This window comes from Pristiophorus japonicus, chromosome 6 (assembly GCF_044704955.1).
Source record: "Pristiophorus japonicus isolate sPriJap1 chromosome 6, sPriJap1.hap1, whole genome shotgun sequence".
Taxonomy (NCBI): Eukaryota; Metazoa; Chordata; class Chondrichthyes; family Pristiophoridae; genus Pristiophorus; species Pristiophorus japonicus.
This window is the reverse complement of record NC_091982.1, coordinates 117335616-117407704: the sequence shown is the minus strand read 5'-3', so window position 1 is coordinate 117407704 and position 72089 is coordinate 117335616. Positions and strand designations below refer to the sequence as shown.

General features: G+C 47.8%; 1 protein-coding gene across 1 annotated transcript; it reads right to left on the bottom strand.

Annotated features, from left to right (window-relative positions):
* Positions 1-33652: 33652 nt before the first annotated feature.
* On the bottom strand, positions 33653-56145 carry LOC139266156 (interferon-inducible GTPase 5-like). The gene is made up of 5 exons (XM_070883999.1): positions 56000-56145; positions 51201-51320; positions 43308-44503; positions 38583-38605; positions 33653-33757 (listed from the first exon to the last, which is right to left on the bottom strand). Exons 1-5 carry the CDS (start codon positions 56143-56145, stop codon positions 33653-33655), a joined length of 1590 nt encoding a protein of 529 aa, XP_070740100.1.
* Positions 56146-72089: the final 15944 nt, after the last annotated feature.

Genomic DNA, 72089 nt, shown 5'->3' with positions numbered 1-72089 from the left:
CATTTAAAAAATTTAAAAATTTAAATCTCCTTTACTGAAGTCGAAACTTTCCTGTAATGTAAAATCATTATCAACATAGACTGTCTTTTATCTCTTTTCCAATGTGGTGAAAGTTTCATATTCATACTTTGAAAAGGAACCGGAACCAGAGTTTTACCGTGGCCACGATGAAAATCCGATTTTCATAGAAACATAGAAACAGAGAAAATAGGTGCAGGAGTAGGCCATTCGGCCCTTCGAGCCTGCACCGCCATTCAATGAGTTCATGGCTGAACATGCAACTTCACTACCCCATTCCTGCTTTCTCGCCATACCCCTTGATCCCCCGAGTAGTAAGGACTATATCTAACTCCTTTTTGAATATATTTAGTGAATTGGCCTCAACAACTTTCTGTGGTAGAGAATTCCACAGGTTCACCACTCTGGGTGAAGAAGTTTCTCCTCATCTCGGTCCTAAATGGCTTACCCCTTCTCCGGAGACTGTGACCCCTGGTTCTGGACTTCCCCAACATTGGGAACATTCTTCCTGCATCTAACCTGTCTAAACCCATCAGAATTTTAAACGTTTCTATGAGGTCCCCTCTCATTCTTCTGAACTCCAGTGAATACAAGCCCAGTTGATCCAGTCTTTCTTGATAGGTCAGTCCCGCCATCCCGGGAATCAGGCTGGTGAACCTTCGCTGCACTCCCTCAATAGCAAGAATGTCCTTCCTCAGGTTAGGAGACCAAAACTGTACACAATACTCCAGGTGTGGCCTCACCAAGGCCCTGTACAACTGTAGCAACACCTCCCTGCCCCTGTACTCAAATCCCCTCGCTATGAAGGCCAACATGCCATTTGCTTTCTTAACCACCTGCTGTACCTGCATGCCAACCTTCAATGACTGACGTACCATGACACCCAGGTCTCGTTGCACCTCCCCTTTTCCTAATCTGTCACCATTCAGATAATAGTCTGTCTCTCTGTTTTTACCACCAAAGTGGATAACCTCACATTTATCCACATTATACTTCATCTGCCATGCATTTGCCCACTCACCTAACCTATCCAAGTCGCTCTGCAGCCTCATAGCATCCTCCTCGCAACTCACACTGCCACCCAACTTAGTGTCATCCGCAAATTTGGAGATACTACATTTAATCCCCTCGTCTAAATCATTAATGTACAGTGTAAACAGCTGGGGCCCCAGCATAGAACCTTGCGGTACCCCACTAGTCACTGCCTGCCATTCTGAAAAGTCCCCATTTACTCCTACTCTTTGCTTCCTGTCTGACAACCAGTTCTCAATCCATGTCAGCACACTACCCCCAATCCCATGTGCTTTAACTTTGCACATTAATCTCTTGTGTGGGAACTTGTCAAAAGCCTTCTGAAAGTCCAAATATACCACATCAACTGGTTCTCCCTTGTCCACTCTACTGGAAACATCCTCAAAAAATTCCAGAAGATTTGCCAAGCATGATTTCCCTTTCACAAATTCATGCTGACTTGGACCTATCATGTCACCATTTTCCAAATGCGCTGCTATGACATCCTTAATAATTGATTCCATCATTTTACCCACTACCGATGTCAGGCTGACCGGTCTATAATTCCCTGCTTTCTCTCTCCCTCCTTTTTTAAAAAGTGGGGTTACATTGACTACCCTCCACTCGATAGGAACTGATCCAGAGTCAATGGAATGTTGGAAAATGACTGTCAATGCATCCGTTATTTCCAAGGCCACCTCCTTAAGTACTCTGGGATGCAGTCCATCAGACCCTGGGGATTTATCGGCCTTCAATCCCATCAAATTCCCCAACACAATTTCCCGATTAATAAGGACTTCCCTCAGTTCCTCCTCCTTACTAGACCCTCTGACCCCTTTTATATCCGGAAGGTTGTTTGTGTCCTCCTTAGTGAATACCGAACCAAAGTACTTGTTCAATTGGTCTGCCATTTCTTTGTTCCCCATTATGACTTCCCCTGATTCTGACTGTACAGGACCTGCGTTTGTCTTTACTAACCTTTTTCTCTTTACATATCTATCGAAACTTTTGCAATCCGTCTTAATGTTCCCTGCAAACTTCTTCTCGTACTCCATTTTCCCTGCCCTAATCAAACCCTTTGTCCTCCTCTGCTGAGTTCTAAATTTCTCCCAGTCCCCGGATTCGCTGCTATTTCTGGCCAATTTGTATGCCACTTCCTTGGCTTTAATACTATCCCTGATTTCCCTTGTTAGGCACGGTTGAGCCACCTTCCCTTTTTTATTTTTATGCCAGACAGTTGTTGTAGTTCATCCATGCGGTCTCTAAATGTCTGCCATTGCCCATCCACAGTCAACCCCTTAAGTATCATTCACCAATCTATCCTCGCCAATTCACGCCTCATACCTTCAAAGTTACCCTTCTTTAAGTTCTGGACCATGGTCTCTGAAGTAACTGTTTCATTCTCCATCCTAATGCAGAATTCCACCATATTATGGTCACTCTTCCCCAAGGGGCCTCGCACAATGAGATTGCTAATTAATCCTCTCTCATTACACAACACCCAGTCTAAGATGGCCTCCCCCCTAGTTGGTTCCTCAACATATTGGTCGAGAAAACTATCCCTTATGCACTCCAGGAAATCCTCCTCCACCGTATTGCTTCCAGTTTGGTTATCCCAATCTATGTGCATATTAAAGTCACCCATTATAACTGCTGCACCTTTATTGCATGCACCCCTAATTTCCTGTTTGATGCCCTCCCCAACATCACTACTGTTGTTTGGTGGTCTGCACATAACTCCCACTAACGTTTTTTGCCCTTTGGTGTTCTGCAGCTCTACCCATATAGATTCCACATCATCCAAGCTAATGTCCTTCCTAACTATTGCATTAATCTCCTCCTTAACCAGCAATGCTACCCCACCTCCTTTTCCTTTTATTCTATCCTTCCTGAATGTTGAATACCCCTGGATGTTGAGTTCCCAACCCTGATCATCCTGGAGCCACGTCTCTGTAATCCCAATCACATCATATTTGTTAACATCTATTTGCACAGTTAATTCATCCTCCTTATTACGGATACTCCTTGCATTAAGACACAAAGCCTTCACGCTTGTTTTTTTAACACCCTTTGTCCTTTTAGAATTTTGCTGTACAGTGGCCCTTTTTGTTTTTTGCCTTGGGTTTCTCTGCACTCCACTTTTCCTCATCTCCTTTCTGTCTTTTGCTTTTGTCTCCTTTTTGTTTCCCTCTGTCTCCCTGCAGTGGTTCCCATCCCCCTGCCATATTAGTTTAACTCCTCCCCAACAGCACTAGCAAACACTCCCCCTTGGACATTGGTTCCGGTCCTGCCCAGGTGCAGACCGTCCGGTTTGTACTGGTCCCACCTCCCCCAGAACCGGTTCCAATGCCCCAGGAATTTGAATCCCCCCCTGCTGCCCCACTGCTCAAGCCACGTATTCATCTGCGCTATCCTGCAATTCCTACTCTGACTCATACGTGGCACTGGTAGCAATCCCGAGATTACTACTTTTGAGGTCCTACTTTTTAATTTAGCTCCTAGCTCCTTAAATTCGTTTCGTAGGACCTCATCCCTTTTTTTACCTATGTCGTTCGTAACAATGTGCACCACGACAACTGGCTGTTCACCCTCCCTTTTTAGAATGCCCTGCACCCGCTCCGAGACATCCTTGACCCTTGCACCAGGGAGGCAACATACCATTCTGGAGTTTCGGTTGCGGCCGCAGCAACGCCTATCTATTCCCCTTACAATTGAAGCCACTATCACTATCGCTCTCTCACTCTTTTTCCTGCCCTCATTGGTCAATTACCCTCACTAATCCAATTAAAGCAGTATCTTTCTCATAGCCAATTTTACACAGAAGACTTGTGGCTCCGAGAAATTGTTAATTTAAACTACATAAGACAAACGCAATTTTTTGGACTCCAATTAAACGTTCAATTTGTTTTTCTTTTAGTAACTCTAGCTTCAAGGTTGAATGTTTAATCTTTTGATAAACAACCCGTCCTTTGTACCTTTCGTGGCTCCGTAAATCAATTTAACTCTGCACCTGCATTTCTAACTTAAAATCTAATTCAATTCCAGGTGCGCAATGAACATTTTAACATAGCTCCATATCCGAGAAGTGGGGGAGCGATAACAAACATACAGACTCATCGGGCTACGTTTTACACTTTTGTGCAGATCGCCCAAAAATGGGTGTTATTTCCAGTGTGGGTGGTAAAAATAGGTTTTCAGATCACCAGCTTCTCGCCCATTCTCAAAGCCCCTTGTCTTCATTTTTGAAACTGGCCGTTACCACGAGCGATATGAAATGGGCGGTAGCGTTAAATCTCTCTGACCTTCTGCCATAAAGTGTCGCCGTCTTTAGCAATGGCATGGCAACGCTTGATTCCCACGATTCAGGAGGTCAAGGGTCATTGTGACATGTGCAGAAGAGGAGGCAGAGAGAGAGGGAGCTGAGAGGGACTGAAGGCGTGTGTGGGTGTGGTGTGGCTGCTTTGGGAGGAAGGAAGGAGAGTTTAGAGCTTTAGAGCAAATAGAGAAACAAAAATTAGTTGTTACTAGCCACATATTTGCCCGAATTTGGCCGATAATGGAGGGAGAGGAGGAGGTGACACAGCACACTGTGGAGACTGACGCTGGCGAGAGCAGTAGGGTGGGAGAGAAGCACATTGGAGGGCGCAAAAGAGCAAGGAGGTTCTCGGACAAGGCAAAAGCCTCATTCCTGCAGGAGGTCGAGCGACACTCGGGTGATTTGACACAGGGAGGGCGTGGGAAGCCCACCCCAAAGACCTACCAGAAGATATGGACCGAGATAGCAGAGGTGGTCTCGTCGGCGACCAATGAGGTGCGTGAGGACAACCAATGCCGCAAACGATGGAATGACCTTTTGGAAAATGCAAGAGTAAATATTACATTTATTTACATGTACTTGTGTATTTCTATAATTTGATTTGTAACAGTCATGAGTGACTAGCAGCAGATTTAAGATTTTTTACTTTTACCGAGAATGTTGTCGTCAAAGCCTGCGGTCACAGTGCACGTCTTTAGGTAAAGAATGATAATTATCATAATAATCATGATTACATCTGTCGGTTATGTGTTGTATCAGTTTCTGTGACAGTACTTAGAAATGATATCACGCAATGATCTCATGCCATGTCGTCCTGTCACCTTTTGCAGAAGAAGCTATCGATGATGAGGTCCATGCAGAGGCGAACGGGTGGGGGGCCACCAGTTGTCAGTGACATCACTGACATGGAGGAGCGGGTGCTCGTACTCGTGGGGAAGCACCCCCAGATAGTCACGGACGCATCTGCAGACTCTGAAGTGATGCCACGTGAGTAAAGCTTACAGTCAATAGATGCCACACCCACTCATATCCGAATAATCATACATGAGAGATGATTTCTAAAATTGTCCCAGAAATAATGCTGGCCAAATGAAAATCATTGCAATGCACCATGTGTTAATGGTCATGAAATGTGATATCTGTGATAATCTTTATAGCAGTGGTGCTTTTGTCGTGCATATGCTGTGTGTAGCGCTGGAATCACCTTATGACCCTAGCACCCCTTCTCCTCTAATAACCTCATTTGTGTTTTGCAGCTCAGCCAGCAGCACGGCGCCTGGCAAGACCACAGAGGCCAGAAGGTGGGGGCGTGGGGCTGGACTCACTGGACGAGCCGACATCTGCTGAGAAACTACGATTCTCGTCCGTCAATCCGCTGGGCCTGTTCCCTACGGATGAGAGCGCCGACTTCAAGGAACCTGCATTGCCACACTCCAGAAGCCATTCCACCCCAAGGCCATCTAGTGCTCCTCCAGTCATTACCACCTCCACTCTGGAGATACCGACCACAAGCACCTCGCCACAGGGCACCCCTTTTGTCCCCAGGACGGCACCGACCCTGTGGAGGTTTCGTGGACACGGCAAGTCTGGTCCACGAGCGCCACAAGAGAGCGGAGAGATGGTACAGTTGTCCAGGACAACTATAGATATTGGTGACCAGCTCATCGAAGCATTGGGGGGCCTATCCCAACAGCTGGCCACCATGACTAAGTACGTTCTGCGCATGGCGGAGTCATTGGATGCGGTAGCCAGGAACACTGCTGGCACAGGCCTCCCAGTAGTCCCAGAGTGCGGCACTCCACCCCTAGGTTCTGCATCACCACTGCGAATGACACATGAGAGGCAGGACCAAGTTCCTGCTTCTGCATCAGAGAATGTTCCCCCCTCAGCACCCCCCACTCCCGTACCCGTGCAATGACCGCATCTGACTTCATCCCCCGCAATGAGGCACCGCCTGAGGAGCTCTTTGGCCAGGCGCCATGGAGTGAGGAGGGGAAGGTGTAGAGGTGGGGAGAAGAAGGAGAAGGGGGAAGGAAAGTGAGGTGCATGTCCGCAGCTGATGGCTGTGTTATATCTCCATTTGTTGTAATGTATGGGGGGATGGGACCACCTTCCTGCTTTGCATTTGTATTTTGTGTTGCTGGACATGTTGAACATTTGATTGATGTCAATGGTGGGAAAAGTGGATGTGGGCAGGGGTTGGGTGTTTTGCCTGTGATACTTATGATTTCAGACCAATGTTGGTATAAATTTTTTTTTATTGAACATAACCTTGTTGTGCATAGTCTCAGAAATCTGGACTGTTACACACTGGTGATTCCTTAACATGAAAGCATGAAATAAAACTTAACTTCAATCAACGTAAACTTTAACTGGCACCAAGGTAATGGGCACCATTGATGTCTGAGCTGCACAAACACAGCAATGTGTCAGCGTTGTCACTCAAAGTCACGTTCTTTCAGGTAAATCGTTCAGATATCAGCTCCTCACGTAGCCACCACTGGCCCTTTCCTGCGGTCTGGAGGGGGTCATGGGTATGGTTGCATAGCCAGCCTGATTGTCTGGCCCTATGTCAGCATACAACCCCTCGTCATCCTCTTCCTCTCTCTCCTGAGGTAGAGCATCAGTCCCTTCTGGCAATTCTTGTCTTCTCCTGATAACCAGAATTTGCAGCATGGAACACATGACCACCAATTTACCTACTTGCTCAGGGTTGTATTGTAGCTCCCCTCCTGAGTGGTCCAGACATCTGAAGTGCTGCTTAAGCACAGTTATTGTTTTCTGGACCACATTGCGTGTGTCTCTGTGGCTCCGGTTGTATCGCTTCTCGGCCTCGGTGTGAGTGTCACGCAAGTGGGTCATCAGCCAGGTGGCTAGGCCATATCAGTTATCACCAAGCATCAGAGCAGCGTCGGAGAGGCGAGCGTGGGGAGGCCTATAAAGGCCCAACGTCGGCAGGAGACAGCAGTCGGAGCAGGATTGGAGAGGCGAGTGTGGGGAGGCCTATAAAGGCCCAACATCAGCGGGAGGCGATAGTCGGAGCAGGATTGGAGAGGCGAGCGTGGGGAGGCCTATAAAGGCCCAACATCGGCGGGAGGCGATAGTCGGAGCAGGATTGGAGAGGCGAGCGTGGGGAGGCCTATAAAGGCCCAACATCGGCGGGAGGCGATAGTCGGAGCAGGATTGGAGAGGCGAGTGTGGGGAGGCCTATAAAGGCCCAACGTCGGCGGGAGGCGATAGTCGGAGCAGGATTGGAGAGGCGAGCGTGGGGAGGCCGATAAAGGCCCAACGTCGGCAGGAGACGATAGTCGGAGCAGGATTGGAGAGGCGAGTGTGGGGAGGCCTATAAAGGCCCAACGTCGGCAGGAGGCGACAGTCGGAGCAGGATTGGAGAGGCGAGCGTGGGGAGGCCTATAAAGGCCCAACGTCGGCAGGAGACAGCAGTCGGAGCAGGATTGGAGAGGCGAGCGTGGGGAGGCCTATAAAGGCCCAACGTCGGCAGGAGGCGATAGTCGGAGCAGGATTGGAGAGGCGAGCGTGGGGAGGCCTATAAAGGCCCAACGTCGGCAGGAGGCGATAGTCGGAGCAGGATTGGAGAGGCGAGCGTGGGGAGGCCTATAAAGGCCCAACGTCGGCGGGAGGCGATAGTCGGAGCAGGATTGGAGAGGCGAGTGTGGGGAGGCCTATAAAGGCCCAACGTCGGCGGGAGGCGATAGTCAGAGCAGCGTCGGAGAGGCGAGCGTGGGGAGGCCTATAAAGGCCCAGCCAGTGCAGCTGCAGCAGGGTGAGCAGGTATAAAAGAAGTACAAAGAAATCGAAAGGTGACGTCACAGCCAAGGGGGTAAGTGATTGGTTGGTGATTGGTAAGTATTTTTTCTTTTTTTTTTAATCAGTAAGTAATCTTTAGCATTGTTTTTGCCAATTTAAATTTATCTGAAGGTTAAGTCATGGCAGGACAGCTCGGACACGTGTTATGCTCCTCCTGTACTATGTGGGAAGTCAGGGACGCTTCCGGTGTCCCTGACGACTACGTGTGCGGGAAGTGTATCCACCTGCAGCTCCTGACGGACCACATTGCAGCACTGGATCTGTGGGTGGATTCACTCTGGAGCATCCACGATGCTGAGAATGATGTGAATAGCACGTTTAGTGAGTTGGTCATACCACAGGTAAAGGGTACATCGTCAGATAGGGAATGGATGACCAACAGGAAGAGCAGTGCAAGGAAGGTCGTGCAGCGGTCCCCTGCGGTCATCCCCCTGCAAAACAGATACACCACTTTGGATACTGTTGAGGGGATGACTCATCAGGGGAGGGCAGCAGCAGCCAGGTTCAATACACTGTGGGTGGGTCTGCTGCACAGGAGGGCAGGAAAAAGAATGGGAGAGCTATAGTGATCGGGGATTCAATTGTAAGGGGAATAGATAGACATTTCTGCGGCCGCAACCGAGACTCCAGGATGGTATGTTGCCTCCCTGGTACAAGGGTCAAGGATGTCCTGGAGCGGGTGCAGGCCATTCTGAAAAGGGAGGGTGAACAGCCAGTTGTCGTGGTGCATATAGGTACCAACGATATTGGTAAAAAATGGGATGAGGTCCTACAAGACGAATTTAGGGAGCTAGGAGCGAAATTAAAAAGTAGGACCTCAAAAGTAGTAATCTCATGATGGCTACCAGTGCCACGTGCTAGTCAGAGTAGGAATCGTAGGATAGCTCAGATGAATACGTAGCTTGAGGAGTGGTGCAGAAGGGAGGGATTTAAATTCCTGGGACATTGGAACCAGTTCTGGGGGAGGTGGGACCAGTACAAACCGGACAGTCTTCACCTGGGCAGGACCGGAACCAATGTCCCAGGGGGTGTGTTTGCTAGTGCTGTTGGGGGATGGGAACCTATGCAGGGAGACAGGGGTTAGAATGGGGGAAGAAGCAAAAGATAGAAAGAAGAAAAGTTAAAGTGGAGAGCAGAGAAACCTAAGGCAAAATTCTAAAGGGGCAAAGTGTGTTAGAAAGACAAGCCTGAAGGCTCTGTGCCTCAATGCGAGGAGTATTCGGAATAAGGTCGACGAATTATAGCGGATAGCAGTTAACGGGTATGATGTAATTGGCATCACGGAGACATGGCTCCATGGTGACCAAGACTGGGAACTCAACATCCTGGGATATTCAAAATTTAGGAATAGACAGAAAGGAAAAGAAGGTGGGGTGGCATTGTTGGTTAAAGAGGAAATTAATGCAATAGTAAGAAAGGACATTAGCTTGGGTGATGTGGAATCAGTATGGGTGGAGCTATGGAATACCAAGGAACAGAAAATGCTAGTGGGGGTTATGTACAGACCACCAAACAGTAGTAGTAAGATTGGGGACAGCATCAAACAAGAAATTAGGGATGCATGCAATAAAGGTACAGCAGTTATCATGGGTGACTTTAATCTACATGTTAGTTGGGCTAGCCAAACCGATAGTAATGCGGTGCAGGAGGATTTCCTGGAGTGTATTCGAGATGGTTTCCTAGACCAATATATCGAGGAACCAACTAGGGAACTGGCCATCCTAGACTGGGTGATGTGTAATGAGAAAGGACGAATTAGCATTCTTGTTGTGCGATGCCCCTTGGGGAAGAGTGACCATAACATGGTACAATTCTTTATAAAGATGGAGAGTCACACAGTTAATTCAGAAACTAGGGTCCTGAACTTAAGGAAAGGTAACTTCGATGTTTTGAGGCATGAATTGGCTAGAATAGACTGGCAAATGATACTTAAAGGGTTGACGGTGGATATGCAATGACAAACATTTGAAGATCACATGGATGAATTTCAGCAATTGTATATCCCTGTCTGGAGTAAAAATAAAACGGGGAAGGTGGCTCAACCGTGGCTAACACGGGAAATTAAGGATAGTGTTAAATCCAAGGAAGCGGCATATAAATTGGTCAGAAAAAGCAACAAACCTGAGGACTGGGAGAAATGTAGTATTCAGCAGAGGAGGACAAAGGGTTTAATTAGGAGGGGGAAAATAGAGTACAAGAAGAAGCTTGCCGGGAACATAAAAACTGACTGCAATAGTTTCTATAGATATATGAAGAGAAAAAGATTAGTGAAGACAAATGTAGGTCCCTTACAGTCGGATTCAGATGAATTTATAATGGGGAACAAAGAAATGGCAGACCAATTGAACAAATACTTTGGTTCTGTCTTCACAAAGGAAGACACAAATAACCTTCCGGAAGTACTAGTGGACCGAGTGTCCAGTGAGAAGGAGGAACTGAAGGATATCTTTATTAGGCGGGAAATTGTGTTAGGGAAATTGATGGGATTGAAGGCCGATAAATCCCCGGTGCCTGAGAGTCTGCATCCCAGCGTACTTAAGGAAGTGGCCCGAGAAATAGTGGATGCATTGGTGATCATTTTCCAACAGTCTATCAACTCTGGATCAATTCCTATGGACTGGAGGGGAGCTAATCGAACACCACTTTTTAAAAAGGGAGGGAGAGCGAAAACGGGTAATTATAGACTGGTTAGCCTGACATCAGTAGTGGGGAAAATGTTGAAATCAATTACGAAGGATGAAATAGCAGTGCATTTGGAAAGCAGTGACAGGATCGGTCCAAGTCAGCATGAATTTATGAGGGGGAAATCATGTTTCACAAATCTTCTGGAATTTTTTGAGGATGTAACTAGTAGAGTGGACAAGGGAGAACCAGTGGATTTGGTGTACTTGGACTTTCAAAAGGCTTTTGACAAGGTCCCACACAAGAGATTGATGTGCAAAATCAAAGCACATGGTACTGGGTGTAATATACTGACGTGGATAGAGAACTGGTTGGCAGACAGGAAGCAGAGAGTTCGGATAAATGGGTCCTTTTCAGAATGGCAGGCAGTGACTAGTGGAGTGCCACAGGGCTCAGTGCTGGGACCCCAGCTCCTTACAATATACATCAATAATTTGGATGAAGGAATTGAGTGTAATATCTCCAAGTTTGCAGATGACACTAAACTGGGTGGCGGTGTGAGCTAGGAGGCTGCAGGGTGACTTGGTGAGTGGGCAAATGCATGGCAGTTGCAGTATAATGTAGATAAATGTGAGGTTATCCACTTTGCGCGCAAAACGCGAAGACAGAATATTATCTTAATGCTGGCAGATTAGGAAAAGTGGAGGTGCAACGAGACCTGGGTGTCATGGTTCATCAGTCATTGAAAGTTGGCATACAGGTACAGCAGGCGGTGAAGAAGACAAATGGTATGTTGGCCTTCATAGCGAGGGGATTTGAGTATAGGAGCAGGGAGGTCTTACTGCAGTTGTACAGGGCTTTGGTGAGGCCTCACCTGGAATATTGTGTTCAGTTTTGGTCTCCTAATCTGAGGGAGGACGTTCTTGCTATTGAGGGAGTGCAGCGAAGGTTCACCAGACTGGTTCCAGGGATGGCAGGACTGACATATGAGGAGAGAGTGGATCAACTGGGCCTTTACACATTGGAGTTCAGAAGGATGAGAGAGGATATCATAGAAATATATAAGATTCTGACGGGACTGGACAGGTTAGATGCGGGTAAAATGTTCCCGATGTTGGGGAAGTCCAGAACCAGGGTACACAGTCTTAGGATAAGGGGTCGGCCATTTAGGACTGAGATGAGGAGAAACTTCTTCACTCAGAGAGTTGTTAACCTGTGGAATTTCCTGCTGCAGAGAGTTGTTGATATCAGTTCATTGGATATATTCAAGAGGGAGTTAGATATGGTCCTTATGGCTAAGGGGATCAAGGGGTGTGGAGAGAAAGCATGAAAGCAGGAAAGGGGTACTGAGGGAATGATCAGCCATGATCTTATTGAATGGTGGTGCAGGCTCTAAGGGCCAAATGGACTACTCCTGCAGCTATTTTCTATGTTTCTATAGCATTGTCCTTGTGGCTGTCTCTTCAACAATGAATTATTGTTGCCAATTTAAGTGTATGTAAGGGTTCAGTCATGGCAGGAGAGCTCGGTCGGGTGTTATGCTCCTCCTGTACCATGTGGGAACTCAGGGACACTTCCAGTGTCCCTGACGACTACGTGTGCGGGAAGTGTGTCCACCTCAAGCTCCTGACGGTCCGCGTTACGGAATTGGAGCTGAGGGTGGATTCACTCTGGAGCATCCACGATGCTGAGAATGACGTGAGTATCACGTGTAGAGAGTTGGTCTTACCGCAGGGAATGGGTCCACAGCCAGATAGGGAATGGAAGACCAACAGGAAGAGTAGTGCAAGGAAGGTAGTGCAGGGGTCCCCTGCGGTCATCCCCTGCAAAACAGATACACCGTTTTGAGTACTGTTGAGGGGAATGACTCATCAGGGGAGGGCAGCAACAGCCAAGTTCATGGCACCGTGGCTGGCTCTGCTGCACAGGAGGGCAAGAAAAAGAGTGGGACAGCAATAGTGATAGGGGATTCAATGGTGAGGGGAATAGATAGGGGTTTCTGCGGCTGTGACCGAGACTCCAGGATGGTATGTTGCCTCCCTGGTGCAAGGGTCAAGGATGTCTTGGAGCGGGTGCAGGACATTCTGAAATGGGAGGGAAAACAGCCAGTTGTCGTGGTGCACATTGGTACCAACGACATAGGTAAAAAAAAGGGATGAGGTCCTACAAAACGAATTTAAGGAGCTAGGAGCTAAATTAAAAAGTAGGACCTCAAAAGTAGTAATCTCGGGATTGCTACCAGTGCCACGTGATAGTCAGAGTAGGAATCGCAGGATAGCGCAGATGAATACGTGGCTTGAGCAGTGGTGCAGCAGGGAGGGATTCAAATTCCTGGGGCATTGGGACCGGTTCTGGGGGAGGTGGGACCAGTACAAACCGGACGGTCTGCACCTGGGCAGGACCGGAACCAATGTCCTAGGGGGAGTGTTTGCTAGTGCTGTTGGGGAGGATTTAAACTAATATGGCAGGGGGATGGGAACCAATGCAGGGAGACAGAGGGAAACAAAAAGGAGGCAAAAGCAAAAGACAGAAAGGAGGTGAGGAAAAGTGGAGGGCAGAGAAACCCAAGGCAAAGAACAAAAAGGGCCACTGTACAGCAAAATTCTAAAAGGACAAAGGGTGTTAAAAAAACAAGCCTGAAAGCTTTGTGTCTTAATGCAAGGAGTATCCGCAATAAGGTGGATGAATTAATTGTGCAAATAGATGTTAACAAATATGATGTGATTGGGATTACGGAGACGTGGCTCCAGGATGATCAGGGCTGGGAACTCAACATTCAGGGGTATTCAACATTCAGGAAGGATAGAATAAAAGGAAAAGGAGGTGGGGTAGCATTGCTGGTTAAAGAGGAGATTAATGCAATAGTTAGGAAAGACATTAGCTTGGATGATGTGGAATCTATATGGGTAGAGCTGCAGAACACCAAAGGGCAAAAAACGTTAGTAGGAGTTGTGTACAGACCTCCAAACAGTAATAGGGATGTTGGGGAGGGCATCAAACAGGAAATTAGGGGTGCATGCAATAAAGGTGTAGCAGTTATAATGGGTGACTTTAATATGCACATAGATTGGGCTAGCGAAACTGGAAGCAATACAGTGGAAGAGGATTTCCTGGAGTGCATAAGGGATGGTTTTCTAGACCAATATGTTGAGGAACCAACTAGGGGGGAGGCCATCTTAGACTGGGTGTTGTGTAATGAGAGAGGATTAATTAGCAATCTCATTGTGCGAGGCCCCTTGGGGAAGAGTGACCATAATTCTGCATTAGGATGGAGAATGAAACAGTTACTTCAGAGACCATGGTCCAGAACTTAAAGAAGGGTAACTTTGAAGGTATGAGGCGTGAATTGGCTAGGATAGATTGGCAAATGATACTTAGAGGGTTGACTGTGGATGGGCAATGGCAGACATTTAGAGACCGCATGGATGAATTACAACAATTGTACATTCCTGTCTGGCGTAAAAATAAAAAAGGGAAGGTGGCTCAACCGTGGCTATCTAGGGAAATCAGGGATAGTATTAAAGCCAAGGAAGTGGCATACAAATTGGCCAGAAATAGCAGCGAACCTGGGGACTGGGATAAATTTAGAACTCAGCAGAGGAGGACAAAGGGTTTGATTAGGGCAGGGAAAATGGAGTACGAGAAGAAGCTTGCAGGGAACATTAAGGCGGATTGCAAAAGTTTCTATAGGTATGTAAAGAGAAAAAGGTTAGTAAAGACAAACGTAGGTCCCCTGCAGTCAGAATCAAGGGAAGTCATAACGGGGAACAAAGAAATGGCAGACCAATTGAACAAGTACTTTGGTTCGGTATTCACTAAGGAGGATACAAACAACCTTCCGGATATAAAAGGGGTCAGAGGGTTTAGTAAGGAGGGGGAACTGAGGGAAATCTTTATTAGTCGGGCAATTGTGTTGGGGAAATTGATGGGATTGAAGGCCGATAAATCCCCAGGGCCTGATGGACTGCATCCCAGAGTACTTAAGGAGGTGGCCTTGGAAATAGCGGATGCATTGACAGTCATTTTCCAACATTCCATTGACTCTGGATCAGTTCCTATGGAGTGGAGGGTAGCCAATGTAACCCCACTTTTTAAAAAAGGAGGGAGAGAGAAAACAGGGAATTATAGACCGGTCAGCCTGACCTCAGTAGTGGGTAAAATGATGGAATCAATTATTAAGGATGTCATAGCAGTGCATCTGGAAAATGGTGACATGATAGGTCCAAGTCAGCATGGATTTGTGAAAGGGAAATCATGCTTGACAAATCTTCTGGAATTTTTTGAGGATGTTTCCAGTAAAGTGGACAAAGGAGAACCAGTTGATGTGGTATATTTGGACATTCAGAAGGCTTTCGGCAAGGTCCCACACAAGAGATTAATGTGCAAAGTTAAAGCACATGGGATTGGGGGGTAGTGTGCTGACGTGGATTGAGAACTGGTTGTCAGACAGGAAGCAAAGAGTAGGAATAAACGGGTACTTTTCAGAATGGCAGGCAGTGACTAGTGGGGTGCCGCAAGGTTCTGTGCTGGGGCCCCAGCTGTTTACATTGTACATTCATGATTTAGACGAGGGGATTAAATGCAGTATCTCCAAATTTGCGGATGACACTAAGTTGGGTGGCAGTGTGAGCTGCGAGGAGGATGCTATTAGGCTGCAGAGTGACTTGGATAGGTTAGGTGAGTGGGCAAATGCATGGCAGATGAAGTATAATGTGGATAAATGTGAGGTTATCCACTTTGGTGGTAAAAACAGAGAGACAAACTATTATCTGAATGGTGACAGATTAGGAAAAGGGAAGGTGCAACGAGACCTGGGTGTCATGGTACATCAGTCATTGAAGGTTAGCATGCAGGTACAGCAGGCGGTGAAGAAAGCAAATGGCATGTTGGCCTTCATAGCGAGGGGATTTGAATACAGGGGCAGGGAGGTGTTGCTACAGTTGTACAGGGCCTTGGTGAGGCCACACCTGGAGTATTGTGTACAGTTTTGGTCTCCTAACTTGAGGAAGGACATTCTTGCTATTAAGGGAGTGCAGCGAAGATTCACCAGACTGATTCCCGGGATGGCGGGACTGACCTATCAAGAAAGACTGGATCAACTGGGCTTGTATTCACTGGAGTTCAGAAGAATGAGAGGGGACCTCATGGAAACGTTTAAAATTCTGACGGGTTTAGACAGGTTAGATGCAGGAAGAATGTTCCCAATGTTGGGGAAGTCCAGAACCAGGGGTCACAGTCTGAGGATAAAGGGTAAGCCATTTAGGACCGAGATGAGGAGAAACTTCTTCACCCAGAGAGTGGTGAACCTGTGGAATTCCCTACCACAGAAAGTAGTTGAGGCCAATTCATTAAATATATTCAAAAGGGAGTTAGATGAAGTCCTTACTACTCGGGGGAACAAGGGTTATGGCGAGAAAGCAGGAATGGGGTACTGAAGTTTCATGTTCAGCCATGAACTCATTGAATGGCGGTGCAGGCTAGAAGGGCTGAATGGCCTACTCCTGCACCTATTTTCTATGTTTCTATGTTTCTATGTTTCTATGTTTCAACATGTCACAGACAGTGCTCTCACGCAGAATGTGAGCCTCATCAAAGCTGCCCGGAGATTTTGCATTCACTGCCATTATGATCTGGTTTGGTCGACAACTAGTTGGACCTGCAGGGAGTGAAATCCTTTTCTGTTACAAAAATGGTCTGGGTCCTGAGAAGGTGCCCGCATGGTGATGTGAGTGCACTGTATTGCTCCCTACACCCTGGAGAACTTAGCAATGCAATAGAATGCTCCAGCTCTGTCAGTCTGAGCCTCCGTGGTCATGGGGAAACTGATAAAGTCCATCGTTCGCGCGTACAGGGCCTCCGTTACCTGTCTAATGCAACGATGGGTGGCATGGTGAGAGAGGGGAAATCTCGACTGCGGAGGCTCGAAAGGAATCGGACGCGTAGAAAGTCAGTGCCGCCGTGACCTTGACCTCGACCGACACTGATGTCCTGATGGCAGGCTGCATATGTGGCTGGATGAGCTCACGTATTTCATTGATTACCACCTTGTGGAAGTGCAGTCTCTGAAGGCAGGTGTGGTCGGTCACATTGAGGTAAGACCTCTTTTCCCTGTACTTGTGCGGTGTGTATGGTCTGGCCCTCCTCCTCGTTCTTGCACGTCTTAAATTGGGGACATAATGATGTGCATCACACATTGAGCAATCTGCACTCTGCAACATCTGCATATTAATCGATGCAGGCTGAGAAATGGCTGGCCCCGTTGCAATCAAAGTATAATAGCGATTGATAAGAAGCAATAATTTCCTCACTAAAATACACCTACGGTAAACACCCAATAGTCCAGAATCTGAAAATATGTATGTTGAGATGGTCACTTCACCTGAGAAGAACTCCAGAGTCAATCCAAATTCCACCGAAGTTGAAGCAGTCTTTTGAATGAAGTGACCTGCAATTTAAAAAATGGCACCCACACCGCTGGCTTTAGTCCAGAACAGTTCCACTTTTTCTGGGCGTTTTTGGGTGAGCGATATTGTGGGCGATATGTGTGCGAGGTGGTGAAAGTGATGCTGGCTGATCACCTGGGTGTTAGTTTCGGAAAATGTGATCTTTCTGACCAAAAATGTGGGCGGGCGGTATTATTGAATCTCGGCGTTAATTACATGCGGAAAGTAACGCTGGGCGATATTATGGGCGTTGATTTCACCCATTCTGATGATTCCGTCCCCAAAAAAGTGGGCGGGCGGTTTTATTTTTTCCCTGCGTTACGTACATGAGGAAAGTAACGCTCGGCGATAAGTTTCCGAAAAATGCCCGTCAGTTTCCATTTTGTGGCTAAATGGGCGATATCTGGCCGTTATACATCATTTCAGCGTTAAAAGGGATGTTAAGTGGGCGTTAAGCATGCAAAAAACATGGAAAATCTACCCCATCGTTCCCCCCCCCCCCCCCGCCCCTTGAATCTAATTTAATAATCTTTTGATGTCCTTCTTCCGCTCCATCGTTAAACATTTTTGTTTTCTCTTTCTCGGCACAAAAGCTGCAGCTTCTGTGTCGGTTTTAACTTGTAAATCTTTTTTGGATTATTTTTAACATTCTTTCCTGCTAGCATTTATACGAGACTCCATTCGGATGTTACTATCCTGGTGACACTGCCTCCCACCTCAGTTAACTGGCTGTTTTAACCTCAAACACTATTAGTTGCAATAGTTACGCACGTAAAACAGCTTGAACAGGAAAGATTAAAATAACTGACACCTTTTTAAGAGATGTGGTGGTTATTCTTTGGGTAAACGTTATCGGGCCACTGTATTTCTGTTCTCTGACAATAATGGCTGTTCTGAGCAGCTCTTTCTTGTATCCAGTTCGTCGGGTATGTTGAGGATATCCAGGGATGGGCAGGAATGTCCATTCCTCAGAGCTGCTCAAGTCTTTTAACTCTATCGTTCTTCCTCCTCAAGGTGCTGACTCCTTGCTGAGAGATGGATCCAAGCCATTGGCCCTGAACTTCTGGCCTTGCTGGATCCATATGGAATACGTACAGACCCGGCGAGGCCTCGCAAAAGCCAGTTTTTGGCCCGCAATGTGCATGCGCTGAAAAACGGCTTTTCCGATCTGTCAAGATATCTGTTGGGGTAAAAAGAAGACTTCTCTTCCTCCAGGTGGACTCCCTGATATAAGAAATCGACACCCGCCCATCCGTCATGGAATCACTCAGACGAAACCTCGGTTTAACCGTTTTTTATTCAAGCATGCTCGGTAAGTTTTCGATGAACACTTCTCAGAACAAAAGCTTTACAATTACAGTTCTACATTTTTCGAGGTGTGTGACCCTCCTACAAAACCACTGATTGGCCGACTGCTCAGACTGGCTCTGAGTGGTTCCCTGCACCTGTCCATCTCCCATCACATGTCACCCTCCCGGAATATCAACTTTGCCTCAGTTCCTCATGATGTGTTGATTAACGTTGTTTTCCAGGGTGGTGCCTCCTTATTCCTCTCCCAAGAATTCGAGTCAAAACTACGAGTCGATACCATCCTGTTCCCATGCTGCTATAATCTATGTTTCCAAACATTTTACTGTCCTTGTTCTGTACTGAATATGTAAGTTTCCATTTGTCTGTGCTAAGGTTAACACTATGGATGGTTCATTAACCATCAAGCTTTGCTGCTTAGCAAGCCTTGCTGCTTCCCCTTCTTAAAACCCATTGAAAGTGAGTGTATAAGCATGCTTTACATACATAAGCGAGTTTTACTTACAATTCGGTGAATTACAATCCTACCGTAAGACAGAAGATCTTCCGATTCCTCATAACCTCCGAATACTGATAAGCCCTACAATCTGGACCATGTGTCAGATCCATTCACTACCTTCAGTACCCACTTTAGTGACCGTATTATATCCCCTTACAATATCTCTTGACAGATCCTCCACATCCCTGTAGGAAGGATATTCGCGCGGGTGAGATTGGACTATTTGCCCATCTCTTGCCCAGCGAATGTCCTTGAAACTTTTACGCCTGGTAAAAACAAGGGACATAGCCTATTTTAACCAGTGTAAAAGTTTTAAAACATATAAAAATAAAATTTAAATACACATTTTTATAATAAGTTTATTTAAATCCTATTAAAACACGTTAAAAAAAATCCCCAAAATATTTTTTTTCGAAAACATTTAATTAACTTTAATTTCAATTAATTTTAAATATGTGTGGTGTTTTTTTTATTTATTATGTTGTGTTTGGGTGTTTTGGGGGTTATTCTCATTGATAGTAATAGGAACTCATAAAATCGGAGTTCCCATTACTATCAATGAGAATATTGCAGAGTGACTGGTTGTCCAGGCTCATGTGACTCCACTTCTCCATCTGTATCTACAAGATGTGGATGTGCTGCGAAGTGCGGGAAAGGAAGGCCTCCGACCGGAGTCCGAGGTGCCTCCGGGACCAACGGGTAGTTTCGTAGAAATGTTTCAGTTCAGAGACATCTGCCCGCGGGAAGTCTTCGACCCCAATTTCTGGGCCAATGGCTGCCTCCCAGCACTTTGTCCAAATGACCATTTTTCACTTGTGCACCTGAACAGTGAATCGGGTCAGAAACTGGCAAGGCCTGTTTAGTATAGGCCTTGGCGGGGTGCAAAAATCATTTTTTGGGACATGAAACGAGATGCACATGTGACCAGGAGGAACTTTCGACAATGGTTTCACGGCCACACTAAAGCTTACCACCCCACCACTGTTTTGACCGTTTGGATGATGTAAATCACCGTGTATCGCTGCGCTAGCACCCCAGGCAGAATTTTCGAGCATTTTGGCCAATTTAGGGTCCGCCCGAGAACCCGCCCAGAAAAACCAGACGGACCCCAGGAGCACCAGGTGCTCACGGCGCCATGTTGAAAGTGAAGGAGGAAGTCGCAGTTGTGAGTGATTGAAAGGTTTGGGATCAGAACGCTGCGTTACTGAATACTATTTGTTGTGAAGTTTATGTGAGTTTCGAGTTTGTTTTATGAAGGACATTTAAGGACAGTTTAAAAGATGGGGGCCATGCTATGTCGGGAGCCATTCATCCTGGCTGCTATTGCCATACGGCTTTAAGCTGGAAGCCGGCTTATTGTTGATCATTTGCAACGTAATCGAAGAGGTCGCAACGTATGGGGAGGAGGCCTTACCCCCCACGAGGTTACAGGGAGCATCGCTCATTCCTCCAGCTCTCTGAGGCACAGTGTTTTAGAAGGCTGTGCTTCCGAAAAGAAGTGCTGATGGAGATATGTCAGCTCCGACAGGCAGACCTATGGCCTACCAGTGGCAACAGGACAGCACTGCCCGTCGAGGAGAAGGTCACTGTGGCACTTGCCTTCTATGCCTCCGGCTCCTTTCAGGCATCAGCGGGGGACATATGTAGCATCTCACAGCACGCTACACATTGCTGCATTCGCCAGGTGACTAATGTACTACACGCATGCAGGATGGACTTCATAAACTTCCCAATGACCAGGAGACCCAAAATGAGAGTGTTATAGGTTTTGACGATTTGCTGCCTTCCGAGGTTCAGGCTGCTCTTGACTGTACGCACATCGACCTGCAAGCACCTTTACAGAATGCGGAGGATTTCCAAAAACGTAAGGGATTCCACTCCCTAAGCGTACAGATCGTCTGCAACCATACTCAGCACATTATGGCAGTCAATGCCCAATATCCAGGCAGCATCCATGATGCTTTCATATTGTGTGAGAGCAGTGTGGTTCCAGCATCAACCACAAGGCCAGAGCTGGATGCTCGGGGACAAAGGTTACGGCCTCGCCACCTGGCTCATGACCCCACCTCCGGAACCCTCAGACAGAAGCCGAGTATCATCATAATGAGAGCCATGCAGCCACACGCAACATTGGCGAACAGATAATTGGAGTGTTCAAGCAGCGCTTCCGATACCTGGACCACTCTGGAGGCTGCCTGCAATACTTCCCTCAGCAGGTCTCTGAGTTCGCTGTGGTGTGCTGCATGCTACACAACTTAACCATCATGAGGGAACAGGAATTAATAATGGCGATTGCAGGCCCACCTCACGAGAGAGGAGGGAAGGGAGGAGGAGGAAGACAAAGAAGAGGAGTCTGGCGTGGAACCCATGCCACCACCACCACCACAACCACAGGGGAGGCATCGTGGAGATTTCGCCGCTGCAAAAGCCTTACGTCGGCAGCTCATAATTAAACGCTTTGCTTGAAGAGTGAACGACAGGTTTGAGCATTGCCTGGCCACTCTATCCCACCATGTTGACTAGTCCCCTTCTTATTCTGCAAATGAGACACTACACAGAAATGGTTAAAGTAAAGAAAAAAAATATTGAACATTGTAACATTGTAAACTTTGTAACCTTCATTGTGAGACTTAAATAAAATAATGAGCTGCACCCAGCAGTGTGATAATTTAACAACATTATCAGAACATAATCCAGCATCAAGCATCATCAGCAGTGTGATACAGTCACATAAATTCTTCCCACTGTCTTTTGCCCCTTCCCTTCTCCCCCTCCCTTGCCTGCTGCTCCTAATCAAAGTGACACCAGGGCGTGTGGTAAGGCTGCCAGAGCGCTGCTGTGTTGTGGGGGGAGACAATGGAGACACTGTCTGGGGACGCACTGGACCAGCTCGTGGCGTGGAAGGCCCGGCTTCTGATTGGCTCGCCTCTTCATCGATAGTTTGGGTAACAACTGTCGCTGATGCTTGGTCAGTGACTGAGTGGAGGGGGAGACAGAATCCGGAGGAATGACAACACCTCCCATATTCCTGGAGCCACTCAGTCGCTGACGGGGTTGGCCCTCAACAACTGGAGCACCATGTAAACTAACACCTTGCTGGCCTGGTTTGGAACCGTCACTTCCCCGTGTGACAGTGGGGAATGCAGAGCGTGTGGAGGCAGCCAAGGACTACATCAGCTGCCCAAGCCGAAGCAGAGCTTGTGCCTGTGATGCGCCACATTCTGCAAGAGCTCGCTTGAGTCACCTGATCCCATGTTTTGGCCAATAGTGACTGGCCGGAGGGTGGAACTTTTAAACTGCGTGGGAGAAGCCGAGGGCGGTGAGAGCTGGTGGGTGAGTGGATAGACTTTATCTCAGGTCAGTATGGCGCAGCGTGTTGCTTTTACTGAACAAAACAAGCTCTAAATTCGCCGAGTGGGAAGAGGTTTCTGAAATCTCCTGAGACAAAGGGTGTTTCACACCTTGTGTGGAGGATCTCCGTCAGTTTGCAACAGATTTAAAATGGAGAAATTAAAAGTTAGGGAATTTCGGGATGAGAAGAGATGGTACAGCACTATTGCCAGAAAAGACACAAGATTCGAGATTCGGTGCAAAGTGAAAATGGCATTGGCTAGATTTTCCATTATTTTGGCCCACTTAAAGTCCATTTTAACGCTGAAATAAGGTATAACGCTCATATATCGGCCATTTAGCCACAAAATGGAAACTAACGCCCATTTCTCCATCATTTATCGCTGAGCTTAACTTTCGGCATGAACTTAACGCCGATAAAAAATAATACCGCTCACCCACCTTTTTGAGGTGGAAAGATCAGAATGGGCGAAACCAATGCCCATAATATTGGCCAGTGTTACTTTTGGCATGTAATTAATGCTGAGATTTAATAATACCGCCTGTTGTGGAGTATTAAAAATATATCACTTGACACAGTAAGGTCTATATATAGAGAAAAGAGTTATTTATTAAAACCTGATTAATCAAGGGAGATCCGGCCGCATCAGAACCGTTACTGAAAGCTCTCCACGCCGATCTCACAGAACAGGCTGTGTAATTACATTTTTATACAGTTGAAATACAGTCAAAATGGTGGAACTACGCGGGAAAGTGTTCCATAGGTTAATACAGGTTACAGCAATTGGGTGCTACAGATACATTAATTTTATTGGTTACAGTAATTTCTAATGATTCCATTGGTACATTCAGTTCTGGTGACTGTTGCTCGAGAAAAACAAAACCCCGCCTCCATTCTATAGGTTATGGGTTACATTTCCGTGAACGTCTTCCCAGGCTAACTTATCCTTGGCAGATGTCTGGTTACCCTCTGCTTTAAAAGAGGCTTTATTCCTGTTATCTCATGTGGCTGGAACATCGTGGCTTTCTCTCATTATTTCTGTGAGCTGTCTACATAAATCCTGTGGGTGTTTTTATCTCCTAAGAGAATTTATCTGACCTTCTATGTTCTGCCTAATTGCTGGGATGCGGAATTCAGCTATTCTACCATGAACACATTTAAACCTTTCTCTGCCTTTCTTACTTTGTATTTTAGTAACACCGAATTACTTCACCCCAGATTAAGGTTTTTCGCTCTTGCAATCCCCCATTTGATCAGGTGGTAACCCCTAATACCCACCATGAACAACAATTTTCCTTTCCCTGCCTTTTCCTGTCCTGATTCGTGTGTCTCCCGCCTCGGTTTCGTTGATCAGGCGATAGGATTGGGACACACACGACCATTATCAGGTATGTATGCCATCTTTGTGTTTGATTACCCCTTTTTGGATCTAACAAAGGCTTTCTACGTTCTTGGTTATGGGCCTTGGCCAACGTCTTCGCTCTGCGTCTCTTGTATTTGCCTGCACATTCTCCCCGGAGTATCAGCACCACTATCAGCTGCACTAGGACTAACACATGGGATATAATTCTAATCCATATCTTGTAACTTTGCTCGGGTATGCCTCTCCTGTCTTTGCACTTGTTACATAACATCACCAACCAACTCAAGGCTATTACTATCTGTACTGCCACTAGTATGTGAAAGGATCTTTATCCACAGATGTATAATCTCAAGTACCAAGGCGGGTTTTTCAGGTTATCCTTTATTTCACTGTCCTATTCTTTTGCCTTTACCCTATAGCTCATAATATTTCTTAATAGTCTTTTGAGCTCAGTTAAATCTTCAAGTAACAGGGGAATTGGTCCTGCTTGCTCTTCCATGTAATCATCAATATTTTGCTTAATCTCATTTCTTATATTTGATGTTATTGTCTTCCTGCATGTATGTACTTCATGCTTGCTCTATATGATACAGTGTTTTCTTTTCCCTAGCTTTTAGATTTTGCAAGTTAGCAATCTGAGGATTGATACAGTGTTCTCTCCAGCCTAGCTTTTATACATAGGTTTAAATGATCACAGGCTATGCACCTTGCTTTGGGGCTTTTTAGGAGTACTTCAGTGGGTTTCGGGGGTGTGAATGGGTTTGGGGGTGCGGGTGGGTTTGGTGGTGTGGGGAGGGTTTGGGGGTGCGGCTGGGTTTGGTGGTGTAGGGGGGGTTTGGGGGTGTGGGTGGGTTTGGGGTGTGGGGGGTTTGGGGGTGTGGGTGGGTTTTGGGGTGTGGGAGGGGTTTTGGGGTGTGGGTGGGTTTTGGGGTATGGGTGTGTTTGGGGTGTGGGCGGTTTTGGGGGTGTGGGTGGTTTGGGGGTGAGTGTGGTTTGGGGGTGTGGTGGGGAGTTTGGGGATGTGTGTGGTTTGGGGGTGTGGCGGGGTTGGAGGGTGGGTGGGTTTGGGTAGTTTGGGGGTGTGGGTGGTTTGGGGGTGTGGGGGATTTGGGGGAGTGGATGGGTTTGGGTGGTTTGCGGGTGTGAGTGGGTTTGGGGGTGTGGGTGGTTTGGGGGTGTTGCTGGTTTGGGGTGTGGGTGGTTTGGGGGTGTTGCTGGTTTGGGGGTGTTGCTGGTTTGGGGGTGTTGCTGGTTTGGGGTGTGGGTGGTTTGGGGTGTTGCTGGTTTGTGGGTGTTGCTGGTTTGGGGTGTGGGTGGTTTGGGGGTGTTGCTGGTTTGGGGTGTGGGTGTTTTGGGGGTGTTGCTGGTTTGGGGTGTGGGTGTTTTGGAGGTGTTGCTGGTTTGGGGTGTGGGTGGTTTGGGGGTGTTGCTTGTTTGGGGGTGTGGGTGGTTTGGGGGTTTGCTGGTTTGGGGGTTTTGCTGGTTTGGGGTGTGGGTGGTTTGGGGGTGTTGCTGGTTTGGGGTGTTGCTGGTTTGGGGTGTGGGTGGTTTGGGGGTGTTGCTGGTTTGGGGTGTGGGTGGTTTGGGTGTGTGGGTGGTTTGGGGGTGTGGATGGTTTGGGGGTGTAGGTAGTTTGGGGATGTGGGTGGTTTGGGGATGTGGGTGGTTTGGGGGTGTGGGTGGTTTGTGGTGTGGGTGGTTTGGGGGTGTTGCTGGTTTGGGGTGTGGGTGGTTTGGGGGTGTTGCTGGTTTGGGGGTGTTGCTGGTTTGGGGGTGTTGCTGGTTTGGGGTGTGGGTGGTTTGGGGTGTTGCTGGTTTGGGGGTGTTGCTGGTTTGGGGTGTGGGTGGTTTGGGGGTGTTGCTGGTTTGGGGTGTGGGTGTTTTGGGGGTGTTGCTGGTTTGGGGTGTGGGTGTTTTGGAGGTGTTGCTGGTTTGGGGTTTGGGTGGTTTGGGGGTGTTGCTTGTTTGGGGGTGTGGATGGTTTGGGGGTGTAGGTAGTTTGGGGATGTGGGTGGTTTGGGGGTTTTGCTGGTTTGGGGTGTGGGTGGTTTGGGGGTGTTGCTGGTTTGGGGTGTTGCTGGTTTGGGGTGTGGGTGGTTTGGGGGTGTTGCTGGTTTGGGGTGTGGGTGGTTTGGGTGTGTGGGTGGTTTGGGGGTGTGGATGGTTTGGGGGTGTAGGTAGTTTGGGGATGTGGGTGGTTTGGGGATGTGGGTGGTTTGGGGATGTGGGTGGTTTGGGGGTGTGGGTGGTTTGGGGGTGTTGCTGGTTTGGGGTGTGGGTGATTTGTGGGTGTGGGTGGTTTGAGGGTGTGGGTGGTTTGGGGGTGTGGGTGGTTTGGGGGTTTGCTGGTTTGGGGGTTTTGCTGGTTTGGGGTGTGGGTGGTTTGGGGGTGTTGCTGGTTTCGGGGTGTTGCTGGTTTGGGGTGTTGCTGGTTTGGGGTGTGGGTGGTTTGGGGGTGTTGCTGGTTTGGGGTGTGGGTGGTTTGGGTGTGTGTGTGGTTTGGGGGTGTGGATGATTTGGGGGTGTAGGTAGTTTGGGGATGTGGGTGGTTTGGGGGTGTGGGTGGTTTGGGGGTGTTGCTGGTTTGGGGTGTGGGTGATTTGTGGGTGTGGGTGGGTTGAGGGTGTGGGTGGTTTTGGTGTGTAGGTAGTTTGGGGGTATGGGTGGGTTTGGGGTGTGGATGGTTTGGGGTGTGGGTGGTTTGAGGGTGTGGGTGGTTTGGGGGTGTGGATGGTTTGAGGGTGTGGGTGGTTTGGGGGTGTGAATGGGTTTGGGGGTTTGGGGGTGTGGCTGGGTATCAGTGTGTGTGGGTTTGGGGGTGTGGGTGGGTTTGGGGATGTGGCTGGGTATCAGTGTGTGTGGGTTTGGGGGTGTGGGTGGGTTTGGGGATGTGGATGGTTTGGGGGTGTGGGTGGGTTTGGGGGTTTGGGGGTGTGGCTGGGTATCAGTGTGTGTGGGTTTGGGGGTGTGTGTGGGTTTGGGGGTGTGGGTGGTTTGGGGGTGTGGGTGGGTTTGGGGGTTTGGGGGTGTGGCTGGGTATCAGTGTGTGTGGGTTTGGGGGTGTGGGTGGATTTGAGGGTGTGGCTGGGTATCAGTGTGTGTGGGTTTGGGGGTGTGGGTGGGTTTGGGGATGTGGGTGGTTTGGGGGTGTGGGTGGGTTTGGGGGTTTGGGGGTGTGGCTGGCTATCAGTGTGTGTGGGTTTGGGGGTGTGTGTGGGTTTGGGGGTGTGGGTGGTTTGGGGGTGTGGGTGGGTTTGGGGGTTTGGGGGTGTGGCTGGGTATCAGTGTGTGTGGGTTTGGGGGTGTGGGTGGATTTGAGGGTGTGGCTGGGTATCAGTGTGTGTGGGTTTGGGGGTGTGGATGGTTTGGGGTGTGGGTGGTTTGGGGGTGTTGCTGGTTTCGGGGTGTTGCTGGTTTGGGGTGTGGGTGGTTTGGGGGTGTTGCTGGTTTGGGGTGTGGGTGGTTTGGGTGTGTGGGTGGTTTGGGGGTGTGGATGGTTTGGGGGTGTAGGTGTTTTGGGGGTGTGGGTGGTTTGGGGGTGTGGGTGGTTTGGGGGTATGGGTGGTTTGGGGGTGTTGCTGGTTTGGGGTGTGGGTGATTTGTGGGTGTGGGTGGTTTGAGGGTGTGGGTGGTTTGGGGGTGTTGCTGGTTTGGGGTGTGGGTGGTTTGGGGGTGTTGCTGGTTTGGGGTGTGGGTGGTTTGGGGGTGTTGCTGGTTTGGGGGTGTTGCTGGTTTGGGGTTTGGGTGGTTTGGGGGTGTTGCTGGTTTGGGGGTGTGGGTGGTTTGGGGGTGTTGCTGGTTTTGGGGTATGGGTGGTTTGGGGTGTTGCTGGTTTGGGGGTGTTGCTGGTTTGGGGTGTGGGTGGTTTGGGGGTGTTGCTGGTTTGGGGTGTGGGTGTTTTGGGGGTGTTGCTGGTTTGGGGTATGGGTGTTTTGGAGGTGTTGCTGGTTTGGGGTGTGGGTGGTTTGGGGGTGTTGCTTGTTTGGGGGTGTGGGTGGTTTGGGGGTTTTGCTGGTTTGGGGGTTTTGCTGGTTTGGGGTGTGGGTGGTTTGGGAGTGTTGCTGGTTTCGGGGTGTTGCTGGTTTGGGGTGTGGGTGGTTTGGGGGTGTTGCTGGTTTGGGGTGTTGCTGGTTTGGGGTGTGGGTGGTTTGGGTGTGTGGGTGGTTTGGGGGTGTTGCTGGTTTGGGGTGTGGGTGATTTGTGGGTGTGGGTGGTTTGAGGGTGTGGGTGGTTTGGGTGTGTAGGTAGTTTGGGGGTATGGGTGGGTTTGGGGTGTGGGTGGTTTGATGGTGTGGGTGGTTTGAGGGTGTGGGTGGTTTGGGGGTGTGGATGGTTTGAGGGTGTGGGTGGTTTGGGGGTGTGGGTGGTTTGGGGGTGTGAATGGGTTTGGGGGTGTGGCTGGGTATCAGTGTGTGTGGGTTTGGGGGTGTGGGTGGGTTTGGGGATGTGGCTGGGTATCAGTGTGTGTGGGTTTGGGGGTGTGGGTGGGTTTGGGGATATGGGTGGTTTGGGGGTGTGGGTGGGTTTGGTGGTTTGGGGGTGTGGCTGGGTATCAGTGTGTGTGGGTTTGGGGGTGTGGGTGGGTTTGGGGGTGTGGGTGGTTTGGGGGTGTGGGTGGGTTTGGGGGTTTGGGGGTGTGGCTGGGTATCAGTGTGTGTGGGTTTGGGGGTGTGGGTGGATTTGGGGGTGTGGCTGGGTATCAGTGTGTGTGGGTTTGGGGGTGTGGGTGGGTTTGGGGTTGTGGCTGGGTATCAGTGTGTGTGGGTTTGGGGGTGTGGGTGGGTTTGGGGGTGTGGCTGGATATCAGTGTGTGTGGGTTTGGGGGTGTGGGTGGGTTTGGGGATGTGGCTGGGTATCAGTGTGTGTGGGTGGTTTGGGGTGTGGATGGTTTGGGGTGTGGGTGGTTTGGGGTGTGGGTGGGTATCAGTGTGGGTGACAGTGCGATGTGTTTATTGGGTCACTCCGTTGGAACAAGGGAGGATTGAGCCCCAACTCCTGCTGCTGCTGCACCGGAAACAGATTCAGATTTGAATCCAACCGACCCCCATCTCAGCCCATTTCTAGTTACATTGAGCTCAAGGAGAAAGATGTGAAACGGGCTCCCGACTCACCATCCCCTGTTTTACACCATCACACATCGCCAAAAATCCATCCCAGAGTTTCTGTAAGGAGCTGTAAGGAATTGTGCGTGTTAGTCTCATGATTGATGAGACGGTGGAGTTGGCATTACTGAGGTAAGGACCAAGAAATGAAACCAGGAACTGAGTGTAATTATCAACATTTCGAGGGTGAATCATGTTCAACAGATTGAAACAGAATCATAGTCAGGGTGAAATTTCCTGTGTATGTGTGCTCAGAGACACGTGTAATCGGGGTGTAAAGCCAAACCCAGCGTAAAAGATTGAGGAAACTCAGGCACAAGTATGTTACATAAGTAATTATATTCAGCCGGTATTTCTTTGATATTTTACGCCCATTCTATCGATCCCTGCGCCCAAACGTGTCTCTGCTCATTGTAATCGCTCCGTCCCCAGGTTAAAGAGCCACAAACGGGAATTTCCTGCCATTACCCTCGTGCAAAACGGGTGTAATATGAAGCGCAGAATTTCAGGAGCCGCAGGAGAGAAAATCATTTCCTGGTGTTTTATTGTGGTTTTGTAAGCGGTTTGTTTATTTATCGTCACTGTGATCCGCTCTGAATTTACTGCTTCTTTGAAAGTATTTTTATAGTTTCATTACGATCCTTCGGGACATAGGGATAGAACAGGGAATCCTTGCTATTGTATTTCTGGTTTATTGGAATGTATCATGTGACAGCAGCAGATCGCCTGGTCTTGGTTATGGGGATGAATATCCAGTCTATCAAACTGGGACTCCCACGGGCGGAGTAGGCCTGAAGCCTCCAGCAGCCACGGCCTGGCGGGTGCCGGAGATGTGGCCAGGTTGGTGCTTGTGCCCACCTGACCTGTGCCAATGAGGTGCCCTCCCAAAGCTATTGTCTGGTCCCTGCCATAAACTCCGTTCCTTAGTCACCGATTCCATCTCCCTCCCTGGCCACATTCTGTGAGGCTGAACCACACTGTTTGCAACCTTGATGTCCTACGTGGCCCTGAGCTCAGCTTATGACACCATCATCTCTACATCTCAAAGGCTGCCTCCTTCGACCTTTGTAATATCACCCATATCCACCCCTGCCTCAGTCCATCTGCTGCTTGAACCCTCATCCATGCTTCTGTTACCTCCAGTTTTGACTTCTCCAGTGATCTGGCAGCGCCTCTCATGTTACACTCTCCAGAACTTCAGCACTTCCAAAATTCTGCTGCACACTTTCTAACTCGCACCAAGTTCCATTCACCCATCACCCATGTGTTCACTGACTTACATTGGCTCCTGCTCCAGCAATATCTCAATTTGAAAATTCTCATCCTGGTGTTCAAATCCCTCTGTGGGCTCGCCCCTCCCCATCTCTCTGTTACCTGCTTCAGACCTACACCCCTCCATGATCTCTGCGTTCCTTCAACTCTGGCCTCTTGTGCATCCTGCACTTCCTTCGTCCCAACATTGGCGGATGTGCTTTCAGATGTCTCGGTCCTAATCTCTGGATTTCCCCGCTCAAACCTCCCCGCCTCTGCACCTCTCTCTCTCTTCTTTTAAGGCATTCATTCAAACCTATGCTCGGTGTCTTTTTTTGTCTGATTATGCACTTATGAAGTGCCTTGGAATGTTTTATTATATGAAAGGTGCTATATAAATACAACTATTCCTTGTTGGTAGCAGAGTTGGGTTGGATGGCACTAAGGTTAGGTCCAATGACAGCACGGGTTTGATGGGATTGGACCAGGGTTGGCTAGAATGATACAAATGTTGGGTGGCTTTGGCAACATGATTGGGTGGGCATGATAGAATCGGGTGGTACCTGCATTGGGTAGACTGGCAGCAGGGTTGGATGGGATGCACCAGGATGCTGAGGGGTTGTAGCAGATTTGCACGGGATGATACCAAGGTTGAGTAGCAATGTCAGCTGGGCTCTTTGGGCAGGACAATTCTGGATGGTATCAAGTTTGGTTGCAGTGCTAGTAGGGTTGGATGGTATCAGGGTTGGGTTGACTGGGAGCAGGGTTGCATGGAATTCTACTAAGGTTGTGTGCCTATTGTAGTAGCTTTGGCTGGGTGACAGAATGAGGTAATACCAGTGTTGGGTGGGTATGATAGAAGGGTTGGGTGTGCTTGGTGGCAGGGTTGGGTGCTGGGAACACAGGTTTGAATGGCATGGTACCATGCATGGGTGGAGTAGTAACAGGGTCGGACAGCATGGTACCACGGATGAGTGCATTGGTGTCAATGTTGGATGGGAGAGTACCAGTGTAGGGTGGAGTGGTAGCAAGGTTGGACTGAATATACCAGGCTTTCAGTGGTAGGTTAACAGGGTTGGATGGGATATACCAGGGCCAGGTGGAATCGAAGCAGGGTTGAATGGGATATACCAGGGTTGTGTGGAGGGGCAGCAGGGTTGGACTGGATATACCAGGGTTTCAGTGGTGGGGTGACAGGGTTGGATGGGATATACCAGTGTTTCAGTGGTGGGGTAACAGGGTTGAATGGGATATACCAGGGTTGTGTGGAGGGGCAGCAGTGTTGGATGTGATGGCACTAGGATTGTCCGAAGGTGTTGCAGGGTTTAATAGGATATACCAACATAGGGTGGAGTGGTAGTAGGCTTGGGAGGGATGGTAGCAGGTTTGTGGGGGATGATAGAGTATGGGAGGGGCAAATACAATCTTCCTTCTGAAGAAACTCTGAAATTGAAGGATGCCTGGAGCATGCTGTCAGACCCATGATGCTCCGGAAAGAGAAGCCATTGTTTGTATAATGGTGTTGGTCAATGGAGGAAATGTTGGCTGATACCAGTCGAGCTCCCTGCACTTTGTTAAATAGTACCCTGGGATCATTATCACCTATCTCGGCAGACCGAGCCCCAGTTTAACATCTCATCCAAATGGCGGCATTTCCACACAACTGCACTGAAGTATCAGCCTAGACTATGTGCTGTAATCTGTAATGGGACTTGAACCCATTCCCTCAAACCTCTGAGGTAAGACTGGCACCAACTGAGTTAAACTAATGTTGATTGGAATAGTTAATAAGGGTATGGGGCACAAGAGATTAGAGCAAAAAATGTTAAACATAAATAAATCATTGTGCCAATATCACAACAGTACAAGAGTAGTTAGTCAAGGGTGGAATTGTAAAATCAAATAACACTTAGTTCTCACTGTTCTATAGAGAGACCTTTGTGGCTTCAGGTTCTATTGTGAGAGTTGCCTTTAAATTGGATCCACTTGTTGCCAAATCCTCAGGAGACATCCTGGATTGCGGATTTTGAACAGTTGAGACCCTGGAATGACCGGGAGGTTGAGATAGTGAAGCAACAGCTCACTGCTAACCATCCCTATCTCAACAGCTACCTTTGTCTTTAAACATTATCTGTAATTCTGTTTACAAATAAAATTCACTCACATCATTTTCAGAAAGATCACCAGAAGGAGTTTCACATCACTGATGTATCGACATCATATCAAATAGTCTCTGAAGGACGATTTCATCCAACATTGTTGTACATTATCAGACTGTGTAAGAAGTATATTCCAGAGAAGGTATTTGGATTCTTTGAAGACTAATTTACCTTTGTTTTCCCTGTGTATGTGTATTATCTAACAGACCATCTCCCTATTCCCTGTACTATCTTATTTGGCCCAAGCAGAAAGGTATTGACAGTATGGAATTTACCTCCTTTGGGAACAGACAGGAGAATGTGAGTAATCCACATCATCTCTGGTGAAATATTCCATAGTTTAGGAGTAATTATTTGGTCCTTAGCACACAATCACACACAGAGCATGCATAAGGGTGCCAGTTTTAGTCAGAGGAAACTCATCTGATTATAGAGACTTACTTTATCTGTTAAAAGTGTGAGGAGAAAGCTGAACTATAACACCGGATACTTTGGCTGACAGTTGTTGCACATTGTGGGGATTACATTCAGTGCTCCTTAAGACCCAACAGAAGCTGATGACATCAGATGGCACACAAGGTAACAACCACACCACTACACAACTGCTTCCATATGGGGCACTTTGGGAATGAGAGTAAAAATATTCCTGAAGAGACTAAGATTTGTGAGGCAGCCAATTCCAGAGCTGCGTCTCCTCCTTCAGGAAGACTTCGCGATAAGAGGTAAACTCCTTAAGGCACTGCCACTGGGCATCACACCCAACTCTCAATGTTTATGCTTTTTTTTTCCTTTCACACTTTCAGAAGGGACAACTGCAGTGCCAGCTACTTTCTATAAATAAAACAAGGTCAAGCGGAGCAAGAATTGACATCCTTGTGTTAATAATCTACAGGAGTGATGTGAGGGGGAACCAATTCTACAGATCTATTGGCTTTCTCAGAGGTAACGGCCCTCAATGGTTCTCACGCTGTCATTCAGTCCATGTGCACAATGCTGTGCCCTACATGAAGCAACAAATACTTTATTCTCTCAATGGACGGATGGAATGTGACCACCAACAGAATCAAGCAGGCCAGAGATTGTTTGGCCAGGAGCTGCCATGAAGAATCGTATGCCAGATATCTGCACCGCCATTAGTTGAAAGGGATGGACTCAGGGAGGAAGGTCTGCTGGGAGACCAGGTCTACCCTCTGCAGCCATGGCTCAGGTCTGCCTTACAATAACTTCAGATAGAAGCCAAGCCCAGATACAATGAAGCTCAGACTACAAGCAGAATTATCAAACATCCCATTATGATTCTGAAGCAGCCGTTCACATGGCTTGATGGAAAAGTGATGCCTCCTTTCTTCTCCCAAACCCCCCACTACATGGTCACGATCTTCACATCAGCACAGGTGCCTCAACATGCAGGTCGATGGCCAGAATGGTGAAGTCATGGGTGAGCAACAGTGTAAAAATGATGAGAAGGAATAAGCTGTCAATGTTCTGAGGAGTAAGCAAAGAGACTTCAAGCAGATATAGACAGGCTAAGTGTGTGGACAAGAACATGGCAAATGGAATATAAAAGGAGAAATGTGAAGTTATCCACTTTGGTATAAAAAATAGATAAACAGATTTTTTTAAACAGTGAGAAATTGGGAAAGTTGGTGTTCAGAGCCACCTGGGTGTCCTTGTACACGAATCATTGAAAGTTAACGTGCAGGTACAGCAAGCAATTAAGAAAGCAAATGATATGTTGGCCTTTATTACAAGAGGATTTGATTTGAAGAGTAAAGATGTCTTACTACAATTATATAGGACCCTGGTGGGACCATATCTGGAGTATTGTGTACAGTTTTAGTCTCCTTACCTAAGGAAGGATATACTTGCCATATACCTGTGCAGATGTAAAGTTAGTGACCATGTAGTGGGGATTTGGGGAAAGAAAGGAAGGTTCAGTTTCCCACCAAGCCATGTGAATGGTTGCTTCGGGATCCCAATGGTACGTTCACCAGACTGATTCCTGAGGTGGGGGGATTGTCCCAGGAGGAGAGATTGAGTAGACTAGGCCTATATTCTCTAGAGTTTCTCTTGGGTGATCTCATTGAAACATACAAAATTCTTACAGGGCGTAACACAGTAGATGCAGGGAGGATGTTTCCCCTGGCTGGGGAGTCTAGAACCAGGGATCACAGTCTCAGAATAAGTGGCCGGTCATTTAGGACTGAGATGAGAAGTTTGTTCACTCAGAGGTTGGTGAATCTTTGGAATTCTCTACCCGAGAGGGCTGTAAATTCTCAGTCATTGAGTATATTCAAGAAAGAGATTGATAGATTTTTCAATATTAAGGGAATCTAGGGATATGGGGATAGTGCAGGAAAGTGGAGTTTAGGTCGATCAGCCATGATCTATTTGAATGGTGGAGCAGGCTCAAATGGCTGAATGGCCAACTCCTGCTCCTAATTAACTTGTTCTTATATTCTTATGTTCTTAAAAACAGCACAGCAACAAGAAAGTCTGGAGCTTCAGTCACTGTGTCCAGATGCCTTCCAATCAGTGCCACATCGACACCATGTCTTAAAGCTATGCACATCTGTAAGTAAGCATTGAATCATAGAAAGGTTACAGCACTGAAAAAGGCCATTCCGCATGTCGAGCCCATGCCAGCTCTTTGCAAGAGCATCTCAGCTAATCACGCCCTCCGCCGTTTCTCCGTAGCCCTGTAAATGTTTTCCTTTCAGGTACTTATCCACTCCCTCTTGAAAGCTGTGATTGAGTCCTCTTCTACCATACTTTCAGGTAGTGCATTCCAGATCCTCACCACTTGCTGTATAAAAAAGTGTTTTCTTATGTTGCCTTTGGTACTTATGCCAATCACCTTAAATCTGTGCTCTCTGGTTCTCGACCCTTCTGCCAATGGAAACAGTTTCTATCTACCCTGACATGTTCCTGTTCAATTCTTCCAACGCTATCGATGGATGTTTACCCTGCATTCCTGTTTCAGTAGCTAATGACAAATACTCAGCACAATCTTCAAGGTGGAGTGTTGGCCATTTATTGCATCCATTGCAGTGCGTGTGGATCTTATCTGTCTGAGTTGGCTCAGTTTTGCCTCAACAGCAATGCCCAGGCTGTAGAATCTGATTCACTGCAGCATTTCCCACAACCGCTGGTTTGGAAAGCAATGACACACAATACATTTCTTCAGGGAAACAACACTGTGTTCATGTTTAGAATATGTTGTGGTACAATGACATTGTTCATCAGTTTCACTTGGTCAGATAATAACAGATAAGTTCATAACTTGTAGAGCAGCAGTTTGCATTTAATAGAGCCTTTAGCATAAAGACATGTCCCAAGGTAGAATTATTGATTAACATGAATTGATACAGATAGATATATGTAAATTAAGTTTAATTGATCTGCCAGAATTACATTAAAGCACAGTATAGAGTAAAAGTACAAAATTTCACACCAGTAGCATCAATGAGTTGCTGATATCACTGTGCAGCACACATGTTGCAGTAAGTTGATGTCACACGTTCCCACGCCTCTCCTCCTGCAGTAACTGCTCCTCTGCTGCAGGTTCTTCCACATCATTGTCCTCTCCCTCCTCCCATCCCCAGGGACTTCACATCTCAGGTCTCTGTTCCTGGTTACAGTGTCCAACATACAGCACCTTCATCTTCACTGGACACTGGGCCAATGTCCCCCACCCACCTGGTGATTGATCCAAAGATCAGAATCTTTGAGAACCCTAAAAGCTTGCTCCATCACCAGCCTGAGAGGAAAGGGCAGTTACTGGACTTTGTCATCAATACTCAAAATTCTTTACATCTCTTGGCTGCATGCCTGATGTCAACAGATTTCCCTCCATTCCCATCCCCAGAGTTTTTTCTGTTCAAGGCTCTCAGCTGTTTACCCTGTGAGAAAGACAGCTATTAAGGAAAGTAACAGATTTTAAAGCACATTTCCTCTTCAACACCAGCACTGGAAAACATTTCCACCCAACAAAAATTCTGCCCCCGAGTCCCCCACTATTACACACGCTGGTTCAAAGGGGCTGAGATATACCTGTCATGTATTTCACCATCTTGCAATGATTATAAGTATGTAATTGTAACTCATGCATACTGTACCTGTACCCTTGTAATGCACAACCTGACCACAGGGAGTGAGCTCCTCACCTGGGCTTCCTGGCATAAAAGGGGAGGTCCCACCCAGGATCAGCACCTTCAGTCCTGGAAATAAAGTGAAGGTCACAGAGTGACCGTGTCTGATATATCCATGCCTCGTGTGAGTTTGTAACTAGGTGCAGAGACACTACATCTGGCGACGAGCATCGGGAATCACCAAACCACGAGGATGGCCACCGGTGGCACAGAGGAACACTACTGTGTTGGTAAGGACTGGGACGACTTTCTGGAAAGACTCCAGCAGAGCTTTGTCACAAAGGACTGGCTGGAAGAGACAATGGCTGACAAGCGGAGGGCGCATCTACTGACCAGCTGTGGTCCACAAACTTATGCGCTGATAAAAGACCTGCTCGCACCCCAAAAGCCAGCGGACAAGTCCTTTGAAGAGCTTAGCCAGCTGATCAGTGAGCATCTCAAGCCGGCAAGTACTATACACATGGCCCGGCACCGGTTCTACTCTCACCGGTGTCGGGAGGGTCAAAACATCTCGGACTTCGTGGCGGAACTGCGGTGTTTGGCCAGTCTCTGTAAGTTCTCCGATGCCTGCAGTGGGGAGATGTTGAGGGACTTTTTCATCGAGGGCATTAACCATGGCGGAATTTTAAGGAAGCTCATAAAGACTAAGGATTTGACTTTAGAAGGGGCAGCATTGATAGCTCAGACCTTCATGGCAGGGGAAGAGGAGACCAAGCTAATTTTCGAACACAGGTTTCAATGTTGCGATGAACCAGGGAGTTAATGTTGTAAAAAGGACACAGAACCCCACAGGCAGGCAAGGGCAATTTGACACCATCCAGGCAGGCAGGCAAGGGCAATTCGACACTGTCCAGGCAGCCAGGGTGGGCCTGCAACAGGGACAATGGAAAGGGGATCGGCAATTCATGCCATCACGAGGAACAATGCATCCTGTGATGGGACAATTAGCACCCTTCATCAGAGTGATTAGAAACAGCCAAATGGGCCATCAGAGTGGAATGCCTGGGAATGGTCCTTTTGTTAACAGCAATCTCAGCTCATGTTGGAGATGTGGGGGGAGACACACTGCAAAAATCTGCAGGTTCCAACTTTACACCTGTAGGATTTGTAATGTCAAGGGACACCTGGCCAGGATGTGCAAAAAGGCAGCAGCGAGGCTAGTCTGCAAGACAGACGAACCAGACGAGAGGTCTGAAATGCAGGATGAGGCCTGGGGAACTACCATGGAGGCTGAAGTTCAGAGAGTTCATGTGGACGACGTCCACAGCTCATACACCAAAATGCCACCCATGATGATGAAAGTCTTACTGAATGGTATTCCGGTGCACATGGAGCTGGATACCAGAGCTAGCCAGTCCCTCATGAGCGCCCAACAATATGAGAGACTATGGCCACACAGAGCTAGCAGGCCCAAGTTGGAATGCATTGAGACGCAGCTACGTATGTATACGAAAGAGATCATCCCAGTGCTGGGCAGTGCAAACTTGGTGGTAACGCATAATGGATCACAGAACTGGCTGCCACTCTGGATTGTTCCGGGAAATGGCCCCGCGCTCTTGGGGAGGAGTTGGCTAGCTGAGATGAACTGGAAATGGGGGGATGTGCACGCCATTTCATCCGTGGAGCAAAGTTCATGCTCGCAGGTATTGCAAAAATTCGAGTCACTCTTTCAACCCGGTGTCGGAACGTTCAAGGGCACCAAAGTAGTGATACACATCACTCCGGACGCCAGACCATTGCACCACAAAGCCAGAGCGGTGCCGTACGTGATGCGTGAGAAAATTGAAAGTGAACTGGACAGGCTGCTCAGAGAGGGCTTAATTTCGCCCGTTGAATTCAGTGACTGGGCAAGTCCCATTGTTCCCGTCCTCAAAGCAGATGGCTCGGTTAGGATTTGTGGCGACTACAAAGCCACCATCAACCGAGTGTCGCTGCAAGACCAATACCCGCTTCCGAGAGCGGAGGACCTTTTTACCAGGCTGGCAGGTGTTCACGAAGCTGGACCTCACTTTGGCCTACATGATTCAGGAACTGGCTGAAGAATCCAAGTTACTAACCACCATCACGACACACAAAGGATTATTTGTTTACAATAGGTGCCCGTTTGCATTCGTTCGGCAGCGGCTATCTTCCAACGAAACATAGAAAGCTTGCTCAAGTCCATCCCTGGAAGGATCGTTTTCCAAGACGACATCCTTATAACAGGTCGAGACACTGAGGAACACCTCCGCAACCAGGAGGAGTTGCTACGCCGATTGGATCAGGTAGGCCTGCGGCTGAAAAAGGCCAAGTGCGTGTTTTTGGCCCCAGAGGTCGAGATCATGGCAGGAGGGTTGCCGCAGATGGGATCCGGCCCACTGAATCAAAAACTGAGGCGATTCACCGGGCGCCCAGACCCGGCAACACGTCGGAGTTGTGATCATTCCTGGGACTCTTGAACTATTTTGGGAACTTCCTGCCGAACTTAAGCACATTGTTGGAGCCGTTACACATGCTCCTCTCTAAAGGTTGTGAATGGTCTTGGCGGGATTGTCAAGAACGGGCTTTCAATAAGGTGAGGAACCTGCTGTGTTCCAACAAACTGTTGACTTTGTATGACCCCTGTAAAAAACTGGTTTTAACATGCGATGCGTCATCCTACGGGGTTGGATGTGTTTTGCAGCAGGGTAACGACGACGGCCGACTCCAACCGGTGGCTTACGCCTCCAGGTCGCTCTCCTAGGCAGAGCGTGTATACAGCATGGTCGAGAAGGAGGCACTCGCATGTGTGTACGGTGTGAAAAAGATGCACCAGTAACTTTTCGGTAGACGGTTCGAGCTAGAGCTGGATCACAAGCCGTTAACATCCCTGTTGTCCGACAGCAAGGCTGTCAACGCTAATACGTCAGCTCGCATACAGCAATGGGCCCTCATGCAGGCTGCATATGACTACACCATATGGCACTGGCTAGGCACCAAAAATTGCGCTGACGCATATCAGCAGGCTCCCACCGGCCACCACCGAGGGGGCATCGGAGCAGAGCGCCGTGATGGTCATGGCCGTTGAGGCTTTTGACACTGCTGGCTCCCCCATCACAGCCTGCCAGATCAAACTCTGGACCAACAGGGACCCCCTCCTATCCATGATAAAGAAATGTGTCCTGACTGGGGACTGGGCACCCGCACACAGGTGGTGCCCTGAGGAAGTCAGGCCGTTTCAGAGACAGATGGATGAACTCTCCATACAAGCCGACTGCCTGTTATGGGGCAGCCGGGTAGTCATGCCCCAGAAAGGAAGGGAAGCGTTCATCAGGGAACTCCACAGCGAGCACCCTGGCATCGTGTTAATGAAGGCCATTGCCCGGTCACACGTGTGGTGGCCGGGGATTGACTCGGACCTGGAACACTGGGTTCGCAGGTGCACGACGTGTGCCCAGCTGGGCAATGCCCCCAGGGAGGCTCCACTCAGCCCGTAGCCCTGGCCCACCAGGCCATGGTCACGTATTCACATGGACTATGCGGACCCGTTCATGGGAAAAATGTTCCTGATCGTTGTCGATGCATACTCGAAGTGGATTGAGTGCATCATATTGAACTCATGCACGACATCCATCACTGTGGATATAAGGGGAGCTTGGGGTGTGGGTTCGAATCCACACTCCCCTTGGGTTCTGTACGTGCGATTTATGAGGGTGGGTGAGTAATGAGGCACCAGACACAGTGGGTAAGGGAACAAAATGGCTAATGTTGTTTATTTAGAATAGCAAACACAAAGATAGAGGGCATAGGAAGAGGTCATAAAATGGCAGTAATGGCACAATCTCACTCAACAACACGAAAAATCTCGCAACAGGGAAGGGGAAAACAAGAGGTTAAAACATCCCACTCACACACCACCACACCTCCCACTTCCACCCTTCCGACCAATTCCTATCCTAAATTGAGTCTGTGAGGGGGTTTGGGCTATACTCACAATCCTATCAACTCCGGGGTTCTGGGGGCACTTATTTCAGCTCGGGGTCCCTCTGGGGTGGGTTTTATGTTATTGTTCAGTTTTCCCCTTCGATGTTGCGTCGGTTTCTTCTATCTGCCTCTCGGTTATCGTCAGACTACAGCTGTGAATCCAGGTTATTGAACCAGGTGTCCAGGTCTGCACAGCTCTGCGTGCCCCAGCCTGATGCTTCGGTTATTCGCACCCTGTCCAGTGTGTTCAGGGCTAACAGCAGCACCTGCTGCCGCTTACCAACCAGGAGGTTGGCTCGTGGGTTTTTAGTCTCGACCAACATCAAAGTTTGCTAAACTCTCTCAGCTCCTCCCCTCCAGCAGCCAGCAGCCCTTTCAAGAACTGACCCCAAACTGTTTTTCTCCACAACTGTTTTCTCCACAACCGCTTTTCTCCACAACTTCTTTTCTCCACAACTGCTTTTCTGGTGTTTCTGTGCCCTATATTTGTATTCAATTCAGTTCTGGTCTTTTCATGCTCAAACCCAGTGGGTGGTCCATTGTGTAAGTTTGGGCGGGGAGATAGCTTTGAATATTTAATCAGAAGATGTCACAGGTACACGCAGGTGTGAGGACCAGGGTATTGTTTCACTGCACATGGGTGCCTGAAAGTCTGTGGGTCCTTTGTTATAGTCCTGGGAGTCAGTGGGCCATTCTTGCAGTAATTCATAGTTTTGATTCAGAGCTATTGTCCATATTAATTCGGTAGATAATGGCCCACATTCGTAGTATGATTTGGGGTTGGGGGGTGGGGGGGGGGGAGTCATTTTCAAACTGGGCCTGGGAGTCCTTATTGGTTGAAGATTTCCCTACTTCAGGCCCGACTGGACCCTTGATTGGCCTGCCAGAATGCACTTTTCCCCCATTGGCCAGTGCCTCGGTCTCGCTTGTGAGCCAAACTCCACAATGTCTGTATCCGCCCACACGTTTTCCCAGCCTGCTTTTACTTGGTCAAAAATGTTCATTTAGTGCATGGAACAATCCCATGTTAGTTTTCTTGTCCTTACGGTGTTTCAACTGCGGCCGTAGATTTTTGAACCTTACACTGAGAGTCTGTGTGCGGTTTTCGCGACCCACGGCTTGCTGGACATCCTGGTCAGCGATAATGGCCCGTGTTTTACCAGCCATGAATTCCAGGAGTTTATGTCGGGCAATGGGATCAAGCACGTCTGGACAGCGCCGTTCAAGTCGGTCTCCAATGGCCAGGCGGAACGGGTGGTCCAAGTCATAAAGCAGGGCATGCTACACATCCAAGGACCCTCCCTTCAGTACAGCCTATCGCGCCTCCTGCTGGCCTACAGGTCCTGGCCGCACTCACTCACGGGAGTCCAGCCAGTGGAACTCCTCATGAAACGCACGCTCAAAATGCAGCTGTCCCTCATTCACCCAACCCTGGCAGACATTGTTGAGGGAAAGTGCCAGTCCCAAACCGAGCTCCATGATCGAGGCTCAATGGGGAGGTGTACAGAAATAGATGACCCGGTATTTGTTCTTAACCATGCTTTGGGACCCAAATGGCTTGAGGGCACTGTAATTGGCAAAGAAGGAAACAGGATCATGGTGGTCAGACTAAACAATGGGCAGGTATGCTGTAAACACTTGGACCAAGTAAAGACAAGGTTCAGTGCAGACACGGAGGAATCGGAAGAAGAGCAGGATGAGATAGCACCCACACCACTGCCAGCACACGAGCAACAAAGACAGCCCTCAGCATGCACAGTCCCTGCAGCCAGCCCGGACAGGCCGGAATCACCTCAAGTGACAGAGACGCGTGCTGAGGCTCAGCCACTACAGCCACAACTGCGGCGCTCCACGAGAGAGCGTCGACCACCCGATAGACTTAACCTCTGAAACTAAAAGACCTAAGGGGGGAAGTGATGTCATGTATTTCACCATCTTGCAATGACTATAAATATGTAACTGTAACTCATGCATACTGTACCTGTACCCTTGTAATGCACACCCTAACCACAGGGAGTGAGCTCCTCGCCTGGGCTTCCAGGTATAAAAGGGGAGGTCCCACCCAGGATCAGCACTCTTCAGTCCAGGAAATAAAGTGAAGGTCACAGAGTGACCGTGTCTGATATATTCATGCCTCGTGTGAGTTTGTAACAAGGTGCAGAGGCACTACAATACTTACAGTTACTGCTGACCCAATTGTGTCAAAATAATTCACAGCAAATGAGGAACTTTGAAGTATAGTCACTGTTGTAATGTAGGAGGAGAATATATGATGGACGGTGTATATGAGCATGGTCAAGATGAGGGGGTCAGTATGAGTGGTGGTCTGTATGAGGTTTGCTCTACGTGAGGGATGGTCTATATAAGGGAAATGCTGTGTGATTGGTTGTCTGTATATGAGATTGTCTACGTGAGGGATTGTATATATGTAGGAGGGATGGTCTGTAGGAGGTCTATGAAGGTGGTCTATAGGAGGGATGCTCTATGAAGGTGGTCTGTAGGAGGGGTGGTGTCTATGAGGGATGGTCTATATGAATGGTAGTCTGTGTGACGGGTGTTCTGTATACGGGGTTGTCTATATGAGGGCTGGTGTATATGAGGGCTGGTCTGAATGAGGAGCAGTCTGTGCGCTCATTGCTGGGCGACAGCCTGGTCCCTGCCCCTCTTCACTGCTGTCTCATTATCTGCTGTTACTGATTCTCAGGCTAAACAGAATCTAATGGAACTGCAGAGAATTCATTACTTTTCAGACAAATTATTTGATGCAGCAATAGTTCTAATACTAGGATCTTGAGGGATGTATGGTGAAGGTGGTGAAAGGTTTTAATAACATTGGGAAATAGACTTGCCTCTTAATAAGTGAGGGATTGTGAAAATTGAGGGTGATGTGAAAATTACAGACACTCAGAAATTCAAATCCACAGTATTAGTGGCCATTCAATTGGTCCCAAATGCAGCCTTCACCACTCTCTGCGCATTCTCTGTAAGGTCTTCCAGTACACCAGTCAGCAGCTTGTAGGTCATCAGAAATGATGATCCTGCTCCAAAGATGGAACCGATGACTGGTATGTGGTCAACAACGAGCTCAATTGCTGAAATAGTTGCAGCAGTGAGACACCACGCCACCCTTATAAGTAAATCTGGAGTTATTTCACCCACCAGGGGAGTTTTCACCACTGCTTTCAGAACTCCCACAGGTTTCCCTGCCTGGTTGGCTAGTCTTTGAAGAGAAGCATCATCCAGACCCAGACATTTACGGAAATGTATTATTCCTCCAACTAGTATCGCAATGTCACAAGCAAGGGATACCCCAGGGACTGGCACTGCTCCCACTGCTCCGGAAAGTGTCGCCAACATCCAGACTCGTTTCCTCAGCTCTTTTCTTTTCTTCTCTACAATCTCCACACTGAGGTTTGGAAGGGCCAGTATGAACACACTTTTCTTTATATCCGGAAGATCATCTTCAAGAGCTTTGTTCAACCGAGTAAAATCATACAGATTCAGATCGAGGCTTGATAACAGATAAACTTTGGGCGATGGAATCCCTGCCTCGAGCAACTTGCTGACATAGTCATTCCTGATCTTCTCCAGTTCCTCTTCTTCATTAAACCCCCTCTGTTGCTTTTTCATTGAATTAAGATCATTGTCAATTTTAGACCGAATGAAGTAGAAATTCTTCCCCAGCCGTTTAATCTCTTTGGCGAGTTTTGCATCATTTTCTCTGAATCGACAGTCTGAGATTATGATGAAGAAATCGTATTTTTTAAACTTAATTTCTCTCAGGTATTTGTTGGCTGGGAATTGTTTAGTTCCAATTCCTGGCAGGTCCCAGAAGTAAACATTAGGCAGGGTGGGATGTGGGTATCGGGTTGGCTCCATTGTGGTTTCTGTGGTCCCACTTTTAGCTGCTCCCTCATCACCGTCCTGAAGCTCTCTCATAGCATTGATGAAGGTGGATTTCCCTGCGCCTGATTCTCCCGTCACTGCAATGTTTAGCTCTGTACTGTCCAGATCATTTATCTTCTTCTGTAGCAGAAGTTTAACCTTTTCCAGCCCACCTGTTTTATACTCAGACTTCAGTTTGTTGAGCTCCTCCTGAGTGAAGAATGTCGAGTTCGGAGACTGATCCTTCTGATCTCTGCAAGGAAACATTTTACATGATGTTTTACAACAAATTAATGTAACCAGCATTGATGCAGCACATTGTCACAGCCTCAGGACATCGCTACACATTCACGTCTAATGAATTGCTGACGAAGTGCAATCACTGTTGTTATGCAACCAAATTTGACTGCTAATTTATGCACAACAAGGTTCCACAACAAGCAATGAGATGAATGATCAGTTAATCTGTTTTCGATGCTGTTGGTTGAGGAATTTGTCCTGGAATATTGGCCAGGTCACCAGGAGAAATCCCTTCTTCTTCCAATATTGAAATGGGATATTTTATGTCCACCTGAGAGGGCAGACCAGGCTTCAGTTTAACGTCTCATCTGAAAGATGGACCCTCCAGAAATGCCGCACTCATAAGGAAATGGCAAAGGCCTTGAACAAATATTTTGTATCGGTCTGCATGTTTAGAAGATACTATAAGCATCCCAATAATAGATAATCAAAGGTCTATAGGGAGGGATGAACTTAAAACAATCACTATCATTAGAGAAAGAGTACGAGGCAAACTAATGGGACTAAAGATGGACCAGTTCCCTGGACCTGATTGCCTGTATCCTAGAGTCTTAAAAGAAGTGGCTGCAGAGATAGTGGATGTATTTGTTGTAATCTACCAAAATTCCCGGGATTCTGGAAAGGTCCCAGTGGATTGCAAAACTGCAAATGTAATGCCTCGATTCAAGGAAGAGGGAGACAGAAAGCAGGCAACTTTCGACCAGTTAGCCTAACACCTGTCATTGGGAAAATGCTGGATTCCATTATTAAGGAAATTGTGGCAGGACATTTGGAAAATCATAATTCAACCAAACAGAGTCAGCATGGTTTTATGAAAGGGAAATCACGTTTGACAAATTTTCTAGAGTTCTTTGAAGATGTAACGAGCAAGGTGGATAAAAGGGAACCAGTAGATGTCGTGTATTTGGATTTCCAGAAGACATTCGATAAGGTGCAACATAAAAGGTTATGGCACAAGATAAGAGCTCACAGGGTTGGGGGTAATATATTCGCATGGATAGACGATTGTCTAACTAACAGAAAACAGAGTGTCGGGATAAATAGGTCATTTTCAGTTTGGCAAACTGTAACTAGTGGGGTGCCACAGGTATCAGTGCTGAGCCCTCAACTATTTACAATCAACATTAATGACTTGGATGAAGGGACCGAATGTAATGTAGCTAAATTTGTTGATGACACAAAGATAGGAGGGAAAGCAAGTTGTGAAGAAGACACAACAAATCTGCAAAGGGATATAGATAGGTTAATGAGTGGGCAGAAATTTGGTAGATGAAGTTTAACGGGGGAAAATGTGAGGTTATCCACTTTGGTAGGAAAAATAAAAAAGCAAATTATTATTTAAATGGAGAGATACTGCAAAATGCTGTGGTACAGAGGGATCTGAAGGTCCTTGTACATGAAATGCAAAAAATGAGCATGCAGGTACAGCAAGTAATCATGAAGGCAAATGGAATGATTGCCTTTATTGCAATGGGGATAGAGTTTAAAGTAGGGAAGTCTTGCTACAACTGTGCGGTGAGACCACACCTGGAGTACTGCGTACAGTTTTGGTCTCCTTATTTAAGGAGGGATATACTTGCATTGGTGGCAGTTCAGAGAAGGTTCACTAGGTTGATTCCTGAGATGAAGAGGTTGACTTATGAAGAAAGGTTGAGCAGGCTGGGCCTATACTCATTGAAGTTTAGAAGAATGAGAGGTGATCTGATTGAAACGTATAAGATTCTGAGGGGGCTTGACAGGGTAGATGCAGATGTTTTCTCTCGTGGAGGAATCTAGAACTAGGGGGCACAGTGTCAGAATAAGGTGTCACACATTTAAAACAGAGCTGAGGAGGATATTTTTCTCAGAGGGTCGTGAATCTTTGAAATGATTACAAAATGAGGGTGCAGGGCATTCTTGTTAGGGACACGGTTGAGCCCTTGGCCAGCGGCGGGACTGAAAGAATACAAGATGTGGTATCCTCGTACGTTATCCTCTTTCTGGCATGGCATCTCTTGCTTTCCCGCCCTCCGGCCATTCTTGTGCCTTCCTCATTTCACACACCCAAGAAATGCAGCCTGCCCAGCCAATGGGTCAACACGAAGAGGCAGCCTGCCCAGCCATTGAGACTGCAGGTGCATGATTCTATCCCGGATATCCCGGCCACAAAGGGGAAGTCTGGGATGCATCCTTCTGTCTGATTCCTCCCCTTCAGCTTGCACTATTTCTATTCTGCATCTTCCTCTTCTCTCAGCAAGCAGATTCTGTAAATGTGAAATGGCAGCATAAAATGCTGGAAATGCTCAGTTGGTCAGGCAGCATGTTGCGCTGAGACGTGAACTCTGTTTTTCTCTCCACATGACCTGCTGAGTATTCGCAGCATGTTGTCTTCTCAAAAACCTTTGTTTACAATCCAAGCCGTTGCAAGCATTCAGCAGCACTACCTATACACTTGTAAGATTTTTCACATCTATTGCAGCAAGCCACCACTTCAATAAAATCAAAAAAACTTATTCCAAACCCTTAAATTCAAACTGACGTGAATAATGCCCTTTAAGAGCTGCAGACACTGCCACTGTCAGCCTGCTTGCACGCCGAGTTAACCAGTGCTTAGGACCCAGTGCTGAATTTAGCGCTAGGATCGAAGTTCACATTGATGACATTAAGTCTGCGTTACACACCGATTTCCGTCACCACGCCGCCATTTATTTTCCAGCACGTTGCCAGTTGCCGTCAGTGCAAAGTGGAGAGAGCAAAATGGAGGCCGCCGCTGGACCCGCCACCAGCTGGCGAAAGAACGTCAGCCGCCATTTTATCGCAATTTGATGGCGCAACGGAGTGGCGGTAAGTTCATGAACTTCTAGCCCATGAAGTCTATTTCAGATCACGAGGATCCTATAGTTAGGCTCCCGATGCAATTGTATGATTAGATATTGAGCAGTTCAGTGGCACTGACCTGAGAGACACCTGTTGCATGAACACACCCAGTACTGGGCTGGGCATTTGTTTGATCAGAGGGAAAGCAGATTAAATGGTATCAATCAGATCTTTGGAGCCCTGAGAAGTGGACCTCTCCCCTCTGGTGCCCAAGATGCCCATGGTAGCTACGGCTAACCTTGCCTCGCCTGTGGTGGGGCTGGGGGTGTGGGGGGGGCTCTGCTGCATAACTCCAGGATGGACAGCATTGCTGAACACACATGACTCCTGCAACTGACCCACCATGTGTTGCACATTCTGGGACATCATCTTAACTGCCTGGATACGGGTTTGATGTTGTGTAAGCTCCCATCCTCAAACTGCTCGTCCAAGATCCCGGGGTACCCCAGCTAAGGTCAAGCATCTCCTATCCCTCCAGACAGCAGTGACTATCCCATTATCTACCACTCCAATTTCCCCTCTCCACCTGCCATCTGCGTATCACCAGGTAGTCTCCCCTCAGTCTGACTAAGCCCTACTGAGTGGGCATCTCTCAGCTGGTGCTTGTGAGGCTCAGGTACACTGACGGGGTTGGTGAAGTGAGGGTTGGATGGAGCCCAAGCTGAGGGCCCTAGTTCTTGAAGCTGCTCCTACTGTGCTGAAGGGCTGAAGAAGAGCAGAGGTTAACAGGGGAACATGAGCTACAGAATGGCCAGTGCATTCAGTACAAGTGACGATATTAAACACTGGCAATATATTGCGATGACAGATTGTGCTGTAACAGGAGGAACTGGAGACATAGTACGAGGAGTTTCCTGACCAACCTGGAGCTGGCTCCTCCCATCCTACTTCTCCGTCTCTCGCTGCTTGCTCCGTGTGACTGCCCAGTGATTCCAGAGCTCCCTCAGAAAGGGTGAGAGGTCGGAGTCTTGTGGCTCCTCCCCCGATATCACTTCTTTGTCTCTGGTTGTGTGCGGTTTTCACCTTTAAGAGGAAAGTAGAGAATGTGAGCGGCGGCACTTTATTTACCATCAGATACAGTACAAGACTGGTAATAGAATTCATCCTCAATCAGGGTGAGAACAAGTACAAGAAACTAGAAAATACAGGATGGACCTTTTTCACATCTTCACTGAGTCAGACTGTGAGGGAAGGAATGGGATGTTCAGGATCTCGTGTTCCTTCCTCAATATCTCGGGGCAGTAGCACCTGGTGTGGAAACAGGGACACAGGGGGAACAAGGTGAGAAGAAATGGAAAACATGGGGCCAGATTTTGCTGAAACAATAATAGTGTGTGAATGATGCTCACCATTATTAATGAGCACTAAGCTGAGAGCCACCTGTTGCATGGACACACCCAGTACTGGGCTGGCCATTTGTTTGATCAGAGGGAAAGCCGATTGTATGGTTCCAATCAGATCTTTGGAGCCCCGAGAAGTGGACCCCTCCTCTCGATGCCCAAGTCGCCCATGGTAACTACGGCTGACCTAGTTTCCCCTTTGGGGGACGGGGGCGCGGGAGGGGGGATTGCGTGGCTGTACACACATGACTGCTGCAATTGACCCACCATGTGTTGCACATTCTGGGACATCATCTTAATTGCCTGGACACGGGTCTGATGTTATGTATGCTCCCATCCTTAAACTGCTCGTCCAAGATCCCGAGGTACCCCAGCTAAGGTCAAGCATCTCCTGTTCCTCCAGGCGGCAGCAACTGCCCCATTATCTACCATCCCATTATCTACCACCCCAATTTCCCCTCTCCACCTGCCCTCTGTGCAGCAACTTGTGGTGAGGAAGGGAGGTCCCGTGAATCGCCAAAAGTTGCTGGCCGATTTATCCCGCTCGGTGTTCGCTTCCCGAAAATGACATCTCGTGCTTAACCTCCCCGTGATTTCATGAAGTTGCTGCATTTGTACATTAATTGCCCATTAATGATATTAGTCATTGAAAATCAGCAAATGGCTGACTTGCTAAATACTTACTTTGTCTTCACAGTCGAGGATAAAGTACCAGAGACACGTTGAAAAGTAAAACTAAATCAAGGGGAGGAATTTACTCGGCTTAATACAAGTTGAAAAATCGTAATGGGGAAAATAATGAGACAATGGATAAACATTTCTCCAGGACCCAATGGTTTCCACCTCAAGGTATTAAAAGAAGTAGCTGAGATAATTGCAGATGGTCTAACCAAGGTTCTATACATGTTTAATATAATTTCTTTGCTTTTCAATTCTATCCCACATGAAATGAATCCCAGTACTTGATTTGCCTATACTTATGGCCTTATTAACCTGCATCACTATTTTTAGTGATTTGTGTATCTGTACCCTTAGGTCCCTTTGCTCCTCTACCCCATTTAGTCTTCTTATCCAAGCAGTATGTGGCCTCCTTATTCTTCCTACCAAAATGCACCACCTCAGACTTACACAACCATTCTGCAAGTTTGCATTCTCTTGTATTTTGTCACATTCTTCCTCAGAATGAATTATCCCGCCCAATGTGGTGTCGTCCGCAAGTTGGTGTGTATAGGCGTCCAAGTACAGGGTATTAAGAATTATAGAACCAAGGCAGGTAGATGGAGTTAATATACAGATCATCCATGATCGAATTGAATGGTGCAACAGGCTTGAGGGGCCGAATGGCCTACTTCTGTTCCTATGTTCTTATGTAACCACATCACAGAAAGGTAAGACTAGTAATTAACAGCACAAGTACACTTTTAATGGCATGATAACTGATAATGACTGCCAATCAATCTCTCGCCCAGAAAGTGAACAATTATGTGTGGAGTTTAATTCCTTCAAGTTCTGAGTTGTATTTGGAAATTTTAAAAATGCCGAATTTAAGGAAAAGCTTATTTTTCTGTCTTTTTTCTTTCTTAATCTAATCTTTCTTCCCTTTCTTTATTTCTCTTTCTGTACCTGATTTGACTTTGAATTCACCCCATTTCATTCACCCTCCTTCTCACTTCATCTCCCATTTATTTCTCGTGCTTAAATCTCATTGGTTAAGGAGACATACTGTTTGTACCATTGTTCACCAAGATCCCAGATGCCCTGTTACTCTCGCTGTGCCATTATCAGCTCACACCTCCAGCAACATTGTGAGCAAAAAATTTTAAAACTTAAACATGCATGGATAAGTCTAACTACTGGGCATGCAGTGAGATGCTGAACTCCAGAAAAATCTGGCCCATGCTTTTCAGTTTGGTTCAGTTCAAGTTGTGGCTCGACTCTCTCACCTTGGCTCACCATGTGAGGTTATTACATTTCTTCTATAATTGAGTTGCTGTCTGAGAATTACTGAACAAGTGTTGAACTCGCTGCCAAGGCCACATTCACAGATACTGGACCATGCTTTTCATGTGACTCCAAACCTCAATCTCAAAATGTTTTCATCGAATCATAGGATACAGCTGAACGGGAGGCCATTTGGCCCATTGTGCCTCTTTGGTAGGGCTATCCAATTAATCTCACTCTCCTACTCTTTCCCCATAGACCTGTAAATGTTTCCCATCAAGTATTTATTCAATTGTCTTTTGAATGTTCCTGTTAAATCTGCTTCCATCACCCTTTCAGGTCATGCATTCCAGATCACAAAATCTCGCTGTGTAAAAGATTGTTTCCTCATGTCAATTTCCATAAATCTGTGTCCTTTGGTTACTGACTCTTCTGCGACTGGAAATGGTTTCTCAATATTTACTCTCAAAACCATTCATGATTTCCAACACCACTATTGAATCTCTGCTTAACCTTCTCTGCTCTTCGTAGTATCCCAACTTCTCCAGTCTCTCCATATAACTAAAGTCCATCATCGCTGGGAACATTTTAGTCAATCTCTTCTGCACCTTCTCCAAGGACTTAGCATCTTTCCTAATGAGTGGTGCCCAGAATTGAACATATTACACCAGCTGAGTTCCTACCCATTTTTGTAAAGGTTCAGAATAACTTCCTTGCTTTTGTACCTTATGCCTTTTTTAATAAAGCTCAGGATCCCATATGTTTTCAACAGTCTTCTCAGCTTGTCCTGTCACCTTCAAAGATTTGTGTACATACAATCCCCCAGGTCTCTCTGTTCCTGTACTCTTGTTAAAATTATAGTTCATCTGCATTTCCTATGGTTATTCTTCCTACCAAAATATATCACTTCACACATCTCTGTGTTAACCAACCCTTGACACCTCTGTCCTTGCAAATATTGCCCCATCTCCAACCTCCATTTCATCTCCAAAGTCCTTGACCGTGTTGTCGCCTCCTAAATCCATGCCCACCTTTCCCGGAACTTCATGTTTGAATCCCTTCAATCAGGTTTCCGCCCGCCCCAGTACTGAAATGGGTTTTATCAAAGACATAAATTATATAATTATTAATTGAGATAAAGGTAAACTATCCCTCCTCATTATTCTCAACCTGTCTTCAGCCTTTAACACGGTTGACCAGACCATTCTTCTCCAATGCCTCGTCATCATAATCAACTGAGTGGGACTGCACTCACCTGGTTCCGTTCTTATCTATCTAATCATAGTCAGAGAATCGCCTGCAATGGCTTCTCTTCCCAGTCCTGCACCGTTACCTCTCGTGTCCCCCAAGGGTCTATTCTTGGCCCCCTCCTATTTCTCATCTACAAGCTGCCCCTCAGCGACATCATCTGAAAACACAGCATCACTTTCCACATGTACGACGCTCAGTTCTATATCACCATCACCTCTCTTGATCCTTCCACTGTATCTAAATTGTCAGACTGCTTGTTCAATATCCAGTACTGGATGAACAGAAATTTCCTCCCAATAAATATTGTGAAGACCGAAGCCATTGTCTTTGGACCACGCCACTATCTTTGTTCCCTGGCCACAACTCCATTTCTCTCCCCGGCAACTGTCTGAGGCTGACTCAGACTGTTCACAACTTGGTGTCATAGTTGACCCCAAAATGAGCTTCCGGCCACAGATCCGCGCCATCAATAAGACCGCATAGTTCCACCTCAGGAATATCGCTGACTCTGCCCTGCCTCAACTCATCTGCTTCTGAAACTCTCATCCATTCCATTGTTACCTCTAGACTTGACTATTCCAAAGCAATTCTGGCCAGCCTCCCACTTTCTAACCTCTGTCATTCAAAACTTGACTGCCCATGTCCTAACTCACACCTAGTTCCGATCACCCATCACCCCTGTGCTCGCTGACATACATTGGTTTTCAGTTAAGCAACACCTCGATTTGAATATTCTCATCCTGGTTTTAAAATCCCCCCATGGCCTCCCCCTTCCTAGCTCTGTACTCTGATCCAGCCACACAACTATGCGAGATATCTGCCCTCCTCTATTCTGGCCTCTTGAGCATCCCTGATTTTAATCGCTCAACTATTGGTGGCCGTGCCTTCAGCTGCCTGGGCCCTAAGCTCTGGAACTCCCTCGCTAAACCTCTCCGCCTCACTACCTCTCTTTCCTCCTTTAAGATGCTGCTTAAAACCTAGCTATATAAATATAAGTTGTTGTTGTTGTTAAATTTAATCTGCCATGTGTCTGCTCATTTCACCAGACTGTCTATATCCTCCTAAAGTCTGTTACTATTAGTGTTTATTACATTTTCGAGTTTCGTATCATCTGCAAACCTTGAAATGATGCAATCTATACCCGTCCATATAATTAACATATATCAAAAGAGCAGTGGTCCTAATATCGACCCCTGGGATACCACTATACGCTCCAATGCAGGGAACGCTAGCATAGTGGTTAAGTTATGGCATCAGTAATCCGAGGCCTGGATTAATGATCCAGAGATGTGAATTCAAATTAAAAATCAGGAATATAAAGCTCGTATCAGTAATGGTGGCCAATTTTCCCTAAAGCCATTTTTTAGCATATTTTAAGAGTTACGCCTGTGTTTTGGGAGCCCGACTACGCCCCCAAAAAGATTGAAAGTTGTAATTTTTGAATTTTGCAACGCGCAACCTATCCTTTAACCTTGGGGGGGGCGGTGGAGCCTAAGGTCTGCGCCGAACAAAGGAGCCCCTCCCCCGCCCCCCCTTCTGCACAGAAGGGGGAAAAAATGATGTTTTCGACTGGTTTGGGCGCACATGCCCAGTACACCTCCCGGTCTGCTTTCGGCCATTTTTAAAGAGCCAGTTGTGTGTGAGAACTTTTCTTCTGAGTGGAAAAAATCAGAGCTGCAATATGCAACTCGGCTCAAGGACCAAGAATTTCTCACAGGACGAAGTGTAGGTTCTGGTTACTGTAATTGAGGCCAGATGGCACGAGCTGGACACGAGGTCAAAGAAAAGTTACACCAAAAGAAATAAAGAAATGCTGGAAACAACTTTCTCAAGATTACTGTGCAATGGTGACTACCCAGAGGTCTGGAGGCCAGTGCAAAAGAAGTGGCAGGACTTTGGTCAAGCAGTTGGTGTAAGTAATATTTTCATTTATTCATTGGAATTGCAATTGTAAATGTGACCATCTGTATGTCCCACCCAGCAGAAAGACACCCTCTCTAAAACGTTATATTTTCATCTTTGCAGAGGAAGGTGGCCCACAACAAAAGAGGGAGAACTCAAACAGGAGGAGGCCCAGCAAATCTGCACCCACTGACACTCATGGAAGACAGGTTGCTGCTTTGATGGGTCCTGCCTGGAGAAAAGCAACCACCACTGCACAAGCTGGGCCCACAGTCGAGGGAGAGGGTAAGTCCTGCAAATTCCACAGTCTGGCTTTACTAAATGTTAAGTACTGCGCGGGCTGGCCATGCTTCGGTTCATGGGGATGTCTCCATCAGCTACGCTTCAGTTGATGCAATGTGCTATCATTCATCATGGTCCTTCAAATCAGCCCGCTGCCTGCATTGTGTGAGCCTACTCATGCCACTCACCCTGCCCCCCCCTCTGCTGCTAACCATTTGTCTGTTCTGTTGTATTTTGCAGAACTTGAGGCTAACCCTGATGATGCAGAAGCCAATGCAGAAGATTCAAACGCGGACGAGCCTGAAGAGGAGAACATCTTCCAATCCAACCTTCCAGACCAAGAGCATGGGGGTGAGGGGCAGGGGGAAGGGGAGGATGAATCTCCCACTGTTGTACTCACTCTGGAGGAGGTGCTGGTGCCGCCCATTGAGGTGCCAGCCCTTTCCTGAGTGGTACGAATATTGGGACACTTCCTAGTTTCACACTGTCTGAGGCTTGGGATTCCAGTGGGGTGCAGCGAGGCACACCCAGGAACCCACCGTCCAAGGCTGCGGGTCCCAGTGGGATGCAGCGAGGCACACCCAGGGTCCCACCTTCCGAGGCTGCGGGTCTCAGTGGGATGCAGTGAGGCACACCCAGGGTCGCACCGTCCAAGGCTGCGGGTCCGAGTGGGATGCAGCGAGGCACACCCAGGGTCCCACCATCCGAGGCTGTGGGTCCGAGTGGGGTGCAGCGAACCACAACCAGGGCCCCACCGTCTGAGGCTGTGGGTCCCACTGGGATGCAGCGAGCCACACCCAGGGTGAGAAGGGGAAGGAGAGCTCGACAGCACTCTCCTAGGATGCAGGATGTAACAGATGTGGTTCAGATAATGGCAATGCGTGGGGAGAGCATTGACCTTATGCGATCACTCCCAAACACCATCGGTGGGGGAGGTGATGAGGTATCGGGACTGTCAGGAGAAGTAACAACACTCTCGCGAGAAATGGGAACACTGTCTGGGCACATTAGAGATGGAATGTCGCAGGTAGCTGATACACTGTCGGTGCACACGAGGGAGGGAATGTCGCAAGTAGTTGAGATGCTGTCGGGGCACATGAGGGAGGGAATGTCGGAGGTAGCTGCTGCAATAAAGGAACACGCCCAGATCCCGTGGCGATTAATGGAATCAACTGCCACTCCCACTCCAATCCACAGACCAACCTCTGAAGAGGCCCAAGCCGGGCCTTCCACGTTACCGCCTGCCCACGCCCAACAACAAGAAGTGCGCATTACCCGAGATGCTCGAAAGAATGAGCTTAGTACCAACCTGAGAAAGGCTGCGCCACCGCCTGCGGGCAGGGGTGGTCAACAAAACCAAGCGCAGTGGGCGGTCTTAGAATAAGTTGGAGAGATGGGTGCAGCCTTTGTTTGCTGTTGCTGTTGTTATTATTATTGTTGTTACTGTTGTATTTATGTTATTGTTATGTAACTGTTCTCAAATTAAAAGTTTTTTGTAAGTGATGTAAATTTACAAGTTTAAAAGTTTGTAAGTTACCTTAAAGTTTGTAAGTGAATAGTTTAAATTTTGATGCAAGAATAATTTTAGTTAAGCTAAGTAAAAACAAGTGTTCACATTTTGAATAAAATATATATTTTAAATTATAACTGAATCATTTCCATTATTTGTTCCATTATTAGCACAACTTTTTGAACTAAAGATGAATCATTTACATTATTTGTTCATTACGACCAGAGCACAACACTACAGAACAGGTTCAAACAGTAAACATGGTCCATGTGGAGTAGTTGCCTTTGAGCCTTTAGGCAGTAAAACGTTCATGGGTGAGCTGCTGGTGCAAGGCTCGAGCAATCGTTAAAGGGACATGACGGCTCACCCTCCTCCGCCGTCATGCTCCGGGTTCAGGTAGTTGCATGGCTTCCTCGTCCTCATCCTCCTCCTCCTCCTCGTCATCTGCATCTTCCTCATCATCAGCCTTCTCACCGCAGGTGGGTCTTCTACTAACAGCTGCTGTTGTCTCATGATGGCTAAGTTATGCAGCATGCAGCACACAACAGTGAACTGACCCACCATCTCAGGGGAGTATTGCAAGTCGCCTCCGGAATGGTCCAGGCATCGGAAACGCTGTTTCAAGATGCCAATGGTCCATTCTATTATGCTGCATGTCACAATGTGTGACATGTTGTATTCCCACTCAGCTTCCATCCGGGTTATGCGTAGGGGCGTCATGAGTCAGGTGGCGAGGCCGTATCCTTTGTCTCCCAGCAGCCAGCTCTGCCCTTCTGGCTGCTGCTGAAACATGGCAGATATAGCGCTCTCGCGTGGGATGAAAGCACCATGGGTGCTCCCAGGGTATCTCGCATCAATTGCCATGATGCAATGCATATCATCACAGATGAGCTGCACGTTCATCGAGTGAAAGCCTTTTCTGTCCCTGTACATCTCAGAATTGTCCAAAAGTGCTCAGAAGGCGATGTGGGTACAATCAATGCACCCCTGTACCATGGGGAAGCCAGCAATCCTGGAGAAGCCCACAGCCCTGTCACGCATTGCCTGGACGGTCATGGGGAACTGTATGTAGTCATTCCTCCAGGCATATAGTGCAGCACTCACCTGCCAAATGCAGATATGTGTTGCATGTTGAGAAATGATGCACACATCCCCAGTTGTGGCCTGGAGTGATCCAGATGCATAAAATGAAAGTACAGCTGTTATCTTTACTTCAACTGACAAAGCAGTCTCCTGACGCTTCTAGGGTGCAGGTCTGCTTTTATTAACTCACAGATCTCGGTTACAACTTCTTTGTTGAAATGCAATCTTCTCACACAGTCTGCATCATGACTTCTCGATATATCCGATGTGGGTAAGGCCTGGTGCCCATCATCCTACATGCTCTGAGGTTCCTTGGGTGACGGTGTCTAATCAATCTTCTCCTCCACAGCACCATCATGCAGAAGGCTTGCACGCGGTATGGCAGTGTCAATATTGCCCACATAATTAAATTGTAGCTTTGCAACAACCTCAAAACACTGAGACAAAGCACTCACACCTCTTCCACTCCCACAAACTGCAATGTTTTAATGGCCTGATAATGTTTTTGTTATGTTGATTGAGGGAAAAATATTGACCAGGACACCAGGAATATCTCCCCTGCTCTTCAAAATAGTGCCAAGGGATCTTTTACATCCACCAGAGAGCAGATAGGGCCTCGGTTTCACATCTCATCCCAAAAATGGCACCTCCAACTGTGCAGCCCTCCCTCAGCACTGCACTGGAGTGCCAGCCTAGATTTACATGCTCAATTCTTGGAGTGGGACTTGAACCCACAACCTTTGGACTTCAAAGGTGAGTGTGCTACCTACTGAGCCACAGCCACACCAGGAACAATGGGATGTGTTGAACAGATGGATGGGCAACATTTGTTGAGGGTGACGATAAGGGAGATGCGTGACATTGCAATATTCCTCTGTTAAAATAACTGGCACAGGAATATTATGAGTGTTAAGCATTCATGCATTAATATCAACCAGTAATCTCTCATTTAAAAGGGATTAAATGTTTGGAATAATCAGACGGGCAGGGAAGGAGAGAAAAAACATGAGAGGTGATTTGCCCTTTTTGTTGTTGATTTTTCTGAGGTGTTTGCAATGAGTTGTTGGGTTTCCTCTCTCTGTATTGACTGTAAGGCCTCCTCTACTGAGAGCAATCTCCACATCTTGTTACACACCACTCCCCATTCCGATCAATACGCGGCCCTCGACATTTCATCACAAGGCATTTCCTGCAGTCTGTTTCTCTTGTGACACTTTCACTCAACCCTCCTACACAACCCCGAATAAAACTCCTCACTTTTAGGAGTTTGTGTTTTGAACACATCCAGAACTTGAAGAGAAAGGAGATTGAGACAATGACGGAGAACATTTAAAACAAGTTGAGCTGGAATTCTGTTCAAATCTGTTGAATATGTTTCACCCTCATAATTCTGATAAATACACTCAGCTTGTTGTTTCGTTTCCTCGTCCTTACCTGCACTGGTTCCTTGAAGGTGGAGAGTCCGTCAGTGAAGTTCTCACAGTGTCAACACCTTAATCCAGAGTGACTGGTCCTGCTGTTTCAGTGCCTCACTCACACTTGGAGTAAATAGGAGTACTGCTGAACCGGTCTAATAAACGCTTTTAAAGGATTGGACAGATTCCTGTACGTTACCAATGTGAATCAAGCACTGTGTGAGCTCAATGTTGGTGGGGAGATTTTGATTTTTGCCTTCCTTAAAATGAATCTGAACAGAAGAAATTGCTTCCTCAGACACAGAATGGTTTAAAAATCGTGGGCAGTGCGAGCCTGAATTTCATAAATTTTCATGGTCAGTTTAGATTATCAGCAGTGTGTATTTGGAGTTTATTTTCACTGGGTACAGAATCAGCGAATCTTGAATATTTTGTACAGCGATATAAAGGGCTAGACTGAGAAAGTACCCAAACACATGCCCCTGAGAAACATACTTTAATGATATGTGATGTGTGTTTCTTTCTATTACTGTAAGGGGTGGTTTGCAGGGGGTCAGCTTTCCCTTCTGACCTTATATGAGCGGTTCCGAATCACTCCCACACCCTTGGTTCTAGACACTGGAATTATGAAGGGACTGTGAAAGACTTGGACAGACAATCGGTTTCAAGGTAGGAAGCAGATATGGCTTTATTGTGTTTAAAAAGAAGTAAAAGGCACACCTTTAACAACGCACACAGACCAATACACACTGAGGGGTACAACACATTGAATAAAATGTCAAATTACAGCCTGTGGGGAAAAGAATACAGCTTAAACTCTAAATGGGGTAAAGAGGAGAATGCAGATACATTTACACAAGTTATCCCAGCCTCCCCCCTCCCAATTCCCCTAACTAACTAAGTTATAGCTCTGAGGGTTCAGGGGCTATGCTCATCAATCCCTTTAGACAGTTGCCGGTGAATCACGGTTTCGGGGTTCGCTGCACTTGGCCTTCTAGGTGAGCCGTAACCCGGACGGAGGAGAGGACTTCGGACTGTGTAGTCTTCGGTTGGGGTGCGTCCGTTGATGTGGTAAGTTGCATTTCAGATGTATGGGATAAGTACCCACTTTCTTTGGTTTTAGTTAGTCCGTTTAGGTAATTTCTCACCCGTTGGCCGTTCAGAAGTAGATTGTAGAGTGGAAATAAATGTCGATTATTCGGTTTTTGCTGAGTTGGTTTTGGTTGGTCGTTTCGCTGGTTGTGGTAGCCCGGGTTTGTCAATTTGGTTGCTGACAACCTTCCATTTCGTGGGCCTCGTGCTCAGTCGGTCCTTGACGATTTCTTGTAGGTTCCTTCACGACTCCATTTCTTCACTCCGGCTGCTTGTGTCTGTCTGTGTTCCTTTCGAGTCTGTGTTCTGCTAGCTCTGTGTTCTGCTAGTCTTGTGTTCTGCTAGTCTTTCCTTGTAAAAACTGGGGGATAGATATATCCCCAAAAAAGGCTCAGTTATCTCCCATCAAATCTCTTGGGCTCTGTTTAAACTGTTCTGTCCATTGATTTTCAAATGTCTCCTTTGTCAGCAGTAACTCGATTAGGGTGTGAGAATGTGCTATCACTGGTTTTGCATTGTTTCAGGATTGTCCAGTTTTTCTGACCATGATTTCCATTGTGCTTGATTGGGTAATTCGATTATCTCTTAGGGGGTGAATAGCCTGGGGTCCTTAATACACAAATTTGTTTCAGACGTTGGCCCCACCTCCTGTATTCGGTAACTCTTTTTCGCAACCAAAATGTTGTAGAATCTTAAAATTGATATGCTCCTTCCCATTGATGTTTAGGGGATCTCAAGCTTCTGTAATTTAGGTCCATTTTTAATTCCCTTTCCTATGAGTCCAAACACTGGGGGGGGGGGGGTCTCCATAAATGCATCCTCTTTTATCCCCCTTTGGCTTCGTCTGCCTATTTAAACTAATTTTAAAAGCCCAGAAAGGGATTCTTCTCCTCTGCAGGGGAAAGGTACCTGGAATCTTTGCGAGATATTGGTAAATTCTACATTGCCCCCTGTGATACCATATCACTTATGATATCATCTTCGAGGTGAGCAAAGTTCCTGAATCCCAAGAGATAACCTTCCCCGTAAAGTAGCTAAACTATTCTCAAAATGCATTACACTTATCCAACATCACCATAGATGCACACTTTTCCCTTTGCAGGTACAAACTTTTTACATTCACACCCTCCCAGCTTGGAGGGGGTTCAATCACTACAATTGCATTTCAGCACAGTTACATTTCATTTCAGTTACATTATATTCACCGGCATATAGGCAACGTACAACCACATTACAGAAGGAAAAAAACATAGATTAAAATTAAACAACATCAATTGGTCTCCTGAGGTTTTTCCATCACCCGGTCATGTCTGGATCCTGCCCATGAGAACAAGACAAACTAAACACCTAAACATTACTGCAACATTACCCTCAATTGAAAACTAAACCTTAAAATATAAAATGGTGCAGTCAGCTGCCTTAAACTAAAATTAGAGCTATGTTCAACCGCCACCCGTCTCCGGGTGGCCTGGTTAGTCCCTTTCAGGCCCATGCCTTGTGCGGCCTGATAGCCGCCTGGATGCTAGGGTTTCCCCGCAGCTGGAGACCCTTGTCTCTGGGACAGCTCGTTGCTACTGCTCCTGTGAGACCATCACCGCTGGAGGCGGCTGGCTGGTGGTCCCTACTCTGAGCGGCCTCTGTACTTCTGACCTTCGGCCTTTCCTGTCGGGCTGCCCTTCTCCTAGAGTAGAATCGCTGAGGCTCAAATGCCGGTGACCATGGTATCTTTGGCCGTGGTGTACGGAGGGTCCTTCTCAGGGCTTGGGTTACTGGGGGTGCATCCAAATCCCAAACGATGGGTGGGATAGCCCCTCCAGTACTGCAATTCACCATCCCTATCGGCACAGTTTCTGAGCCTGCCACATTCCCTGTGGGCCCTCCACCGTCGGGGGCGGCCAACGGAGAGTCCCTGTCCTGAGGATGGTTCACCCTTCCCAGCTGCCCTCTGTGCTTGGCTGACCCTGGGTTGTACAGCTTGCACTGGTTGATGTGGAACCACTTAGTACGGCGGGGCAGCTTTATGGCATAGACCATCGGGCTTGCCTTGTCCACAATGCTGTATGGCCCCATATATAATGCTTCAAAAATCCCGAGCATAGTTCCTCACTATGACCTGGTCCCCTATCTCCCATTCGTGGTGTTTTCTGGTTCTAGCAGCAATTGGTTCCCCTGATGCTGTCTGCCCATGTTACTAGCAGCCTGCCAGTGAATCTGTCTGAGGTGTTCAAACAGGTTCCTGACAAACCGATCCCGGTTCACCTCTCTGAGCTGACCTTCTGTGAGAACCGGGGCTAGGACATGGGTGGGGGTCCGCATGATCCGGCCAGTCATGAGCTCGTATGGGGAATACCCGGAGGTCTTTGACTGGCTGGCTCGGATCTCCATTAGGACCAACGGTAAGACCTCCACCCACTTTTGGGGTGAGTCTCCAGTCTCCTTCCGTAGCCTTTCTTTAATGCTGTGGTTTAAACGCTCCACAATAGCCGATGACTGTGGATTGTGGGCAACGTGCCATTTCCCCTCAATGCCGAGCACCTTAAGGGTTGCCTGCATTACCTGCCCGGTGAAATGGCTCCCCTGGTCCGACTCCACATAATGTGGGAGTCACCACCGGGAGAACACTTCCCTCACTAGAATCTTAGCTGTTCCTAGTGCGGTGGCTGTTCGGCAGGGGAAGGCTTCAACCCATTTTGAGAACACGTCCACCAGGACTAGGCAGTATTTGTAGCCTCCCTGGGCGGTGGGTAGGGGCCCGATGTCGTCAATTTGGATTGACTGCCATGGTCCCTCTACCCTCCTGACGTGTCCTAGGGACACCTTCCTTTTCTGGGGGTCAGGGTTGTTCGCAGCACACACTAGGCAGTTCGCACAGAACTCGCGGACGTTCTCCCTGAGTCCCGGCCACCATCCTGCCTGTTCCACCCATTGCCAGGTGGTCTCAGGCCGGGGTGTCCCGCTCCTGGACCCTCATGGGCCAGTTTTAGGAATTCCCTCTGGTGCTGCTGTGGCACGACCCATTGTCCCTCTTTAAACAGCATGCCTTCCTTAACGGTAATGGCTGCTGTGCCGTACGGACCTTCTACTCTCTCTCCTCCAGCTAGCGCGTTCAGGACAGCTTTCAGGACCGGGTCCTGTGCCTGAACTGTTTTTAAGTCCGGGGCCAAAGCTATCCCTGTACTCTCTGCTGCCCTGTTCTTATTCTTGACCGCTGCTATGCGGCCCGTGTCATAGGGGTCCCAGAACTTTCCCATGCGGGCACCTTCTTTGGCCAGTTTGTCAGCCTGTTGGTTTCCCTCTGCACGGGGTTCGGTTTTTGAATGGGGGCGTTCACCTTATGTATGTAGAACTTTCCTTCTTCCCCCACCGCTGTCACGATTTTCTCCAGCAGGGGCTTGATTGCCAGGGGTCTCCCGCCAGCGGACCTGTATCCGCGACGGGACCATATAGCCAGGTACTCCGTACATGAATTGCAGGTGAACATACTGTCCGAACAAATCGTGTACGGGGTAGGGAATTCCTCGGGGTGGGTCACCACCTACATTACGGCGGACAGTTCAGCATGCTGGGCGCTCATGGTGCTGGGGAGCTTGATTGCCAGGGCAATACCTGTCCTTGGGTCATAGACTCCGTATCCAGTGAGTCGCTCGCCAGCAGATACCGTACTGGACCCGTCCACGTAGATGTCCCAGCCTGCAGGGTGTAACCCCGCCCGAAGGCCAATGTTTACCTCCCATACCCCTTCTATGGAGCACCTGTGGGCTTTCCCTGGATAGATTGGTTGGCTGCGAGCCTTGGCTCGCGGGGGCCTTCTACTCTGAGGTCCATCTGGGAGAGGAGCAGGGTCCAGCGAGTAATGCGGGCACTGCTCACCATCCCGTCCTTAATCCTCCCATCTAGGAGCATCTGAGTAGGTGTGTGGTGGGTTAGGAGTGTTAGAGGAGACCCTCCCGTGAAGATCAAGGATCTTTTCACTGCCCAATGTGTGGCTAGGTGTCTCTCACAGTTGGAGTACCCCTTCTCCACATCTGTGAGGATCCTGGAGGAGTAAACCACCAGCCTCAACTGGCCGTGCCGCTCTTGAAGCAGCACTGAGCTCAAACTGGCTGCCACCTCCAGGGAAAACTCCTTTCCTACATCTATCGCTCCTAAGGCTGGCGCGGTCTGCAAGTCCTTCTTGAGCTGATTATATGCTGCCTCGCCCCCCTCATCCCAGTCCCACTCTACACTCTTGTGTAGGAGCCTGAGCAGAGGGGCTGTGGTGGCTGCATAATCCTCAATGAAGTCTCTGTAGTACCCGGTGAGCCCTAGAAAGGATCTTACCCCTGTCACTGTGTTGGGGGCTGGTAACTCCTGTACTGCCTCCCTTCTAGCCTTGTCTATGGCCCTTTCCCCAGCGCGCACAGTCAGCCCCAGGAATTTGACTTCCTTCTGACCTATCTGTGCCGTCTTGGGGTTTACTCCTATGGAGTGGAGGGTAGCCAATGTAACCCCACTTTTTAAAAAAGGAGGGAGAGAGAAAACAGGGAATTATAGACCGGTCAGCCTGACCTCAGTAGTGGGTAAAATGATGGAATCAATTATTAAGGATGTCATAGCAGTGCATCTGGAAAATGGTGACATGATAGGTCCAAGTCAGCATGGATTTGTGAAAGGGAAATCATGCTTGACAAATCTTCTGGAATTTTTTGAGGATGTTTCCAGTAAAGTGGACAAAGGAGAACCAGTTGATGTGGTATATTTGGACTTTCAGAAGGCTTTCGACAAGGTCCCACACAAGAGATTAATGTGCAAAGTTAAAGCACATGGGATTGGGGGTAGTGTGCTGACGTGGATTGAGAACTGGTTGTCAGACAGGAAGCAAAGAGTAGGAGTAAACGGGTACTTTTCAGAATGGCAGGCAGTGACTAGTGGAGTGCCGCAAGGTTCTGTGCTGGGGCCCCAGCTGTTTACATTGTACATTAATGATTTAGACGAGGGGATTAAATGCAGTATCTCCAAATTTGCGGATGATACTAAGTTGGGTGGCAGTGTGAGCTGCGAGGAGGATGCTATTAGGCTGCAGAGTGACTTGGATAGGTTAGGTGAGTGGGCAAATGCATGGCAGATGAAGTATAATGTGGATAAATGTGAGGTTATCCACTTTGGTGGTAAAAACAGAGAGACAGACTATTATCTGAATGGTGACAGATTAGGAAAAGGGAAGGTGCAACGAGACCTGGGTGTCATGGTACATCAGTCATTGAAGGTTGGCATGCAGGTACAGCAGGCGGTTAAGAAAGCAAATGGCATGTTGGCCTTCATAGCGAGGGGATTTGAATACAGGGGCAGGGAGGTGTTGCTACAGTTGTACAGGGCCTTGGTGAGGCCACACCTGGAGTATTGTGTACAGTTTTGGTCTCCTAACTTGAGGAAGGACATTCTTGCTATTGAGGGAGTGCAGCGAAGGTTCACCAGACTGATTCCCGGGATGGCGGGACTGACCTATCAAGAAAGATTGGATCAATTGGGCTTGTATTCACTGGAGTTCAGAAGAATGAGAGGGGACCTCATAGAAACGTTTAAAATTCTGACGGGTTTAGACAGGTTAGATGCAGAAAGAATGTTCCCAATTTTGGGGAAGTCCAGAACCAGGGGTCACAGTCTGAGGATAAGGGGTAAGCCATTTAGGACCGAGATGAGGAGAAACTTCTTCACCCAGAGAGTGGTGAACCTGTGGAATTCTCTACCACAGAAAGTAGTTGAGGCCAATTCACTAAATATATTCAAAAGGGAGTTAGATGAAGTCCTTACTACTCGGGGGATCAAGGGTTATGGCGAGAAAGCAGGAAGGGGGTACTGAAGTTTCATGTTCAGCCATGAACTCATTGAATGGCGGTGCAGGCTAGAAGGGCTGAATGGCCTGCTCCTGCACCTATTTTCTATGTTTCTATGTTTCTATGTTTACTTTAAACCCTTCTTCTTTTAGCAGCTCCAGCAGCTCAGCCAGCAGTGGGCCATGCTCCTCCCCCTGATCGGTGAACAGGAGCAGGTCATCCACATACTGCACCAACTGCTGGGGTCTGCTAAAGCCCTTTAAACAGTTCGCCATACATTGGTGAAAAATGCTGGGGCTGTTGTGGAAGCCTTGGGGAAGACAGTTCCACGTGTATTGTTTGCCCTTAAAGGTAAAAGCGAACTTGTACTGGTCCTCCCGTTTTAAAGGAATGGACCAGAACCCATTTGAAATGTCCAGCACTGTGAAAGTGGTCGCGGATGCTGGAATACTCCCTATGAGATCCGCTACGGCTGCTACAGTGGGTGCACAGGCAGGGATATTCTTATTTAGTACTCGATAGTCCACGGTGGCCCTCCATGAGTTGTCCGGTTTCTTAACCGGCCACAGTGGAGAGTTCACATGGGTTGCTATCGGTCTTAACACCCCTTGCTCTACCAGTGATCCCAGTGCCATTGTCAGGTCTGCCTCTGTCTCCCTGGGGAAGTTATATTGCTTCTGTGGTTGGGTCATGGGGTCCCCTGCTATACTAACTTCCACCCCCGTTACCCTACCACAGTCATGTTTGTGGGTGGCAAATGCTGCAAGGTGTGCCCGTACATATGCCTGTTACTCCACTGGGGTGTTACTGACCAGTAATTCCAAGTCATAACCCTCCTTTGGCTTCATGGTACACAATGTTCCCTTGGCCCCTTTTTCTGCGATCACCGCACCTCACCTTCCCTGTCAGTCACTATGGCTCCCCATAGACAATGGTTCCTGAGATCCACTAGGATCTGGTGGCCAATGATAAAATCAGCCCCCAGGATTCCTTTTCCCTTCTGCTCCCATTTCATCAGGACACACTTCCATTTGGTTTTGAGTGTCCCTAACTGAATGGTGAGCGGGATGGAAAACAAACCAGTTTGCTCATTGCCTGTGAACCCCACTAGACTGTACGGGACACCGTTCGATAGAGGTGAGGTAGCTGGGTTATCTGCATAAACAAGGGTGCTGGAAGCACCAGTATCTAGCAGGTAGGTCCCTTTCACTTTCTCCACCTCCATCGTAACACACGGTCTCTTCCAGGCATCGTACTCTAGGGAACATAGGTACACAGGCTGCGCTGGCTCTAGTCATGCATCTGGGTGGGTTGGAGCAGAGGGTTTTACCGTACCAACTACTGCACCGGTTGCGATAGCTACTGCTTCCTGTCCATTTATGAGTGTCTGTAGGGCGGCTACGAGTGTCTCATATGAGTCGGGTGTTCCTGCCCCGGCCTTACAGGCTGGGGCTGAAGTGGCCTTTCCCTTAGTCTCTTTCCATGGGTTCCAACAGTCCTTCCTCCAGTGCCCACTTTTTCCACACCCAAAACACTCACCCCCTTTGTGGGGAGGGTTCCCACATTCCTGATGCCACTCTCTCTTGCCTTGGCTGGGTTTAATCTCATTGGCCCTCCCTTTAGAGGAGGGCTCCTCTGTCCCTCCTCGGTGATTCTGGGATCTCTTGGATCGAACCAGACCTCGGCTTTTGCCTTTACTCCAGGTAGGCTGTTTGCCACCAGGCTGCAGAGCCAGTGAGCCAGCTCGTTAGGGTTCAGGTGGACCCGGTCAAGAACCCCACTACAGGCCCTTTCGTAGACCAGCCACAACCTGTCGGCGAAAGCCTGTGGAGTCTCCCCATAGAGCTGCACTGTTTTCTCCACTCGGGAAAAAGGACTCCCGTCATTCATACCCATGGCCTCTAGAACCTCCTCCTTAACCATAGCGTACATGTTTCGCCTCTTTCTGCTGTCTGCAGAGAGGGAATGGCACAGCTTGGTGTCTAGCAAGAAGAGCAACAGCTTAGCCTGCTCTGAATCATCGCACCTGTTAATATCCCCTGTGTGTTCCACTTCCAGGAAGTGTACTGAGGGATCCCCCTGTTGGGTGAGCTTACTTAGGTGGCCTATCATAGCCCTCAGTTTTTGGGTGTTGTGGGGGACTACGAAGTTGCTTTCTAGGGGTCCCGCTGCCCCATTGGAATCAGGCGGGCCAAACTTCTGCTGCCGGACCGGGTGCATTGGCCCTGGTTCTGGCCCTTCTTGTATTGGCTCGCCCTCTTCCCCCTGCTGCCAAGCCGAGTTAAAACTCGGGGCTGCCGGTGTTGGTAGTTCGCAATCCTTGCCTGCCCTGCACTCTGGCTGACATCTCTGCTGCCCTGGGCCATTCCTGGGAGCTGCAGGTGGTGACTGAGGGGTTTCTCCTTGCCCAACCAGGTGTTCCTGGGCTAAACCCGGGTTTATCAGGCCTTTAGCCCGGGATAGATCAAGGTTCAAACTTTGGATCTGCTGCTGGCAGGGGCCGTGGTCTCCTGCCTCAAATTCCCTGGTACTGGCTACCTGAATGTCTCTCACCCTCTCCCCGTACTCTTTAACTTGCTTGGCGAGGCAGGAATTATCTTCCCGCAACGCCCGTTCGCTATTCTTGGCTTCAATAATCTGACACTGTAAAAGGTCCAGTTGGGTTTTGTAGCTTTCTTTAGTGAACTCTCTACTTTCCTTTAACTGTCCCACCTCTGTCCACAGCCTTTCCCCGAATGTGGCCCTTGCGCTGGACCTCTCTTCTGCCTGTCTCAATACTCCCTTTAATTTCTCATTCTCCTCATCTAGAAGCCGGATCTGTTGCTGAAGGCAAATTAGCCAAATGGCCTTCTCTATCGACCTTTTATGGTCCTTGCTCTCGGTCCATTGAGCTGCAGCATCTTCTGGACGCTCAGCATACAATAGATCGAGTACCCACTCCTTAGCCACATTTACCCTCTTAAACACATACGAGGAAATCCCCTCTTCCATTTTGCTTCTTTTCCTGAAACCAGTCTCTCTCTTATCACGTCCCTTGTACCAGTGTCCCATCTGGGTCGCCATGTGTAAGGGGTAGTTTGCAGGGGGTCAGCTTTCCCTTCTGACCTTATATGAGCGGTTCCGAATCTCTCCCACACCCTTGGTTCTAGATACTGGAATTATGAAGGGACTGTGACAGACAATCGGTTTCAAGGTAGGAAGCAGATATGGCTTTATTGTGTTTAAAAAGAAGTAAAAGGCACACCTTTAATAACACACACAAACCAATACACACTGAGGGATACAACACATTGAATAAAATATCAAATTACAGCCTGTGGGGAAAAGAAGACAGCTTAAACTCTAAATGGGGTAAAGAGGAGAATGCAGATACATTTACACAAGTTATCCCAGCCTCCCCCCTCCCAATTCCCCTAACTAACTAAGTTACAGCTCTGAGGGTTCAGGGGCTATGCTCACCAATCCCTTTAGACAGTTGCCGGTGAATCACAGTTTCGGGGTTTGCTGCACTTGGCCTTCTAGGCGAGCCATACCCCGGACGGAGGAGAGGACTTCGGACTACGTAGTCTTCGATTGGGGTGCGTCCATTGATGCGGTAAGTTGCGTTTCGGATGTATGGGATAAGTACCCACTTTCTTTGGTTTTAGTTAGTCCTTTTAGGTAATTTCTCACCCATTGGCCGTTCAGAAGTAGATTGTAGAGTGGAAATAAAGGTCGATTCTTCAGTTTTTGCTGAGTTGGTTTTGGTTGGTCGTTTCGCTGGTTGTGGTAGCCCGGGTTTGTCAATTTGGTTGCTGACAACCTTCCATTTCGTGGGCCTCGTGCTCAGTCAGTCCTTGACGATTTCTTGTAGGTTCCTTCACGACTTCATTTCTTCACTCCGGCTGCTTGTGTCTGTCTGTGTTCCTTTCGAGTCTGTGTTCTGTTCGAGTCTGTGTTCTGCTAGCTCTGTGTTCTGCTAGTCTTTCCTTGTAAAAACTGGAGGATAGATATATCCCCAAAAAAGGCTCCGTTATCTCACATCAAATCTCTTGGGCTCTGTTAAACTGTTTTGTCCATTGGTTTTCAAATGTCTCCTTTGTCAGCAGTAACTCGATTAGGGTGTGAGAATGTGCTATCACTGGTTTTGCATTGTTTCAGGATTGTCCAGTTTTTCTGACCATGATTTCCATTGTGCTTGATTGGGTAATTCTATTATCTCTTAGGGGGTGAATAGCCTGGGGTCCTTAATACACAAATTTGTTTCAGATGTTGGCCCCACCTCCTGTATTTGGTAACTCTTTTTCGCAGCCAAAATGTTGTAGGATCTTAAAATTGATATGCTCCTTCCCATAGATGTTTAGGGGATCTCAAGCTTCTGTAATTTAGGTCCATTTTGAATTTCCTTTCCTATGAGTCCAAACACTGGGGGGGGGGGGGTCTCCATAAATGCATCCCCTTTCATCCCCCTTAGGCTTTGTCTGCCTATTTAAACTCATTTTAAAAGTCCAGAAAGGGATTCTTCTCCTCTGCAGGGGAAAGGTACCTGGAATCTTTGTGAGATATTGGTAAATTCTTCATTACAATCATAGAATATACAGCACAGAAACTGGCCATTTGCTCCAAGTAGTCTGTGTTGGTGTTTATACTCAACATGGGTCTACTCCCATTCAAACTCTCTCATCCCAACCTTTGACTGTATCTTTCTATTCCCTTTTCTCTCATGTACTTCCTGTGGTAGCAAGTTCCCCATTCTAACCACTCTGAGTAAAGACATTTTTCCTGATTTCCCAATTGGATTTATCAGTAACTATCTGGTATTGATAGCCCCTAGATTTGGATTCTCCCACAAGTGGAAATATTCTCTCCACAGCTATCCTGTCCAACCCGTTCATCATTTTAAAGCCCTTCATCAGGTCACCTCTGGGTCTTCTCTTTTCTAATGGAAAAAGCCTCAAGCTGTTCAATCTTTCCCGATAGCTGTTATGGTTCCATCCCTACAAATCTTTATTGCACTTTCTCCCGTGCTTCTATGTAATTTTTTAGTATGGAGACCAGAACAGTGCACAGCACTGAATGTGTGGCCCTGACCAGGACCCTATACATGTTTAACTGTATCTCGAGATCCTGTGCTCTTCTACCCCATTCACTTTCTTGTGTTCTAAGGTGTCGGTGTGTTTCTGTTGTTCCTACCAAAGAGAATCACTTCACATTTATCTATGTTAATGTTTATTTGCCACTTAACTGCCCAGTCTGCAAGTTTTCTAATGTCTTCTTGTATTATACTGCATTTTTCCTCAGTATTAACCATACCCTCAGTTTGGTATCATCTGTAAATGTTGATACTGAGTTACCTGTTTCTGAATCCAAATTATGAATAACGTGTTCCCAGCACTGATCCTTGTAGAACACTGCTTTCTACCTTCCTCCAAACCGAATAACTGCCCTTTACCCCTACACTCAACTTTCTATTCTTTATCCAATTTGCTACCCATTCAGCTATTTGTCCCCTGACTCCACAGGCCCTAACCTTTGTCACGAGCCCACCATGTGTTACCGCTGTGGCTCAGTGGGTAGCACTCTCACCTCTGGGTCATAAGGTTGTGGGTTCAAGTCCCACTCCATGGACTTAAGCACAAATAATCTAGACTGACGTTCCAGTGCAGTGCTGAGGGAATGCTGCACTGTTGGCGGTGCTGTCTTTTGGATGAGACGTTCGACTGAGGCCCTGTCTGCTCTCCCAGGTGGAAGTAAAAAAATCCCATCGCACTATTTCGCAGAAGAGCAGGAGAATTATCCCCAGTGTCCTGGCCAATATTTATCTATCAATCAACATAACAAAAACAGATTATCTGGTCATTATCACATTGATGTTTGTGGGAGCTTGCTGTGCGTATGTGACTACACGCTAAAAGTACTTCATTGGCTGCAAAGCACTTTGATTTCTGGTGGTCGTGAAAGGTGCTATATAAATCCAAGTCTTTCTTTTTACCTTATCAAAGGCCTTTTAAAAATCTAAATATATGATGGGGCCCAAATTGCCCCTTTGCTTAAGGTCCCTGGCCGCTGCAAAACGCTGTCCACGGAACGGTGGGGAATGGTCACCGAGTTTCAGCGGGATGGCCGTCGTTCGGGCAATTGTCCTCGTGCATTTTTCCGGCGGTGAGTATATCCGCGCCGCTCCCCCTCCCCCCACTTCCGCCCCGCTGCTGCCACTTCCTTAATGCATCATCAGAGCGCGCACCGCCGAGGACCCGCTCCGGAAGTGAAATTCAGCTGAAAAAGTCTTGTGACTGCTTGACGGTCCCTACGTTGGGTTTTTGTGTTGGTGCACAGTGCTTGCTGAAGATCACCAGCGCTGTTTAAAGGTGTGTTGGGTTGAGCAGCAGTTTTGTCGGTAACTTTTTCTCTGACTTTTTAAAGTATTGTGAGTAGCCTTGCTGCCAGTGCGCTTGATTGACAGTGTTCCAGGCTCTTCCAATTCCACAACAGGGAGCCGGGATTGAGGAGGCTGGGCTTGGGGAGGTGATCGAAATGGGGACAGGTCTCGCACCAGCCATCTCCTCTCGAGCAAGAGACTGAACTCAGTGCTCAGGGCCCAGCTGCAACACCTGCCCTTTAAGAAGGCCAGGGAGGAGCTGCCTCGCTGTGAGCAATTAGTCAGCAGCTGAATTTCTCGGTTCAAAGGTCGCTCTGCACCCACACTGCTGCAAACAGCCCATTGCCACCTGCAATATCGCGCCGCTCCTTTTTACCACCAAAAACGCTGCATTGCGCTCGAATTACCGCCATATCCATCGCGCCCGTAATGAACGCAAAAAAGCGGTCGGTGCGGCCCGTTTCAGGTGGAGGGCAATTTCGATCCCCTACTCTTTCTATTTCCTCTTCGAAGAGTTCTATCATTTCTTTTAGTCTAGATTCCAGTATCATTCCTATCACTGATAGTAAGCTGCCTGGTCTATAGTTCCCAGGTTTTGTTCTCTCTCCCTGTTTGTATATAGGTACAACATTAGCTGTGCCCCAGTCCTCTGCCACTACCCCGTCTTCTATGGAACCTTTGTATATACAAACTAGT

Bases quoted from the DNA above. Each gene is read 5' to 3' on its own strand.
- LOC139266156 (XM_070883999.1), bottom strand. From the start codon at position 56,145: ATGAGACAACAGCAGCTGTTAGTAGAAGACCCACCTGCGGTGAGAAGG. The intron at 51,321-55,999 runs GTGAGCCGTCAT...ACCACTCATTAG, and splicing joins GAGCATGACGGCGGAGGAGG to GAAAGATGCTAAGTCCTTGG. The intron at 38,606-43,307 runs ATTGAATGGCCA...ATGTCGTCTTGG, and splicing joins GAAGGCTGCATTTGGGACCA to AAAACGATCCTTCCAGGGAT.